General features: G+C 38.6%; 4 protein-coding genes across 7 annotated transcripts in view; 3 read left to right on the top strand and 1 right to left on the bottom strand.

Moving 5' to 3' along the window:
* Window positions 1–15,433: 15,433 nt before the first annotated feature.
* Window positions 15,434–21,434, top strand: LOC122289221. The gene is made up of 3 exons (XM_043096199.1): window positions 15,434–18,821; window positions 19,223–19,398; window positions 20,892–21,434. Exons 1-3 carry the CDS (start codon window positions 15,434–15,436, stop codon window positions 21,432–21,434), a joined length of 4,107 nt encoding a protein of 1,368 aa, XP_042952133.1.
* A 3,557-nt stretch (window positions 21,435–24,991) lies between these two features.
* On the top strand, window positions 24,992–29,141 carry LOC122289943 (probable UDP-arabinopyranose mutase 2). Its single transcript, XM_043097385.1, has 4 exons — window positions 24,992–25,360; window positions 27,944–28,194; window positions 28,272–28,440; window positions 28,554–29,141. The coding sequence occupies exons 1-4, from the start codon at window positions 25,037–25,039 to the stop codon at window positions 28,884–28,886; spliced, it is 1,077 nt and encodes a 358-aa protein (XP_042953319.1). The 5' UTR covers window positions 24,992–25,036; the 3' UTR covers window positions 28,887–29,141.
* A 26,965-nt stretch (window positions 29,142–56,106) lies between these two features.
* Window positions 56,107–66,642, bottom strand: LOC122290524. Of its 4 annotated transcripts, none has more exons than XM_043098287.1 (4): window positions 66,455–66,642; window positions 65,217–66,172; window positions 64,785–64,921; window positions 56,107–57,233 (listed from the first exon to the last, which is right to left on the bottom strand). In XM_043098287.1, the coding sequence occupies exons 2-4, from the start codon at window positions 65,888–65,890 to the stop codon at window positions 56,362–56,364; spliced, it is 1,683 nt and encodes a 560-aa protein (XP_042954221.1). In that variant the 5' UTR covers window positions 65,891–66,172; window positions 66,455–66,642; the 3' UTR covers window positions 56,107–56,361. The 4 variants fall into 4 exon arrangements, with proteins under 4 accessions (XP_042954221.1, XP_042954223.1, XP_042954222.1 ...); XM_043098289.1 differs by lacking the exon at window positions 66,455–66,642 and adding an exon at window positions 66,279–66,428; XM_043098288.1 differs by lacking the exon at window positions 66,455–66,642 and adding an exon at window positions 66,264–66,427.
* A 5,014-nt stretch (window positions 66,643–71,656) lies between these two features.
* The window catches only part of LOC122289220, a 10,167-nt gene continuing 9,734 nt past the window's right edge, over window positions 71,657–72,089 (top strand). Inside the window, exon 1 of the mRNA XM_043096198.1 lies at window positions 71,657–71,899. Coding sequence (XP_042952132.1) covers window positions 71,657–71,899 — 243 coding nt within the window. The remainder of the gene's footprint in view (window positions 71,900–72,089) is intronic.

Below are 72,089 nucleotides of genomic sequence, written 5' to 3'. Positions count from 1 at the left end.
AATTGCAAATACGTTTTTGTGCATATGTGAATGGGTATGTTTAACCGTTTGCTAAGCGTGTGCAGAAATTTTTCAACATGTTCAAGAATATGGATCTAATTGGGTGTGCTAGGATTAGGTCATATGTATAGGTTAGAGGTTTTGTCACAGAAATGCCAAAGGGGGAGATTGTTGAGGGAAAAATGAGCGTGTTGGCATATTCTTGTGAAAACCTGTGTAAAATAGTGTTGTAACAAGTGTTGTTGCGGAAGGATTGAAGTGGGCTTGAAGTGTGCTCATTATTGGTCAGAAGAAGCGACTTCGCTCGACCCTCGCTCGACAGAGCGCTCGAGCGAACTCAGGCAGATTCAACCGCTAGACCATCGCTCGACATACGGCTCGAGCGAACTCAGGCAGATTCAACCGCTCGACCATCGCTCGACATACAGCTCGAGCGAACTCAGGCAGATTCAAACGCTCGACCCTCGCTCGACACTGAGCTCAAGCGAACCCAGGCAGAGTGTGTCGCTCGACCCGCGCTCGACACTGAGCTCGAGCGAACTCAGGCAGAGTCGACCGCTCGATACTCGCTCGACATGGCGCTCGAGCGAACTCAGGCAGATTTCGGCGCTCGACCTTCGCTCGACACTTCGCTCGAGCCAATGTTCCAGATCACTTACAATGTAGGGTTTTGAACGCCTCATTTGATGGGAACTATAAATAGAACATGTTAGCTTCTGTTCTATGGGTGGAGAATCAGAGCAAAAACCCTAAGGGCCTCCAAGAACTTCTTAGAGCAACCTCTCCCCCATTTGGTTGATTCTCTCTTGGAAAAATATTACTCCATCATAACACATTCAAAATCAACTCTTATTTGAGTCCATTGAAGTGGACATTGCTGTTGGCCGGAAGAGTCCGGAGCTGCCGTTGATGCAGAGATCGAGAGGTTCTCGTGGGAAGCTATAGGAAGGTCGGAGTTCCGACACTACATGCATGTAGAGATCGAGTGGGTCACTCGTGGTGTTGCAAGCCAAGTTTAGCTACTACAAAGGTTTTGTGAGTGTTCTAAATTGGTTGTAACAAACTAAAGTTTCTATAGTGGATTTGAGGTGGTGTCTTACACCCGGAGTGGTTTTAGATTTTGAAGAGGTTCTTCAAATGAGTTTCCACTCCGTGAACAAAATCATGTGTTGATTATTTGTGTTATTTGTTTCATTTATTATCTGCTTGTTTGATTAATTTTCAAAAGGCCATAAAAATTAGATTACACCTATTCACCCCCCCTCTAGGTGTAGTGTTGTGTAGAACCACTGCTTTTTCAAGTTGTTTTCTTTATCATGACTCCAAGTGTTAGGATGAGGAATTTATCTAGTGGAACTCTCTTATCCACACTGGAGTGTTTAAATCAGATGTGAAATCCTCTGGTTAACAACGTACAATTGATAGGCTTTGAATGGGACCTAAGTAACTGGTTATTGGAGCGAAGTCAGGCACCCAACGCTAGTGGTGGTGCCAATTACACGTTTAACAGTTTTATCAGTTCAATTATCATGACATACTCACGGCTAGTGCAAATGCATGTGATATGATGTGGTACCAACAAGAGTACACAGCCATTAGGGAGTCATGGAGCATCTGCAATTCATGTTAATAAAATATGTATATATAACAAGGTCATGTTTGTGACCCTTCCCAATTTCCACTTGGGATCAGATGAACATTTGAAGTGTTGAAACATGCAACACAAGGTCACTTGCGCCCCTGTTCATGACATGTAAGATGTAATGTTCCTAAAATGCATATATCATTATGCAATATTCGCAGCGGATAATTTTTTTTGTTTTAGCAATACTATGCACTAAACTAAAAATATCTCAAATACTTCAAACATAATGACATACTAAACAATTGAGATCACAACACTAGCCCAAAATGGGTGTGATCAAAAGAGTACAGGAGATCCAATTCCGTAAGTACAAGTAGTAAACTAAGTTACCTAATATACTATTATCGACGTTACACCATCGCTTATTCGACAGTTTTCAGTTGGTCGATTCCTAGTTCTTTTGTAGATCATGTAACAAAATCTATCATTCAATGGGGAAGGTAGTTGGGACTACCACAGTGAGATTTGATTATAAATTTCAGCAAATTAACAAAAAACTCAACATAGGTTAATGATGCATGCATGGCAATGAAAGCATAAATGCATAATCAAAGTCATAAATAATCATAGCATAACTTGACATATAACATAGCATAATTGATCAAACTAACTAAAACGTGAACTGAACTTGACTTGCTTAAACTGAACTGAACTTAAACTAAGACCTGACTTGACATGAACTTGATTTAAGATTTGACTTAACATAAACTTGATTTGAGACTTGACTTAACATGAACTTGAACATAACATGAACGTGAATTTGAAGATAACATATTGATTATAGAACGACAGATTATACTCCTTCACCGTAGTACCTAGTACAGCATAAGCCTTAACCGCAATATCAGGAAACTCATATCATCCTTGACTATAATATAAATTAATTGATATATCCTTTTTTTTAGTACACATATTATACTCCTTCACCATAGTACTCGGCAATACATAAGCCTTGACCGCAATTCCTTGTAGCGTGTATCATCCTTGACCGTTGTACAACTTAACTAATAATATGAACTTGGAATCTTGTTCCTTAACTGATTAAACTTAACTTTATGGGTGCTACATGGGTCCCTTAGAGCCATATGCCTTTGCCAATTACTGCATCACAACACAGGTATCTGCATTAGCAGTGAGTGCGTTATATGTGCTATACTCACTATGGATCCCATACTTCATGTGCCACATTGCCTAGTGCGCTCTAGTGACCAGCTTGTTAGGCCCTGCTAGCTAATCGTTGATAGTATTTCATCAAGTCAGGAAATTTCACACCTATTTAGATACTCCAATGTGAACAAAATATTTTCACTAGGATATTACCCTATCCTAGCACTTAGGGTCCTGATTGACATGAATAAAGATTGTTCTCAAAATATACAAACTGTACTCGAGATAAAACGTGACTGGAATATGAAAGAACAAAAGTCCTGATGTAACATAACATAACTTGAACGTTACTAGAAAGACGTGACTTACTTGTGACATAATATGTAACATAAAATATTTCATAACATGTAATAGATAACATACATAACATGACATACTTACAACAATGAATATTACGTGACATACTTGCAATGTATACCAATACATGAAAAAATATCTTGCATAACAAATGAATAATTAGTGACAAAATAAATTCTGTGTAACAGAAGAATATGTAATGACTGGACATGGCACATATGATAACATATATATATAAATTGTAGTTCCTTTACTCATCACACATATACATTAAACTGATAGTAAGTTAAAACCTAACTTACCTTGATCTTTGTGTTTCTATGCAAAACTCAAGCGCGATCACGAGGAACTATAAGTATGATTCTAAAGGTAAGAACTTAATCACTAACAATTAGTAACATGGAAAAATACTAACCGGAATAAAATTATCATTTGACCCTCTACGTGTTGGAAATGACCTCATGTAAATTTTGTCCTAAACTCAAATATCAATTCAGAAAAATTTAAAACTAAACACAACCATGATAACCTCATTGGGTCGAAACTTACATAGGCTATTATTCCTCTTGATTTTTGTTGCAATTCTTCCAATTTCAAAACTCAAGATCAATCCCAAATTTTTGCATCAAAGATCTTCATATCCGAAGTTTAAAACATCCTTAAAACATCCAATAAAAATATGATACTCATCAATACCAAACTTTTTTAGTAAAAAGACCCAAACGTATTAACTAAAAATGCAAACCCTTGAATCACAAGGTTTGATCTATTTCAAAGCATATCAAAGAACTTCAAAAAATATAAATCTTAATTCTAACATATTCAAAACATATTCTTAAAAACAACCATGCTTTGAATCATCAAGCAAAACTCATCAAAATCACCAAAACAACAATTGGAGTTTTCGGATTCATCCTAAGTCCAAGAACATATTTTTGTTTCTCAACTAGTTTTGTTTAACCTTTTGATCCATGACTTAAAAGATGTGATCTTCAAACCAAAACATCACATAGTTTAAAAAGGTGTCCTAAAACAGATCTAAGCTTCAAACTCAAGATCACATACTTAAAAATCAGCCAAAATATGAATTTAGCCAAGAACATCAATACTTTTGCCTAACCAAAAATCCTCTTGCATAAAATTTCATATGTTTGAAACTAACATCAAATACCTTAAAAATAGCATCCTAACATGTCTATAAAAGGCTTAGAATCCTCAAATAAAAATATCAAAGCCCAATGGAATAAGTTTAAATCACAAAAGATCCAAACTTTCTTAAAACAAAAACTGTTATTCCTCTTCCAGTTTCTAAGTTTCTAGATCTAAGAAAATATTTCATCAAAACCTTTAATCGTGCAACAAATACTCAACCAATAATCATATACACATGTTAAAAATACTCCATAAAAATTTCAGACCAAAATCTATCTATTAGCTTGGTCAAAAATTTCAAAATATGACTCTCTAGTTTATTGTCCAAAATGACCTTTTTGGGGTTTAAACAACATTTGGCCGATCAAAAGATCTTCAAATGAAACAAATAAGGAATCCATGCATGTTATAATCAAAAGGTAACAACTTTTATGAGAGAAAACACTTACAAAAGCTTCGAATCAAGCGTACAAGAGTATCTTTTGTGTTCTTTCAAAGGAAAGTGTAAATGAGAAATGATTTGCATAGAAAGTTGGCTGGAGGGCTTCTTGCACAAGTTATGGAAGGTGATAAGGTTGAAATGAAGCTTGATTATTGATCTTTCTTACCCAATACAATATACAAAAAGCAACCAAGATATTTGCTCTAGGTGGAGTGTAGAATTGAAAGAGTGAGGTGGCTCTTTAGCTTTTTATTTCAAGTACCCTCTAGGTCCTCTTGAACAAATATAATCAGCCATGTGGGGGGTGAAATTTCTTAGTAGATAAGCAATGCTAAAGTGACCAATTTCGTGGCCTTAATGGGCCTAAACCGAATGGGCCTAAATTTGGTGTTTTAAGAGGGTTTAGGTTGCTATTAAGCTCAAATCCAATTTCTCTTGATCCAATCAATTATCCAAGGTTAACAAGGTTGAATAATGATATTCTAACATAAATTTGAATGACTAATAGCATGTGGAAGTAATTTAATCAAGTGATTAAATACAATGCTAGAAAACCAATTCAATTAAGTTTTGGAGGTCAAATTTATGGTTTGGATAAGACCATTTACGATTTCGATTTTAACCATGCTTTCAGTTTCTCAGTTGGATTCCAACCATAAATGGTTTTACTAGGGTGTAAATCATCTTTGGTTTGGCACAATTTGATTTATCGGATGGAATATGATTTTTGCTAGGGTGGCATGATCTCATATTTTAATTCCTTCAAATCCATCGAATGTTCCTCATGGTGCCAAGTGTCTAATACTATTCACTATGTGTTGCTAATATCTTGCCAAGTGTCTAAATAAAACTTTTCTAACCTAATTTAGACATTCCACATAGTGATTTTGAAAACTCTACAATTGATGCGCTTATCAAGGTTTCTATTCACTCATAAAAAGTGCATAATAAATTTAGTATTAAAAAATCCTAAATATTCATATGAACCTATAGTGAAATTCGTTTACCGAAATTCAATCCCAAAGTACGAGGAAAAATAATTTCATAGTTTCAAATAAGCGTTTCATCCGAAAATATGAAAATGAGTTATTGCGTCATAAAATCTTAAATAATCAAATGAGTCTAATGGCATTGACCATAATGCATCCTGACACTTCTAACTACCTCAAATAATTAAAAGTGCATTTCTAGCACCATAGTGAGTGATAACACTGATTATGTTGACAGACTAAAACTTATGTGATTGGTTGATTAGTGAAAACTTATGGGGTTTTCACGAGATTTCTAAAGCCTATAGAAATTCCACCATTGAATTTCTAGCGGGATGTTACAATGTTCATGTCAAGTCAATTCATGTTCATGCCAAGTCATGCCACAAGTCAAGTCATGTTATTTACAAGTCACGACATTCATGTTCTAGTCTATGTCGTGATGCATACATGTCATTTACTGGCATGCATGACTATATATACTGTTAATAGTTTCGTAGCTTACTTGCTGAGATTTGTAAAAATCTCAATTGGCAGTCCTAACTACTTGTGACACCCCCAAATCCCGCTTGGGATTGGATGGAGACTAAAGCGTCGGGACATTCAACTCAAGGTTACACACCCCTCATTCATAATAGTTAACATGCAATGCACCTAACATGTTTATAACAATATCCAATAATCGCAACGGAAAAAGTTCACTTCTAAGAGAATATATGAGCAATTATATGTGGTACCAAACAAGGTTTCTATTAATCCCAAAATATTTGTTCGAAGACTACCAAAATACATACGAGGGTTTAAAACCACAACCCTTGTATCAAAAGAATTTCGTCAAATATTGTTCCATTTCTAATTGTAGGTCATTCAAACATCCAAGTACAAGGCTCCTTTCGATTCAAAATTTCCTGAGCTTCCTTGATACACCCAATTAGTATTGCTAAATCAATTATGACTTCCTCGAGACTCTTTTCTCCTACGTGCTAAGAGCTAGAGGCTGCATTGCTCTTACCCTCTCTAGTGCCTCCCTAGTCAGATTTATCCTTCGTCCTTGGGGGATCTGTACTTTTCCATTTTCCCATTGCTTTCGCCTAGACATGTCACAACTTCTACAATTCTAGCAGAATGATAGTGAAAACTACCACAGTGAAATTACAAGAAATCTCAGCAAGTTAAACCAATAATATACAAGAATATAATATAAGCATGTATAGGCAAACCATGAGCATGAATGCAAGGACATGAAAGTTTCATGCAAATTTTTGTAAAAAAGTAGATTGCAATTTGAAAAGGTATAAAAAATTATTTTTTTATTAGTGGGACTCACTTTTTTACAAAAAAAAATTTATACAAAAATCATCCATTTGAGACTTGTAACTAGTATTACTTTAAAATAATATAATATACTGACCATGAAATAAAATACCAAGTAAGGCCTTATGCAATTATGGGCAAAATCATAACCAACACTAGCAAATTTAGAGACTTAGTGTCATATTTATTATTATTAATTTTTTTTTAAAGGAGACTTGGTGCTATATTTTGTGCTGAAGTCAAATAGTCATAAATTTTAATCCAACGTATTACATCATTAACTTTAGTAGTTCCTATTAAAAATCAAGTTTAATGAAGTTGTAAATATTGTAGTATATAGAAATAATTATACAACAAATAGCCGTCATGACTTGCAATGGTAATTAGTTTTAGATAGTGCTACTATGCCTTACAGGTTTAACCGGTGTGCCCCTAGTGCAAATTGTACTTCTGTTTCTTTTAAAATAATAACATCAATATACTAATAGTCACTTCCTTAATTATTAAGTAAAAAATTAAAAAATAAATAAAATTAAGCGGTCAAATTGAGGGAACAAACTCAAACAACATAGTATCATTTTCTATTAGCTTTACATTAATACTATGAAACTTATTTGATGTATTTTGAGGCAGAAAGATTTTCTAAATGTAAATGTACATGTGTATGCATTTTTTGTCATAAAACCATAAGAGTCGTTTTAATGGTAAATGTTCTTAGAAGGTTTTCAAAATCCAAAATACATGTAGAAGGGATCTTTAGTACCTATGGGCCCAATATGCCTATAAGCCCATTATACCCATAAGTCCAGTAGCTAACGGTGGGTCCTGTGAAGTCTAGCCTATGCGAAAGGTGTTAACCAGATAACGCCGCCGCTATATAAGGAAGAGATCACTCCAATTAACAAAGAAAACCGTTGAAGATATCTATGGAGAATGGTTCTCTTTTCCTTCGTATGCCTCTATAAATAGCCTAGAGGAGGTAAAAAATACTTCACTTAATTTACTTCATCTTCTACACACACTTACCCTCATATTATTCTAACTTTAGTATCAGAGTGTCCATAGGGCAACTAGCGCAGCCCCTTTGTTCATTGCAGGTTATTTGCGTGGTTGGTAGTGTGAAATACGTCCTTAACAGTGGCGCCGTCTATGGGATCTATACAGACTTCAACATGATTTTCACGTGCCAACTACCACGCGATCATAGGCAAACAAAGACCCGGAGACGAGCACAACAGAGATGGAAGCAAGGTTGGCGAACATAGAGGACAAACTAAGGAAGGCAACAACTCTGGTAGAACGACTGCAAAAGGAAAATGAAGAATTAAAGTGGCAACACGCTAGCACGCCACCGGTTAACAATGAACAAACAGAGAGCTAGAGAGATGCCCACAGTATGGGAGGGGCTAATGTTGAGGACCTAGAAAAGAAGAAGTTGCATGATGAACTTAGAAGTCTCATTGACAAGTATGAAGAAATGGCGAAGAAGTTAGGAGGCTCCTCATCTGTGGAGCAATTGCTAAACCAGACGGATCTTCCTTATAGTGATGAGGTGATGGCGGTACCTCTCTCGCCTATATTCAAGGTCCCTTATATTGACATGTATGATGGATCTAGGGGTCCCATGAACCATCAATAGCTTTGAGGAGTTAGCCAAGCAGTTTTTAACTTAATTTATGGCAAGCAGGTGCCGCCACTACCCAGCAGCCTATCTTCTGACCATTAAACAAAAAGAAGGTGAGAGCTTGAAAGTGTATCTATCCAAATTTAACAAAGAGAGGTTGACCATTGACGACCAGGATGAGAAGATCACACTCACCGCCTTGTTAGGGGGCATATGGCCCAGAAGCCCATTCATGACCAAGCTAGCTAGAAAGACTCCCTTTACCCTAAGGGAGTTCAAAGATAAAGCTGACGACTATGTCAATGCAGAAGACACATTACAGGCACTGTTGGAACCAAGGAAGCAAGAAATAAAGCATGACTCCAAAAGTTCAAACAAGGATAGGAAGACAAGTTCAAACCACAGTGGCGGGGGGTGTGAGAGACACTCAGCCCAATGGGAACGGGGCCCTCGCCTAGTCCATAATAACCTAAATGTACAAGAGAAACTAATAACTGAAAGGAAATATATGCATTCAACCTCTAGAGGTCAATGCTATTGCAAATACCATCAGTCCGATACACATTGGATGGAAGAATGTTAAACAATGAAGAAAAGAGTGGCTGAATTGGCAGGAAGTAGGGAGCTTGAACGGATGTTGGCAGAGTGTGTAAAAACAAGAAGAGATGAAGGGCGTGGGCGTGCGCCCAGAAGGAGCATGAGCTTAGAAAGAAAATGCCAAGATAGAGAATGAAGGCAGGATACAAACAAGCTCCTTTGGGGGAGATACAAACCATTGCAGGGGGATTTGCTGGCGGAAACACAACAACATCAAGTAGGAAGGCTCATGCTCGTCAGCCAAGTATCATGAAGTCTAGTCAGCAAACAGATCTTCCAAGTATCCCAAACTTGGAACCCCTTTTGTTATTTCCTTTGGAGATGAAGACTACGAATGCGTATTGTACCCCCACGACGACACCTTGGTAGTGACATTGTTGTTCGCCAATTACACAACCAGGCAAATATTAGTCAACAATAGGAGCTCTGCTGACATTTGTTTTGGGAGGCCTTCACCAAGATGGGTATTAGCCCAAATAGGCTACGACCATCGCCCACCCATTTGAAGGGATTCTCAGGCGAGGTCATCCAACCAGTGGGCGTCATTACACTACTAGTCACATTGGGTCAATAAGACAACATGGCCACAACAATGACAGACTTCCTAGTCGTGAAAGCCCACTCATCATACAATGCCATTCTTGGATGTCCAACCTTGAATAATCTAAAGGTTGTGACCTCCACTTACCACCTAAAGATAAAATTCCTAATAGAAACGGGCGTTGGAGAAGTAAGGGGGGAGTAGATCCTGGCAAGAAAATGTTATGTACAAGAGCTCAATGTGTCGGCGCCATTAGTCCTAATTTTCAAAAAACCAAGTATTAAACCACCACCACCTGCCCCGGTCCTCGACTGTAAGGATATCAAAGCAAGAGATGAAACTAATTTGATGCAAGTGGAGGCAAATAAACCTTTGGAGCTAGTGATGCTCCACTCAGTCCATCCAAATACCACAACCAATGTGGAAACAAGACTCACACCTGAATACCGAGAGGTGTTGAAGCAGTTGTTAATCAAGCATAGGGATGTGTTCGCTTGGAGCCACGAGGAAATGCCAAGCATTGATAATAAAGTGGCAGAGCACAGGTTGTATGCTGACCCAATAGTAAAGAAGATACGATAAAAGAGAAGGACCTTTAGCATAGAGAAGTGGGTAGCTAAAGAAATTAACCGCCTCTTAACAATAGGGTTCATCAGGGAAACCTATTACCTTGAATGGCTGTCTAATGTCGTGATGGTGAAAAAAGTAAATGGCAAATGGAGAATGTGCGTCAACTTCACAGATTTGAACAAAACTTGTCCAAAGGACAATTTCCCACTACCAAGAATAGACAGTATTGTAGATGCCACAGCAGGGCACCGAGTGCTGAGTTTCATGAATGCCTATTTGAGCTATAATCAGATCTCTATGAACAAGTATGATGAAGAGAAGACAACCTTCGTTACCGATAAAGACCTCTATTATTATCGTGTAATGTCGTTTGGTTTGAAGAACGTGGGAGCTACTTACCAAAGACTAGTCAATCAGATGTTTAAGCAACATATTGGGAAAACAATGGAGGTATACATCGATGATCTACTGGTGAAAAGTAAGAAGCCTTCTTAGCACCTAGCTGACTTATGAGAATCCTTCGGAGTTCTTCGAGAGTATAAAATGAAACTAAATCTATCAAACTGTGCCTTTGGAGTGGACTTGGGAAAGTTCTTAGGCTTCATAGTCTCAGAAAGGGGGATTGAGGCAAATTCAGAGAAGATTGAAGCCATATTAAACATGAAGCCACCATAGAACATCAACGACGCCCAACGATTGGCAGGAAGTATAGCAACCCTAAATAAATTAGTATCAAGGTCCACACACAAATGCCTCACTTTCTTCAAAGTCTTGAGAAAGGTCCATGCGTGGAACGAAGAGTGCAATGAGGCTTTCTAGGAATTAAAACAATACCTTTCTAGCCCACTGTTATTAAAATAGCCCAGCTTTGGAGAAGTCCTATATGGGTACCTAGCAGTATCCCCACACGCCGTCTCAGCGACCCTAGTAAAGGACAAAGGCTCCACCCAAGCACTAATATTCTATGCAAGTTGTGCACTCAGAGGCGCTGAAGTTAGGTATCCAAAATTGGAGATGTTGGCATGCACTTTAGTAATAACCACAAGAAGGTTACGCCCATACTTTCAAGCTCACCTTGTTAAGGTAATGACCAAGCACTTGGGAGAATGCTGCAAAAGCCAGACTCTACAGGCAGAATGGTCGCATGGTCTATAGAGTTTAGTGAGTATGACATCTAGTACTTACCAAGGAATGCAGTCAAGGGACAAGTCTTGGCTGATTTTGTGGCTGAATTCATAGGATTCCCAGAAGAAGTTCAAGCTACGCCCCATCTATGACCATGGCAAGTTATCATTGATGGGTCAGCTTGTCAAGTAGGAGAAGGGATAGGAGTTTATATTATTGAAGAGGACGGCAAGGAAAACTATTATATGGCAACACTCATATTCAAAACCACCAATAATGAGGTGGAATATGAAGCCTTAATTGCAATTTCTGTAGCTAAGACACTGGGCACGGAGGAAGTCGAGGCAAAAGTAGATTCTCAAATAGTGGTAAATCAAGTCAGCGGAGCCTACACCATGAAGGGGGAAAATTGAAACTTTACCTAAATAGAGTATGGGAGATCTGTAACCAATTCGTTTATTTCAGCCTAAAGCAAATACCTAGAGAGAGTAACATCGTGGCAAATAGATTGGCGAAAGCCGACTCATCAAAAGAAGAAGTTAGCCTCCCTTGAGAGGTGTATAGAAGAGTGATAGATATTCTAGCGGTTGGGAATCCTGTTTTTCTCCTAGGATCGAATACACTAGAATGGGCAAAGGAAGTCTCCAACTATCTGGACTCAAGCAAGCTCCCCGACGGAAAGGAGGCTGTAAGGAAGGTCAAACGGAATGTGGCGCAGTTTGTTAAGGAAGTCTCCAACTACCCTCATATTATTCTGACTTTGGCATTAGAGTGTCCCCAAGGCAACCAGTGCTGCCATTTTATTTGTTGCAAGTCATCCGTGTGGTTGGTGGTGTGAAACACGTCCTTAACAACATGTTTTATGTTAGAATTTTAATTTCATAAGTAACGATTCACAATGTCCTAATACAGCTCAATGGTACAAAATATCTCTAGGATTTTCCTTAATGGTTGGAAAAACTATTTAGGTAACGAAAGGGTAAAATATAATTAACGCCTCTAGCTATCAAGAGGTACTTCGAGGCGAAGTTGAAAGGAGAATCAGTATCTTACAGTCAACTTAGTTCTCTATCAAATCTACCATGGACCTACATTTTGTCTTCGTATATTATTTATGAGTAATGTTATATATAAGTCTAGTATATAATACACCACTTGTTTTGAGATTTATTACATAGAAAAAAAAATCAAAATAATATTTATTAGTTGAGGTGGCAAGTCTTAGCCTCTATTTGTATGTTTAAGTTGAGTTGAGATAAGTTGAGTTCTTTATGAATAGTAGTGAGTTGAGATGGTGGAGTGAGTTTTGTGGGATCTACTTAAGATGAGTTTATATGTGTTTACATGTTAAAATAAGTTTAGATGTGTTGATAAGAAATTGAAAAAAGTTGTGGATCCTGTGTTTAAAGATATGTTGTTTTGAAAAAGGTCGAGGTTCTACGTATAAAGAGGTTTTGAGTTGAAATGAATTTAATGATTTGAGAGTTAGATGTTTTGATATTAGACTCAGTTTAAAATTAAGATTAAACTGAATTGATAGTTTAGTTTAAATTTCAAGCGCGGCCTTAGCATCCTCCACATCATATATGTGCTTTGCATCTCTTGGTGTGTCAAAATGTAAGTTTGTAAATAGCTCTTTTATTATTTTATTAAATTTAATATAAAGGAACTGGGAAAAAAAATCCTTGTGAAATTATAGTTTTATATTAAGATATTTAAGAATATATTATTATAAATTGCTTTGGGTCCTCCTCGGTCGAGTGGGGTTCTCTGCTTTGTCGCTTGACAAAGCTCTAGTCTCTTGGACTTCAGTCCTGAGAGGTTTCAACATGGAAGAAGAGCTTGCACTAAGGTGGAGCTCACTAAAACTCACAGATGCAGAACAGCAGGAGCTTTTCCTTCCAGAGGAAGAAGCCTTGTCTTCCAAATTGAGAGGTCACTTGTGCCTCCTTGCTTCAATACTCAACGACAGAACAGCTAACCGAGAGGCATTCAAAAGTACAATGGCAAAAGTGTGGAATACATCTGGCTGGATAACCTTCAAAGAATTTGGCCCCAACAAATTCTTACTTGAGTTCCAACTTCTGTCTGATAAGCAGAAAGTCCTGCAGGGTAGGCCATGGTCTTTTGACCGCCACCTTATATGCCTCAAGGATTTCGAGAGTGATTTGTCTCCTAACGAAGTGCAATTCATCACAGAGTCGTTTTGGGTGCAAGCACATAATCTCCCTTTCGCAGGAATGAATAGACAACTGGGGGAAAAGATAGGGGAAGCTATTGGTAAGGTACATACGGTGGAAGTAGATGAACAGGGACACGGTTGGGGGAGCTACCTCAGACTCAAAGTAGACGTGGATGTCACCAAGCCACTGGTTCGAGGTAGGATGGTTAACTCAGGAGGTAAACAACTCTGGTCTCATTTCAAATATGAACGTCTGCCCAATTTCTGTTTTAAATGTGGCCTGTTCAAACATGCCAATGGCAAATGCCCCAACTTTGGTCTAAACAACCAACCCCAAGACCAATATGGTCAATGGATGAGAGCTCCCAACTCATTCCCACCTCAAGTTTCAGTGAAGAAGTATGGCGGTTCACCGGAGAACCAACCTCAGGGAACACACCCTTGGAAACAGGCGGAGAGAGAAAGTGCAGAAGGAGATGGCCATGGAATATCAGTGTCAGATGGAGTTGTTGGGGAGGCATGGCATGACATCCCTGCCAGTGCCTACGGCTCAGAAAGTACACGGATTACCCTTAGTCAAACTAGCCAGGCCAGGGACACGCCAGCTGAACAACTTACAAACAACACAAGTAGGCATGCAGACCCCTTAAAACCTGGAAATTATGCAGAAACAATCATGGAGCAACTAAAGGCCCCAGAGGATACGTTCCAGGTTCGCCCCTCTCAACAGCCTTTCCTTTTTAATGCTTTGGATAATTGCCAGCCCACTGCAGAAAATAAGGGGGGTAAAGTTTTTTCCTCTTCGAGCCCAAAACTTACCCTTTTTAGTAACCCTTCTAACAAGGTTGGACCAAAGCCAACTCCCATTTCTAAAAAAAGCAGTACCTGGAAGAGGCAGGCCAGAAAACAAAGCCCAACCCTATTAGATATCACCAACACCCAATTGTCCATTCCCTCTCCTATCAAAGCAAAAAGACCAGCATCTCTAATCGAGACAAGGTCCCACACCCATGTATCCAAAAGACTCAAGGCAAAGCTCATCCCTGACAAGAGCCTAAACCAGGGACTTGAGGTGGAGGCTGCTCAGCAGCCCCACCAAGTCTAATGAACTGCATGAGTTGGAATTGCCGGGGGCTTGGGAACCCCCGGACAATTCATGAGCTTCACCTGTTGGTGAAGGCTAAGTCCCCAGTTTTGGTCTTTCTCATTGAGATCAAATGCAGTAGAGATAGAATGGAGTCCATCCGATATAAGTTGGGTTTTGACAACTGCTTCACAGTGAGTAGTAGAGGCAGAAGTGGTGGTTTGGCTTTCCTCTGGAGCTCTAACATTGAGCTCAATATCTCAACATACACCAGTTGGCACATATCAGCAACCATCAAGTTACCTAGTGACAAAGCTCCCTGGTTGGTAACAGGTTTCTATGGTCACCCCAACACAGCCAAGAGAAGTGAAACTTGGCTCCTGCTCAGGGAGCTAGTCCCCACAACAAATCTCCCTTGGCTGTGTTTTGGCGACTTCAATGAGATAACCAGCATTGATGAAAAACATGGGGCAGCACATAGGCCTTACAGGCAAATCAGAGACTTTAGATCAACTCTAGCCCAGTGTGACTTATTTGACTTGGGGTTCGAAGGGGACAAGTATACCTGGGCTAATAACAGGAGTGGAGAGCAGTTCACAAAAGAAAGATTAGATAGGGCCTTTGGGAACACAGCATGGTTAGGCCAGTTTGAGTACCATTAAGTTCTTCATTTGACAGCAGCCTCCTCAGATCACAGTCCCATCATGGTTCAGCTTAAGGTCAACCAGGGAACTCCCAAACGTGTGAGACCTTTCAGGTATGAAGCATCATGGAGTAAAAAAGAGGGGTGTGAGGCCCTAATCCAACAACACTGGGGTTTGACAACTGGCCATTTAGACCCCCTAACAGGATCCATCACTGGTTTAAAGTATTGTCAAGAGGGTCTGAAGAATTGGAGTATGGAAATGAGAAGAAATCAAGGGGCACTTATTAAGGAAAAACTGTCAATTCTCAGCTCCCTCAAAGAAACTAATGAGGGACACCTTTACACAGAAATAAGTGTACTTCAGAAGGAAGTGGACTCGCTTTTAGAGGCAGAAAACTCCAAGTGGCAACAAAGGGCCAAGCAAAACTGGTTGAGAGGTGGGGATAGAAACACTTCATTCTTCCATAAGTGTGCCAGCCAAAGGAGAAAACAGAACCTCATCTGTAACATAAGGGATAATGAAGGAAATGAGACCACTAGTCAGAAGGAGATTAGCCAAATTTTTCAGAGCTTCTTTCAAGAGCTTTTTACCTCATCAAGCCCAAAAGGCATTGCTGAGTGCACAAGAGCTATGCCTAGAAAACTCAACACAGAGATGAGTGCTACCCTTGCAAGACCCTTCACTGCAGCTGAAGTCAAGGATGCCTTGTTCAGCATGAATCCCCTAGGCTCACCTGGACCAGATGGCTTTCCTGCATGCTTCTACCAAGATCATTGGCATACCATAGGACCTCGAGTCACCTCTGCTGTCCTAGAAGTTCTAAACAAAGGTCAGTGGTCAAATGGCCTTAGTGACACTCTCATTGCTTTGATCCCTAAGAAACCATCCCCTTCCCTAGTGGCAGACTTCAGGCCCATCAGCCTCTGCAATGTCCTATACAAGATTATAACAAAGACTGTGGCCAACAGGTTGAAACTAGTGTTGCCAGCAATAATTTCTCCAACTCAGACAGCTTTTGTCCCAGGCAGGCTGATAACAGACAACATAATAGTGGCTTTTGAGTCACTACATACAATGAAAGCTAGATTAAAGGGCAGGGATGGTTTTATGGCACTCAAGCTCGACATGAGCAAAGCCTATGACAGAATTGAGTGGCCCTTCCTTAAGTCAGTATTGCATCAGGTTGGCCTAGACCAGAAGTGGGTAAATCTAATCATGAGGTGTGTAGAATCAGTGTCTTACTCTCTCATTCTCAATGGCACTCCTCAAGACAAATTCTACCCAACAAGAGGGCTGAGGCAAGGGGATCCCCTATCCCCTTACCTCTTCATCCTATGCTCAGAAGTGCTGAGTTGCATGCTCAACAAGGCTGAGAGTTCGGGCCTTATCACTGGACTACCAATTAGAAGGAAATCTCTTTCAATTAACCACTTGTTTTTTGCAGATGACAGCCTCTTGTTTTGCAAAGCTAACCCTGTAGAATGGAGCAGGCTCCACAACTTACTGGCAGTCTATGAACTTGCCTCTGGTCAGAGGCTCAACAAGGACAAAACCTCTATTTATTTTAGCAAAAACACCAGGGAGGAAGCTAAGGCATTCATTACCAGCATAGCAGGGATAAGGGGCACATCCTCATATGAAAAGTACCTGGGCCTACCTGCCCTCACAGGCAGGTCCCGAGCTCAATCCTTCAAGGGAATCCTGGACAGGGTGCAAGACAGAATTTCCAACTGGAAGAACAAGTTCCTTTCCCAAGCAGGGAAAGAAGTCCTCATCAAATCCATCATCCAGGCCATCCCTACGTACAGCATGGGGATCTTCAAGCTTCCAAGACTTCTGTTACAGGAGCTTAACAAAATGGTGAGAAGTTTCTGGTGGAATCACAAACCACAGGAACACAAGGTACACTGGATCCATTGGAACCAGCTGAGGAAAGCAAAGAGTCAAGGTGGCCTGGGCCTTAGGGACTTCTCTAATTTTAATCTAGCCCTCCTCGCCAAACAAGGCTGGAGGGTTGTAAACAACCCAGACTCCCTTGCTGCAAGGGTTCTTAAGGAAAAGTACTTCAGTAACAGTTCCTTCCTATCCACAAAGTTAGGACAAAACTCTTCATACCTCTGGCAGAGTTTCCTAGCAGCGAGGTCATTACTTAAAGAGGGAGTGGTGTGGAGAATAGGAGATGGGGCCTCAACTGAAATTTGGAATGACAGGTGGCTGTTAAGACAGTCGACCTACAGAACTCCCATTTCAGTCAGGTTCCTGCAGGCTGATACCAAGGTTTCTAATCTCATTAGTAGCTCTACAAATCAGTGGAAGAGAGACCTTGTTTATGCCATGTTCTCAAGGGAGGAAGCCGAATGCATAGTAGCCATACCACTCAGCCCTTACCCCAAGCCAGATAGAAGAGTGTGGAGGTGCACCACCTCGGGTGAATTCAGTGTCAAGAGTGCTTACCATCTCCTTACTGAGAAGGATGAGCAACTGAATGGTCAATCTTCAGCCCCAAGCCCTTCTAAGCCCCCTTGGACCAAAGTCTGGAACCTAAATGTCCCCAATGCCACCAAAACCTTCCTCTGGAGGGCTTGCCTCAATGGACTCCCTACTCGAGACAATCTGATGAAGAGGAGAGCAGTGGAAGACCCTGCCTGCCCAGTCTGCGGTCTGCAACCAGAAACAGTGGAGCACATCCTATGGAGCTGCCCTTCAGCCAGGGACGTGTGGTCACTGAGCTCAAGGAAGCTGCAGAAAGCTGGCCCCCTTTTCCACCACTTCAGAGAGCTAGTGGAAGTCTTCATGGAGGCCTTGGACATAGAGGACCTGAAAGTCTTTGCTGTCACCTCGTGGCTGATATGGAAAAGCAGGAATGAACTGGTGTTTAAACACACTCTACAACACCCTAGGAAGGTGTCCCAGCAATCCACCTATCTATTAGAAGAGCTACAGCAGGTTTCTCAGCAGGGTAAGCCTCAGTTAACCTCCAGACAGTGTGGTCCTAGCTGGGAAGCTCCTCCTCCAGGCAAAGTGAAGTTAAACTGGGATGCCTCTATCTCTAAAGGTACCTGCACAGTGGGAGTGGGAGCTGTCATAAGGGATTGGGAAGGCAGAGTATTGGCCACCCTCAGAATGAAGCACAATCTGTTCCCTGATCCATTTATGGCAGAAGCCTTTGCAGCATTTCAAGCCTCCCTATTTTGTAAGGCCACCGGACACAGAGACATTATTATGGAAGGGGACTCACTGCAAGTCGTGTCAGGCCTCAACTCGTCAACAGAAACCCATACATATGCAGGCCAACTCGTTTCAGACACAAAAATAACCATGAACTCCTTTTCATCTTGGTTAGCAAGGCACACTGTGAGAGCAAACAATTCTGTTGCTCATGCCTTAAGCAGGGATGCGTTATGCATTAGTGGTTATACCACATCTTTTGATCTAATCCTGCACTGTATTAAGGACTTGATTTAAGAATATTAATACAGTCTTTGCTTCAAAAAAAAAAGTGAAGCAATGTAACATATAATTTTAAGATCAGTAAATTTAGTACGTTCATTTTAAAATAAAAATTAGAAAAAAAATGATATTTACTATTAAAAAATTAATATTAGATTTGTTTATATTTTAAAAAAAAAAAAAGTTAACGAAATTTTATCGACTTTTAAAACTGTAAATATGATCGATCGCGCGATGGAGTCCAAGCCACCTAGTCAAAACACGCCCCAGCATTTGCGGAGTCTAAAATTAAACGGCCCAGAATTCAAACCAAGCTGTCTGTTGACCACGTGAAAGGCCAGCAATCCGTGGGACCCATCAAGAATCAGGAAGTAAATCATTAATGGGTATGTTCAGGTCCCACAGATGCGAGCCAGAAGCGCCAGCCACTTGGAAATTTCAAATTCGAAAAACCCCAACCCCACCAGCCCACGACCTCGAGAACGTCCCAACAAGGCACGTCATTCTCGGGCTCAGCCACCCTGTTTCACGCGCAAATCCTATTGCTTTCTCACCATGCTCCAGCTCTTCTGGTGATTGCCTCTCCCCAATTCACTTTCCTTTCTATTTTGGAATATCTTTAGAAAATTCAACCCCAACAAAACTATGAGTTTTATTATATATAACCATAGTCGCATACTAATTTATATATTAATATTAATTTATTTGTATTTAAAATTTAAATTAACACTATTTTCAATAAAATCTACTTTTTAACCAATCGAATCATATTAGTACACAAATTAGTGCATAATTATGCTTGCAACTATATTTTTTTTAAAACTATTATTCAGCAGACTCTTTTTACTATACAGGCTGGAACTACGATTTTTTTTGGCAGCTAGATTTTTAGAAGAAGTGTAAGTAAGTGCCGTTTAATTATAAAGTTGATAAGAGATAAAATGATATATTTTAAATAATAATAAAATTTTTAAATTAAAATGAGATGTAATAATTTATAAAAGTAATATGTGTTTAGATAGTGAGATGAGATGAAATAATTTTTAAAATTTAACAAAATGATAGGTCTCACTTGTTATTGAAAATTATTTTTAATTATTGAATAATAGTTATAATATATTAAAATGTAAATAATATCTATTATTAATTTAAATACTCATAAACATATTTAAATCCCAAAATTTATTTTGTCTACTTTGCCGAAATTAATATTATTCATTATTCTAAACAATATCAATTTTTTGTTAAAATATATTATTATAATTATTAATTATATATTATTCTATACATTAAAAATTTGAATTATTTTTACTTGAAGTATATATTAGAATAAAATTTAACTAAGAAACATATAAAATTTTATATTCGAAAATTCTCGACTTTAAGAAACATTCATATATCACACTCTCCTGTCCAGGTTTTGAATCCAAAAGCTCGAGTTGCTGAATTGATCAATGTGGAGACTAAACAATGGAATTGAGACTTGGTATTATCTGTTCTTGGAGTTGAGGTAGCTGAAATTGTCTATAAAATTCCTATGAGTATTATTGGGGCCAGAGACAGACTTATATGGTTAGAAACAAAGGATAGTCAATTTACATTGAAGAGTGCTTATCATAAGCAGAATGAGCTGTTGGAATTGCATAAGGGTTAGTCATCTCGTCAAGCACAATGGCTTAAGGATTGGACCTACTGTTGGAAGCTTCAGATTCCAAATGCTACTAAAGTCTTCATGTGGAGAGCTTGCCTTGGGTCACTCCCTACTAGATTGAATCTGTATAAGAAGAAAATTGTTGATTCCCCATTGTGTGCTATACGCTACAGGGAATAAGAGATAACCACTCATGCTTTATGGAGTTGTTCATCAATTATGGATGTTTGGAGCCTAGGGCCTAAAGTCCTTCAAAAAAGCTCTAACATTTCAGGTTGTTTTAAAGACCTGGTGGAATAGATTAATGCTACTACTAATCAGAATTTATTGGAATTATTCTCCATTACAGCTAGAGGCATCTAGCTGAGAATGAACAAATTGCTTTTTGAGGATTCTTTTATGCATCCCATGCAGGTTGCAAGACAGGCAGCCACTTCCTTGGAAAACTTTAAAGCTGCACAACCCAGCTCTAAGAAAATGATACAGCAGGTTCATGACCAACTATTTGAATGGGTTCCTCCTCCAGTGGACTCTATCAAAATTAATTGGGATGCAGGTGTTACTAATAACTTAACTGGGTTCGGTTTGGTGGCTCGAAATCATGAAGGCTCTATTTTGGCCACTAAAAAGCTGTCAACAGTTGGTGTCTTGGATCCCCTGCTAGCTGAAGTTCTCGGTGGCCTTCATGCAGTTGGCATGGCAAAGGAGATGGGGTTGCAATCTATTATTTTGGAAGGTGATTCCCAGGTTGTAGTTCAAGGCCTTCAGAAGCATATTGATCGATGGGATAGAATGGGCATGGTCTTACATGACATTAGAGTTATGTTGTCTGGTTTTAATAAATGGATGGTAGTTTTTATAAGAAGAAGTGGCAACTATGTTGCTCACTATCTAGCTAAGGAGTCCCTTGTGCTAGTTGAGGATGTGATTGAATTGGGCGATTGCCTAATTTTGTAATCTATTTTCCTCCTTTGTTCTTTGTTATCAATAAAGTTTTGATATTCCTCTAAAATATATATATATATATATATATCACACTCTCTTGACGACTCTCTCCCACTTCAATATCCCTATCCCTATCAAAAACTTCCCCAAACTCCAGAGGCGTGCGACAGGGGGTGGGAGTTTTGGCTCCCCCCCTCTTCCCTTCTTTTATGTACATTTTATGTTTTTATTTGTTTTGGGTTTTCAGGCCAATAAGGGAGGAACGCCGATCGTGTCTTCCTAGCTGCCGATAGTCAACACATGCCCCTCCAGGTTATTGGTCAGCTACTGATCTTCAAGACCATCGAATGTGGCGTCAAATGGAATAGAGCATAGCCTGCACGTGTGAGATGAAGACTCGGACTTTTTCGCCATGTGGCTGTCAAATGCCACCGATGAGCCATCTGCCGACACTTAGCTTGGTTTTATGGGACCTCAGACTCCGGGACTTCAGTTTTCGACCGTCTATTTTCCTCCTAGTGTAGTATGTGTTTTGCACGCACCACCATCGTTGTTGATGTGTTCTGTCCCTCGGTTTCAGAGCTTTTTTTTGTTTTTTTCCCTTTTCGTTTCATGTTTTGGCCTGAGTGGGGTGATGAGGTGCTAGATCAATTGCAATCTGGGGCAAGAGTTGGTTGAGAGTGACGGACGATGTTATGGCTGGTGGTCATACGGCTCACCTTCATAGTGGAGCTCTATGGTCCGTATGCGTGTTTGGTGCTCGTGCTATCTGGGCTTGTGATGCCGATGCCTGTGGTGGGTGTGCCGTCAAGGCTCATGCCAGTGCTCGGGGTTCAGTTGTTTTGTTGTTTATTTTGTATTGTAGTTTTTGCTATTTAATTACTAATTGTGTTGAAATAGGTTACTGGACTTAGTATCCATAGTAGCAGTACCTTGTACTCTGCCTCCCTAGAGGATGGAGGGGGCCATTTTGCTCTGTTTATACAGAGCGCTCTCTCTCTCTCTCTCTCTCTCTCTCTCTCTCTCTCTCTCTCTCTATTCGGAGAGATTTAGAAATTAAGACAATATCCACTACTATGTGTGTGGATATGCTTTAGAGCAGATGCGTTAGTTGGCTTATAGTTTGGTTTTTTTGTATTGATAAGTCACAGTAATAATTCCAGTTTGTTGAATAAATTCAATCAATGTCTGTTTCTATTAAAAAAAAAATTATAGACGTTATATTTTTCCCAATTTATTAGTTTTAAAAAATCTAATAAAATTTGTGCTTGTTGAAAACCATTTGGTCCTATAAAATTTACATTGTTCAATTTATTTAATAAACTAAATCTATACTGGGGGGGTTTAGTTTTTGGACAAATTTCACTGTATAGTGAAGATACAGTAAGTAAATAGTATTGAGATGAAGTTAAAGGGAGGTGGAGTGAGATAAAATACAAAGAAGTGTGCATTTGGATTGCCAAGATGGTTTCACCGAATAGATGATTTCATCTCATCTATAATTTATTTGTATAATCAAATCGGGCCAAAGTCTTGTGATGATTAAAGTACATAAATTATATTTTATATTCTTCATTATAGTATGATAAATCATATAAAACTATATCATTTTATAAATTTCTAAGATTTCTATGCAAAACAAACTATTTTTGTAGAAATCCAGGAGAGGCTTACATAATATATAAATTCACAATATTTATTACCGGAGTCAAATATTGAAATAGTTCTTGTGGTTTGGCAGATTAGTCCACATGTTTTAATTTTGAACTTTTTATCAAATTAATCATTCCAACACTATTCCATCAGTCAATTGTTAAAAGTGCTATGTTAAAATAATAAAAAATTAAAAAAACCACAGAAATAATTTAAAAAAAATTCATTTAACATTACAAACGACTTTTAAAAAATATTTTCAATTTAAAAACACATGAATAACATTAAAAATAATTCATTTAAGAATTTTCAAAAATGAATAACCATGTTTTGTATGAGTTTTATTTTTGTTTACAGAAAGTCGACATTGAAAGTTTTTTTTTAACATTTTTATAATTTTTAAATTCAAATAAAATCTTAATATGTTTAAAATTTAAACTTAATATAATATTATTTTTAAATCGAAACTTTTTTTTGAAAAAAAAACTTGAATGATTTTTTTTTATTTTTTTATTTTTTATATCATTGTGGTATTTATTTTAAGATTTAAAATGTTATTTATGTGTGCCAAATGTTATGAATAATGCTAAGCCCACCGTTGGTAGCTTCCGCTTGGAGTTACTGTTGAGAATTTGTTTTATTATGTAATTAAGAAAGTATTTTTTTATGATGTTATGTATTTTTTCAAAAAATATTTAAAAATATTAAAAAAATAGATATAAAAAAATAAAAAATACATACAAAAATAACTAGCGAGAACTCTTAGCCTACTAGTGGTGGCAGTAGTGCCACCCAAATATTATATAAGTGTTGCCATGTCACTTCTAACAGGTAACTAATAAAATAGTGATAGAAAGATTAATTTTGATCAAATAAAGTATAAGAGTAGAAAACTCATAATCAAAACTTATGTACTAAAATGTGTAGAAGGAAATAGTAATCTTTTAACATGAGTAATGTTATTTATATATTTAAAATAGATAAATTCTTTGTAAGGTTTTTTTTTGTTTTTAAAACAATTAGATCTTATTATAGAAAATGATTTTTTTTACAATTTTTAAGATGACATTTACTTTTTTATAAAAATAATTTCAAAACTTTTATTTTATTAAGAAAAATGCTATATCTATGAGAGTTGGATCTCGACATGAGTTCCGACTTTATTTTTTTACTTAATGATTAAGAAAATATTTTTTAATAATATTATGATTTTTTAATTTTTTTTAAAATATTTATGATGATTAAAAAATACATGAAAGACAAGAAAAAATTAATAAAAAATAAAATATACTTGTCGGAACATTTTCTCAACGCATTCTTTCGGTGGAGGCTGTACTCTGTAGTGCCGCTCTTGTACAAATTATTATTATTTTAATATTTAATTTCGTTATTATCCTGTACAATGTAGCTTAATATTAAATATACACAATAATATGGCATCTTTCGTTAGGGTAAGTAATTAGAGTTTTGTTACATACAAACACAGTCGCGTACTAATTTACATATCAATATTAATTCTTTCATACTTGAAATTTAAATTAATACTATTTTTAATAAAATTTACTTTTTGATTAATTACATTAAATTAATATACAGATTAATACATAATTATACTTATAACTAGATTTTTCCAAAATATTATATGCCATCAATGCCACAAAAATACTCAACTTTTGCCTGGCCTTTCTAAAGAGTTTTGCTATATACAAACACAGTCGCGTACTAATCTGTATATCAATATTGATTTATTCATACTTAAAATTTAAATTAACACTATTTTCAATAAAATTTACATTTTAACCAATCACATCATATTAATATACAGATTAATACACAATTATACTTACAACTATATTTTTCCCTTTTCCAAAACCTACTACATAGACTACCGCTTCCCAAGTTCCTTATAAATACAAACCTGTCTCCGCTGCTTTTGCAATCTCTCTATTATCGCTCTGACCATGGCTGGAATCACAGTCTCTCCGACGCCTCTGCTAAAGGATGAGCTGGACATCGTGATCCCTACTATTCGGAACCTTGACTTCCTCGAGATGTGGAGGCCATTCTTCCAGCCCTACCACTTGATCATAGTCCAGGATGGGGACCCGTCGAAGGTTATCAAAGTCCCCGAAGGCTTCGACTACGAGCTCCACAACCGCAACGATATCAACAGGATTCTGGGTCCCAAAGCTTCCTGCATTTCGTTCAAGGACTCCGCCTGCCGCTGCTTCGGTTACATGGTCTCCAAGAAGAAGTACATCTATACAATCGACGATGATTGCTTTGTAAGTGTTTATCTCGAAATATTTAGATCTGTTCTTATAGTTGTAGGCTTTTGTGCTTTTTTATGTTTACGAGAGGTTTTGGATGAGGGTTTATGATATTAGGGAGAGGGAGTTTGGATCTTGTTGTGAATTTATTGGTTGAATTTTGGGTCCTGTTCTGAATAGTTCTATTCTGATTTGACTGGCTTATGGTCGGTTTTGATAATTTGGGTTTTTGACGGGTTTGAGTCTTTTGGGTTTGGTGCTTCTGTCGCTTTAGTTATGTGAGGTAGTTGGATATAAAGATAAATTAGATAAATTGAAATGAAGTCATTGTTTAATAAGATTAATTCTGGTGAGGGTGCACGTATCTGTTAGGGGGTCTTAGCAATAAACTGAATCTGCAAGAGTTGGAGATGGGATTTTTGTTGTTGTTTTTTGATGACATCTATATAATGAAATAATTTGGAATAGTATCAAAATGACATTTGTTTTTTCGTTACTTTATGATGATGTCTTTCACAATAGGATCTCTTTTCTTGTTTTCCTATTTTCTGATAGCGATCTTGACAGGTCATGCATGGGTGTGGCTGGATCTGTTTGTTTCAAGGAGTTTTAGAATGTTAATGGCGTTCTGCCAGTTATGTTTCCTGCAAACACATTCTTAGATCTTCAGTTCCATGCTATCTATTAGATTTACTTTGAAAATTATTATCTAGCTTGTTTTATTTAAGTTATGCAGTGAATGAGATGTAGCAGAGATGTCTTTGTTCTTTTGTGTTCTAACTGAATCAAGATTTAATGTAATACTGATTCATTTTCTGCAAGTATTAACTTTCTCGTGCTCCTTAGGGCACAGATGTCAACATTTTTCAGTAGGCACACTTCCTATTGACATCGGGTAAATCGGAGCTGGTCCCGGTGGGAGATGTGCATAATATTAACAGTTTGGCTGAATTATTGGGGTGTAGAGTTGCTTATTTGCCCATGAAATATTTGGGTCTCCCGCTGGGGGCATCGTTCAAAGCAAAGTATATTTGGGATGCGGTGGTTGAGAAGATTGAGAAGAGGTTGGCGGCGTGGAAAAGATTGTATTTATTGAAAGGGGGTTAGACTCTCTCTTATAAAGAGTACTGTTTCTAATATCCCAACTTACTTCCTTTCATTATTTCATTTACCAGTTGGAGTGGCTAATCGTATTGAAAAGTTGTACAGAGCATTTTTGTGGGGTGGTTTGGGAGAGGAGAATAAGATTCTTTTAGTAAGCTAGAAAAAGTTTGCTGTCCGATTGTTGATGGAGGATTGGGGGTTCGTAATTTGTGTAGTTTTAATAAGGCGTTGTTGGGGAAGTGATTGTGCAGATATCATAGGGAAGTGGAAGCATTATGAAGGGGGGTGATCGATTGGTAGTATGGGAGTGATTGGGGGGATGGTGCACTAAGGAGAATAGGGGGTCTTATGGTGTGAGTTTATGGAAGTTTATTAGGGAAGGATGGGATTATTTTGTGATACAAAGTCAAATTTGTGGTAAGTGATGGTTCAAGAGTTTGATTCGGGTTTGATGTTTGGTGTAGTGAGAATGCACTGTTTAGAGCTTTTCTGGCAGTTTTCAGATTGGCTGTTAATCAACAGGCATCAATTTCAGAGTTGATGAGATACTCTAATGGAGAGGTGCATTGGGATGTTAGATTTTTCAGACTGTCCAGGATTGGGAAATTGAGGAGGTTACTGATTTTTTTAGATTGTTGTATTCAGTGGATATTAGAAGACATGTCAGGGATCAAATGTTATGGAGACGTACTGCATCTAAAAAGTTTTCTGTTAGATCATATTATAAGATGTTGTCTGATCAGCATTACATTTCTCTTCCTTGGAAGAGTATTTGGAAGGCTCATGTTCCATCAAAGGTTGCCTTTTTTGTATGGACTGCAGCTATTGGGAATATTCAGACTATTGACAACCTAAGAAAGCGTGGAATGATTGTTATGGAGTGATGTTTCATGTGCAAGAAAGCTGCGGAATCGGTGAATCATTTATTTATACATTGTGATGTGGTTAAGTGTTATGGGATGGTGTGTTTAGAAGATCCAGACTGACCTGGGTTATGCCAAAATCAGTAGTAGATTTACTTGCATGCTGGACTAGACTTCATACTCTTTCTCAAGTGGCAGCGGCATGGAAGATGACCCCTTTGTGCATCATGTGGTGCATATGGTTGGAAGGAAATGAGAGATGTTTTAATAGTAGGGAATGCAATGTAGAAGAACTTTGGAAATTTTTTACGTGTTCCTTGTTTAGTTGGTTTTCAGCTATTGTTCTTAATGGAGAGATGTTCATGAGTGTTTGTCCTCCTTTTTCTAGTATTCGAATGTATAGGTGTTTCTTTTGTATCCATCCTGTGTACATGGGCTTCACCTATTGCATTTGATGAATAAAACTTTTACTTATCAAAAAAAAAAAAAAAAACAAAGATTTGAATCACACATTTTTTTGCTTTGTTTGATCTTATTTTTTTGTTTTTTATTGTTAGGATTCGATCTTTGTCCAGTTTGAGTTCAAGGTCACTCAGTTGGATCACAAGTGTCACTTCTGTATGATTTGCAGGTTGCTAAAAATCCATCTGGGAAGGACATTAATGCACTTGAGCAGCACATAAAGAACCTTCTGACTCCATCAACTCCATTTTTCTTCAACACCCTGTATGACCCATACCGAGAAGGTGCAGATTTTGTCCGTGGGTATCCATTCAGTCTACGTGAAGGTGCCCCAACAGCTGTTTCTCATGGTCTCTGGCTCAATATCCCAGATTATGATGCTCCCACCCAGCTTGTCAAGCCACTTGAGAGAAACACAAGGTATGAAAGATCCTTTGCATACAAGAATCTCTGTTTCCTGTTTACAGCACTCTTTATCCACCTCCTTTGTTTGTTAGATATGTGGATGCAGTTCTGACAATACCTAAGGGAACTCTATTCCCCATGTGTGGCATGAACCTGGCATTCAACCGTGAATTGATTGGCCCTGCAATGTACTTTGGACTCATGGGTGATGGCCAGCCAATTGGACGCTATGATGATATGTGGGCTGGCTGGTGCATGAAGGTATCTACTTTAATAGTCTTTGTTTTCCATGATTCTATTGTTCTTTTCGTTTCTATGGTTTGCCTTCATGCCTTCTTGTTAAGCTGTGCTCAAGACAAGTTGACGATATGCAGGTGATATGTGATCATTTGGGATTTGGAGTCAAGACTGGTCTGCCATATATCTGGCACAGCAAAGCCAGTAACCCTTTTGTGAACCTGAAGAAAGAATACAAGGGAATCTACTGGCAAGAAGAGCTGATTCCGTTCTTCCAATCTGTTACCCTTCCAAAGGATTGCACCACTGTGCAGAAATGCTATGTTGAAATCTCCAAGCAAGTCAAGGCTAAACTTGGTAAGGTGGATGAATACTTTAACAAGCTGGCTGATGCCATGGTCACATGGATTGAAGCTTGGGATGAGCAGAACCCTTCCGAAGGAGTTGTACCAAATGTTACTGCAAAATAGATTTTTGGCTGTCATTGCTATCACTTTTGACAGCCCTAGGTTTCTACCTTTATCCAAGCATTTGCATTGAAGATAGTTGAGTTTTTTAATTTAGCTTGGAGAGGGATTCTTCTATTCAGCATGGTACTATATGACGTTAGAACAATAAAAGATAATGGATTTTGTATGTCTATAGATTTTGCCTTGGCTATTTTATCTGAGAATGATTGAGATTATGGCCTTTCATGAATGTTAATGGTATATGTGGTTGGTTTATTCGTTTGCTTTTGGTTCCTGATTGAGTATTGAGCATTGGCATTGGCTTCATTAAAAGACTAGCTAAATGTAAAATTTGATGAATTTACTCAAAATACATTCGCATTGGATTAGTTAAACACATTTATGACAAGTTTTGAGCTACAGTAAATATTAGTCTTCCTTCTAATTTGAAGAACTACTGGACATTCATCAATCATATATTTTATTCTAATTTAACTAAACGGCTTTTATTTTCCATTTCCCTCTCTCCTTTTCTTTTCCGCGTTGATTTTGGATTCTCCTTTTACTTGACTTTGGATTTACCTGATCTATTTAACCAATTACAGAAGGCTTGACTTGTATCAACATAGAACACAACAATTACATATTATTGTGTTAACAAAAATCTATTGTTAGTTTTATTATATATTACATCTTTGTGGGCATCAAGATGCCTCTGAAAGTTCTATGAATTGGATTCTTAGTAGCATTTCTCTTATTTTCTCTGCTTTTCATAGTTTTATTATATATATGGACTGAAGTGCTTATCAATATTAAAAAATTAAAAATATTATTATTAAAAAAATAATATTATATTATTATTTTGATGAATTCAATAGCTAATCCAACGTGGGATTATGGATAGGAATGCTTTAGATTTATAGAAAACTTGTACGTTTTATCAAATTGTTAAGATAATTTTGATGAAGTCAATATATCCATTAAATTTTAACTGCGGAGCTGAAAGACCTACCAACTGATTAGAGTATTGCGGGATAGTTTCCAAGGAATTCTTTTTGTTTTTGGGGGCCCATCGAATGAACCAATGATGAATATAATCTGACAAAATTTGCCGGTGTTATTCGTCATGCGTTGTTGATAATCTCTAGTTGTGTCTTGTATTTTGAAATGCATGTTCCATATGCTTCCCGACTACCGAGTACTGAAACAGAAACTACCTCAATATGATCCACATGCTAGGCTGTGGCTGCCCCAGAAACTTGTCCCCTGAGAACTGTTAGATTTCGGTATTTGTTTTTTCATTCAACGTGGTGTAGTAGCTGTCAAGACAAACTATTTGCGAGCCCTACTGCAGATACAGTTGGATGTCAGATTTCTTTTGTATTTCTTATTGTGTTATTAACAACTTTCAGAAAACTTTGAGCAATCATGTTCATGGAAAAAGGGATAAGAAGATTCCTATATTACTATGGATGGACAACAAGCATATTAGCACATTTGCAGCGTGTGATTTGTATGTTTGTGACAGGAAAGGCAATGAACACATGCATAGAAAGGCCAAGAGTGCCTAAAGTACGCAGTGAAGACATTTTTTTTTTTTTTTTTTTGAGTAAACATTTTTTATTTTGTTGGTTTGCCTGCATCTCTATCATTGTGACATCATTGTCATCTGCAAAATGGAAATTGCTTGAGCCACGGGAAAGTTGCAGTACGGGGGATTAACAGTGTTTATAAATTACCCTTGGTGCAACTTCGTCGCTGGCTACTGTGAAATTATACGAAATCGCCGCTCTCGACAAAGTAAAAAAATACAACGAATGAAAATGACATCAATCAATCAATCAAAAACTAAACTATCGCTCATTTGTTTTATTTTTTCCTCAAAATCACAAGGGGAAGAAAAAAACCCTGGACAAGCTACTTTCCTCGTATAAATATGCTAGTTTTCACCTTGTCGTACCAGCAAAGCAATCTAAACAATGGAAGGTCTTAACTGAGCCTCTCATAGGGCATCTGGCAAATGTTTGCTCCATCTGTCACTGTAGTCAAGAAAACATCTCTTGGACTCGCAAGTGCATTCATTTTGGAGTAAGTCTACGCTTAAGCCCCAATCTTCCGCCCACACCACACACCAGCTGAGTTGGCTTTTTATAATTATTATTTTTATCAAAACGAGTCGTTTAGAAGGAAGAAGAAACCCCACGTTGTGCACAATTTCAATTTTCTCCGAATCCTCCATTCGAATTCTCCTCCCACGTTCTTCTCCCTCCACGCTTTGGATTTCTTTCCTTCGTCGTGTTACAGTACGTGTGCCTCTGATCAGCCAAAGAACACCAAATTCAGTAGGTTGTCGTGCTGCTCTGCTCTAAAGGGGCTCTCTTTCCACTCCTCTCTCTATGGAAATCTCTCTCTCTCTCTCTAAAAAGTAAAACACAGAACACCCACATTTGTCTGCATAGCTGCGTACAACGTTTGGAATTCTTATTCTTTTGGTGCCTTTTTTCTCCTTTGTGCATTTTATTTTTTTTGGTTCAAGCTGTAATGTTGATTTGATGCTGAACATGAGTGTCGTAGGCAATAAACACATATCAAGCAGTTTCAGGTTGATGAATTCTATCAAACAACTGCTGACCATCCATTTTCTTGTGGCTTTCCAACATTTGTTTACTTTCTTCTTTACCATTTTACATCACTAGGGAAGGTTTCTAACATAAAGGCATAGTTTGATGAATAAATTACTCCTTTAAAAAGGGAAAAAAAACCTACGTACCATCTTGAGAGGGAAAGTGATGAAAGGTAAATGGATATAGCAAAGAACAGATGTAAAAAATTAAGAAAAAGTAATGTAAGTGATCTTTCAACCATACCAAATGTGTCAAAATATTCTAGTTTCAGTAAGAACATCTCGTCCAAAAAATCTGCGAAGGACTTTTGGACTCAAAATGATATTTCAATAGTAATGGATCCAACCACCCATAAGCGCAATCGCTTTGATCTTGAGCTGGTCTCCAGTCACTTTTCCCCTTTGTTCTGAGTTCAACGGGTTGAAATCAGAGAACAGAAGTTGGAGAATAGGGACTGTGAGATTCTTTCCCAGAATCGTAATTGGAAACCCCTACAACATCGATATCTTGTCGTTGAGTAGAGCTTACCGAAGCAGTGCTACTTGTTGAGTGACTCTCAGTATCAGCCTCTGGTTGTGATGGTGGGCCAAAAGACATGGAGGTGATGAAAAGCAAAGGCTTTACAAAATTGATGAGAGCGTCGGGGCCCCTAAGGCAAATAGCCTCCCTGTTGTAAACCATAGCTGCCTCTTTGGCGGTGTTGTACGTCTCCAGCCAGACCCTCGTTCGAGGGAGATTTCTTAGATCTAGGGCTTTTCTTGAGGGGTGTCGACGAGAGAGAGAGAGAGAGAGAGAGAGAGAGAGAGAGAGAGAGAGAGAGAGAGAGAGAGAGAGAGAGAGAGAGAGAGAGAGAGAGAGAGAGAGAGAGAGAGAGAGAGAGAGATATGGCAAAGGGAGGGGGAGCACAGAGGGAACACGGGGGAGGAAATTCTTCGGCAGAGGGAGGGAGTGCAGAGGAAACACGAAAACGATTCCGCAGATGGAGGGGAGGGGAAGCATAGGGAACACGGCAAAGGATTCTCATAGATTAGACCGTTTTGAAATAAACCGGGTTTGCCACATCATTAGTGTGTGGTGTATGATCTCAAACCGGCCTATGAGTAGAATTACTCTTCATTTTGTGGCCTTCAAATGCATTTTCCTTGCAATTTAGGTATTTATGTCCAAGTAATGCTACATATAGTCGTGAAGTGTGTAAACACAACATAATTGCTTTGAAAAATAGTGGGGTCCACGATTAAAAAGTTAATTTTTTTTTCATGTGGATCTCATATTAATTCACTTTTTTAAATAGATTGCGTGACGCTTACACAACCACGACTGCAAATATCATTTCTCTTTATATCCAATCCATTTTTGGCTTTGCAATTACATGAGCTCTAACAGTACCACATACTAGTCAAAGCAATAATGTCAAGTATTACCCCCTTCGTAACATACCATAACTAGGGGCCCCTGCCACAGCATATCTACTAGTTGCACATGTTGGTGTGTATGACGCCCCCAAATTCCGTTTGAGATCGGACGGACATCCGAAGCGTTGGGACATGCAACACAAGGTTACCTGCCTTCGTTCATGACATATAAGATGTAATGTTTCTAACATGCATCTAGCATTATGCAATATTCACAGCGGATATATATTTTTTTTTATCAATATTATGCACCAAACATATAATATCCCAAATAGTTAAATCATAATCCAAGTATACTTAACAAAATAAACATCCACGATTTTAGTACGAGCCTTAGAAGATTGTAATCTAAAAATCACGAGAGACCAGACTCCATATTTACATTACCAAAATACACTATTGAGAAAGTTTGTCAAGTAACTCGTGTAACTCGACTAACGAGGCTAGAATACTATCCAAAAACTAACTATGGAAGCTGTAAGCTCCGTGTCGTGTCTGTGGCGTCTAGTCAACCTCCTTCAGTCTACCAATGTGCTCCCTACTCTGATCGTGACACATCGCCTACCATTCGGGGGGAATGGTAGTTGGGACTACCACGGTGAGATTTGATTACAAATTTCAGTAAGTTAACAGGAAACTCCCACACAGGTTAATGATGCATGCATGACAGTAAAAACATAAACGCATAATTAAAGTCGTAAGTAAGCATAACATAACTTGACATATAGCATGACATAACTGACATAACTTGAATTGAAACTTGAACTGAATTTGATTTGACATGACATGAACTTAAACTTAGAATATAACATAGGCTAGCAACATAACATGAACGTGAACTTGAAACATAACATGGACTTGAATCATAGTATGAACGTGAACATACATAACATAAACATATACTTGAATTTAACATAAACCTGAGCATAATATAACATAAACGTGCATTTGAAACATAATTTAAACATGAACATAACATAACATGACCGTGAACTCTAACATAACATGTATATGAATATAACATGTCATAAACGTGAACTTGAAACATAACGTGAACATGAACATAACATAACATGAATGTGAGATTGAGCATAACATAAACGTGACCATAACATGATATGAATATGAACTTGAAACTTAACGTGAACATAAACATAATATGTACGTGAACATAACATAACATAACATGAACTTGATCTGAAACTTATTCTTATCTCATGGGGTCTCCATGATTACTTATTCTTATCTCATGGGGTTATCATAATTGCTTATTCTTAACTTCTTGACATGAACTTGGAATCTTGTTCAATAGACTTAATTAATAACGTGACCATATAGGTGCTACAAGGGTCCCCTTGAGCCGTGTGTCCCTACCAATTACCGCATCACAACACAGGTATCTACACCAGCTGTGAGTGCGTTAATACGTACTTCACAGTTGTTGTGGCCCCACGTATTTTACGTGTCATAATTGCTGTGTCTCATATAGTGTATGCTCCACAGTTGTTGTGGCCCCATACTTCATGCTCCACAGCTGTTGTGGGCCTATGAATTATTTGTGCCACACTTGCTATGAACACACATAAAATAAAATATGGCACCATCGGCTTTAGTGCCTGGCGCGCTCTGGTGACCAGCTAATTAGGCCCCATTCGCAACTTGTTGACTGTACTTCGTCAACCTAAGAAATTTCACACCTATTTAGACACTCTAGCATGAACAAAGGAGTTCCACTAGGATATTACCCCATCCTAACACTTAGGGTCGTGATTGACATGAATAACTTAACATAAACGTGATCTGAAAGTTAACTTAACATAAATTTGATTTGACTTCTTTACTTAACACGACATACTTGCAATGGTAAATATTACATGATATGGCATATATGTAACATGTGGCATACTTAACATGGCATACTTATAACATATAGCAATATGTGACATAATAGATTGTGTAACAGATAAATATTCATGACAGAATAAATCATGCATAACAGATAAACATGTAATGACGTGGCATGGCATGGCATAGATGATAACATACATACACAGTAAAATGATAGTAAGTTAGAAGCTAACTTACCTTGTTTGTCGCATTCTATGAAAATAAAGTGTGAAATACGAAGAATTGTAAGAAAATATTCTAAAAGTTAGAAATTTAATTACTAACAATTAGAAATGTGTAAAAGAGACAAGTTAGAGTAAAATTACCATTTTACCCTCTATATGTGGAAAAATGATCATTTTACCCATAACTTAAGAATTTCACATCCTAACTCCAAAAATTTTCCCACATGTAGAGGGTAAAATGGTAATTTTACTCTAACTTGTCTCTTTTACACATTTCTAATTGTTAGTAATTAAATTTCTAACTTTTAGAATATTTTCTTACAGTTTCTCGTATTTCACGCTTTATTTTCATAGAATGCGACAAACGAGGTAAGTTAGCTTCTAACTTACTATCAGTTTACTGTGTATGTATGTTATCATATATGCCATGCCATGCCACGTCATTACATGTTTATCTGTTAGGCATGATTTATTCTGTCATGAATATTTATCTGTTACACAATCTATTCGGTCACATATTGTTATATGTTATAAGTATGCCATGTTAAGTATGCCATATGTTACATGTATGTCATATCATGTAATATCCATCATTGCAAGTATATCATGCTAAGTAAAGAAGTCAGATCAAGTTTATGTTAAGTCAAGTTTCAGATCACATCACGTTCATGTTAAATTATTCATGTCAATCACGACCCTAAGTGCTAGGATGAGGTAATATCTTAGTAGAATTCCTTTGTTCATGCTGGAATGTCTAAATAGGTGTGAAATTTCCTGTGTTAAAGAAGTACAGTCAACAGGTTGTGAATGAGGCCTAACTAGTTGGTCACCGGAGTGCGCTAGGCACTAACGTCGATGGAGCCATATTTTATTTTATATGTATTCACAGCAAGTGTGGCACAAACAATTCATGGGGCCACAACAACTGTGGAGCATACACTATGTGAGATATAGCAATTGTGACACGTAGAATATGTGGGGCCACAACAACTATGGAGTACATACTAACATACTCACAGGTGGTGTAGATACCTGTGTTGTGATGCGGTAATCGGCAGGGACACACTGCTCAAGGGGACCCATGTAGCACCCATATGGTCACGTTATTAATTAAGTCTATTGAACAAGATTCCAAGTTTATGTCAAGAAGTTAAGAATAACCAATTATGGTAACCCCATGAGATAAGAATAAGTTTCAGATCAAGTTCATGTTATGTTATGTTCACATACATGCTATGTTCATGTTCACGTTAACTTTCAATTTCATGTTCATGTCATGTTATGTTCACGTTTATGTTGTGTTCAAGTTCACATTCATGTCATGTTATATTCACATACATGTTATGTTCAAGTTCACGTTCATGTTTACATTATATCCCAAGTTCACTTTTATGTCATGTTATGTTTAGGTTTATGTTAACTTCAAGTTCATGTTTATGTTATGTGTGTTCATGTTCATGCTATGTTTCAAGTTCACGTTCATGTTATGTTGCTAGCCCATGTTATATTTTAAGTTCAACTTTATGTCATGTCAAGTCAAGTTCAGTTCACGTTTCAGTTCAGGTTATGTCAGTTATGCCATGCTATATGTCAAGTTATGTTATGCTTACTTACGACTTTAATTATGCATTCTTGTTTTTACTGCCATACATGCATCATTAACCTGTGTGGGAGTTTCCTGTTAACTTACTGAGATTTATAATTAAATCTCATTGTGGTAGTCCCAACTACCATTCCCCTCAAATGGTAGGCGATGTGTCAGGATCAGAGTAGGGAGCAGACGTTAGTAGACTGAAAGAGGATGACTAGATGCTGCAGACACGACGTAGAGCTTACAGCTTCCATATTTAGTTTTTGGATAGTATTATGGCCTCGTTAGTTAAGTTACATGAGTTACTCGACGAACTTTTTCAATAGTATATTTTGGTAGTGTAAATATGGAGTCTGGCCTCCCATGTTTTTGAGATTGTAGTCTTCTAAGACTCGTACTGAAATCGTGGATGTTTATTTTGTTAAGTATGTTTGGATTACGATTTAACTATTTGGCATATTATACATTTAGTGTATAGTATTGCTAAAAAAAAAATTATTATCCGTTGCGAATATTGCATAATGCTATATACATGTTAGGAACATTGCATCCTATATATGTCATGAACGAGGGCAGGTAACCTTGTGTTGCATGTCCCAACGCTTCAGATGTCTGTCCGATCCCAAACGAAAATCTGGGTGCGTCACAATAGTTGCTGCACAGGTTTGGGGTGTCGATTCCGTATGGAGACATATTAAAAAAATAACAAAAGGAACAAAGAAACTAAAGAAAAATATTAAATAATTAATGGAGAACAAATATTAATTTTAAATACAAATTAAAGTGAAGCAAAGTAACTAACAGAAAAAGTACTCAAATTAGATGAATAGTAAGGTGTCGAGAATCCTTTGCACAAATCCGATATTTTAATTACTCTTAATTCATTTAATAACTCAATTGGGAACTTAATTCCTAAAATTTCCAATCGGAAGATATAGAATTATAAATCAAAATCATATCAAATGTAACCCTTTGAAAAATCTTTATTATCACTATTGAGAAAATTCAACGACGATAATATACTCAGGGAGCGATATTACAGCAAAGAACTAAATCAAAATAGATAAATAATTGATCCAAACATAATCAAAGAACTAATCCATTCCATAGAAAAAGCATGATTGAGTCCGTAAACGAAATAAATTTTATGATTATTCGGAGAATAAAACATCAACAATCAATTGAGAATGATAAAAAAAAAGAGTTTTAATAATTGAAAATCAAATACATAAATTAAAAGTACCATTTAATGTGCAAGTTCATCCTTAGGCTCACCAAAGAATTAGCTCCCCATTTGAAAGATAAATTTCTCCAAACCCTAGCATCGTCTCTCCCAAAACCTAGAAGAGCCTTTTCTTTTTTATCTCTTATGCCTCTCCTCCCCTTCAATTTCATGCTAACAATATACTTATATAGGGTAGGAAAGAAACCCTAATGTTTTCATAATTTCTGCATAAAAAACTCGCCTAAATTTTAGGACTAATCTTGGCAGCCACATACATGCTTCAAGAGTTCGAATTTGAAAATTCTTATTAGGGACAAATTTATATCCCTTTAAGTTAGCTTTCGAACTCATCAATAATCTCATCAATCTGATATTTGAGTGGAAAGTTATGATTAAAATACTAAAATATGTCCAGCCTGTCTCCTAACGAATTTCAGATTAGGACTTCTTGCAGTTTCCTTTTGTGATTTTTTTTCTTGATCCAAATTTCTCTCAAACCCCATGAAAGTTCTTCTTTGAATTTAACTGGGCTTTGACTTACTCTTTTATAAACTCTGAAATTAAACATAAAAATCTACTTAGGAATATCCAAAAATAAATATAAACTTAATTCAAGAATACACATTAATTTAAATTATTTCTATTCATATTTTATCATTTTAATCCAATAATAAGTTATTTAGAGTGCACTTTCACGCACTCATTAATAGTCGTTCTGGGTTCTCCACGAGATTCGCATCAGATTTGATGAGGCTTTGGGATACGCATGCTTTCTAGAATCTCGAGGAACGAACCGTCATCTCTCGTCTATAAATAGCCCCCCCTCTACCTTCGTCATTTGCCATCAACTCTCCCCTCTTACTTCTTAGGCACTCCCAAACTTTCTTTTACCTCACACTGAGCCATTGTTTTGCAATTCCTAGCCCCAATGGGTTTTTTTTGGCCTTAGGCCAACCTCTTAGTACTGTATCCTATGGTGGGCTTTTGTGGAGGCAACCCCATGGTGGTCTTTTGAGGCTTTCAGAGGATGCCTTTCTGAAAACTGTGTCACTCTTTGTCATTATGAAGCACTTTGTGAGGACGATGTGCATCCAGCCTTGTGGTGTGTCGTTTGATGGATTTCCCTACCTCAAAAATCCTTGCATAGTTCATGTTCCATCATTACATCTCGAGTTCCCATGCTCAAGAAGGAGATGAGCTACTCCCTTAAGCCTGGTGAGTGAAGGGGATTTATGACGTCCTGAACTTGCTAGGCTTCAGGCACTTCCTCGCTAGCTAGGGAGAGAAAGAGGAGCTACTTATCCCACTAGGGAGGGGTCTCCTTCAACCTGTGCTCTTTGCTACCCACAATCTTTGATTTGGGTGGTGACCACGGGGGTGCAGCTTCTATGTGCGTCTTCCATATGGGCCCCAGGCCTGTGTGGAGGTGGTTTTGACTAAGGCTGGTTTTCCCCTTCAGTTGCCTTTTGGTGGTTACGTGGTTCGGGGGCTCGAGTTGGCTGAGCTTGTTTCTCTTCCTTTTGCTTAATAAGCTCATCTTCTAGGTGATTCCTGTTCTCCAGCTCCCCCATAGTTCTGGGGTGGTGCCCTTCTGGCAACCCTACTGGTACCATCTTTTTCTATTGATGGTACCGTAGGGTACCCTGCCGAGTATGACTCTACTTGTGGCTCGTTTTGGCTTATTTCTCTTTGCATGGTTTCTCTATGGATATGTTGTAACTTTCCCCTTGTACAAATTTCAGTAGTTGATGAGTAAAATGTTCATTTATGGCTTCAATCTTTGTTGCTTCTCCCTAGTAGGGGTGAGTATCGGCCGGTCCAGACCGGCAAAACCGACCGGACCGGCACTGTTTGGACCGAACCGAACCGGACCGAATTGGGACCGGTCCGGTCCAGTCCAATTTTTAAGGGACCGAGAGGATTCGGTTCGGTCCCGGTCCGGGAGCTTTTCACCCCAGACCGGACCGAACCGGACCGAATAGAAATTAAAAAAAAAATATTTATATATATTATTTATATAATAGTTGTATATAATTAATTATATAATTATATATGGTATAAAAAAATATTAATAGTCTAATATAGACTATAGTTATAATATGTATTAAATCACTATAACTACATAGAGTATTAGTAATAAGAGTATTACTATTATTTAATATAGTATTACATATAGTATTACTATCATTACATATAGTTATTAGTTATAGTATTAGTACTAGTATAGCTATTAATACTAGTATAGTTATTAGTACTAATAGACTAATAGTATTAGTTATTAGTATTACATATAGTTACATATATAGTTATCACTATAACTATTATTACATATAGTTATTAGTTATAGTATAGTTATTATTACATATAGTTATTAGTTATAGTATTATTACTAATAGACTAATAGTATTAGCATATTACTAATATATATATATAATAGTATACTATATATATATTAAATATATTACAATATAATTACATAAGTATTAAAAAAAATGTCATTAGATTAAAAAAAAAAAAAAAAAAAAGTCAACCTTGGATCCGGTCCTGAGGGAGTTCGGTCCGGTCCAGGGTGAGAAAACCCTGGACCGAATAGGTTCGGTCCGGTCCACAAAACCTCCCCGGACCGAACCTCCCCGGACTGAACTCCCCCCTACTCCCTACTTTGTTTGTCTATACTCTGAGCATACCCATTGCGGATGGTAACCTGTTAGTGGGTTGTTGAGGCTTGGCATTTTCTTTTAACCCATCAAACAAATAACCGCTCGTGTCACGAGAGCAATCCCTCTCATTGGACAGTTCTTGCAGAGTATGACTATTTCTTCACCTGCTTATTGCTTGTTTATGTTTGGTTTGAAACCCCTTACAAACTTAAGCTGGGCTTGCTCACATCCTTTCGGGGTGCAACATGTGTCACCAAGTTCATTTGTAACTTCTGATAGAAGTCATGCAACGTGCATGTAAACCTGAATTTGCTCGAACGCTTCACGTAAACCCTTCACAGAGGCTATCCAGTATGTTGGACCAAGCCTCCCTTGGAATCTTTTGTGGAGGTCGAGAGCATCTTGGTGGCCTTCGCACTCGCTGAGAAGGGTCGAGTCGGCAAGTAAGCCTGAGCTTTCCCAAACACTTCGGTGGAGGTTGCATGGTATGTAAGACTAGGTGTGCCTTGTTGACCCTCACACCTGGTGAGAGGGGTCAGGTCCACATGTAATCTTGAGCTTGCCCAAACACTTTGGTGGAGGTCACATGGTATGTAAGACCAGGTGCGCCTCGTTGACCCTCGTGCTTGGCAAGAGTGGTCAAGTGGTACGTAAGCTTGAACTCGCTCAAATACTTTAGTGGAGGTTGTGCGGTATGTCCGACCAAGGATGCCTCACTCACCCTCGCACTCGGCGAGAGGGGCTGAGTGGCACATAAGCCTTAACTTGCCCAAATACTTTGTGGAGGTTGTGCAATATGTAAGACCAGGCACGCCTCGTTGACCCTCACGCAGTGAGAGGGGTCAAGCAGCAAGCATGTAAGCCTGAACTTGCCCAAGTTCTTTTTACATATGTTGCAAAATTAGAGCCTAGATAGATACTTTATTTGACAATGACCAACATGTCTTGTTGATTGGATGTGGTGAGATTCGGACTCTTCGCTAGCTTGGGGAATGTGGTTTCTTCTGAGGTTGTATCAAGTAGTCTTAGGACTATCCCGCACTCCACCGAGGGAGGGGTAGGGGCACCCAAGCCACACCCTCCCTTTTAGACCCCCGGTGAGATAGTAGTCCATTTGCCATGACAGGATGGGGTAGTATTCGAGCAGCCTCTGGGCTAGTCCCACTCTCCTCCGTAGGGAAGGTCGATCTAACTAGAGGTTAGCTCCGCCTATTGGCCCTTATGTGGAGGTAGTCTATTCGGACAATATGTCTGACTAAACCCGCTCCCATCTATTGATGTCCCAATAAATGGGAGTGAAGGCCAGGCTAGTGCTGTGCTCAGTCTTTGTCATGATGGAATGAAGTAATGTTCGGGTAACCTTAGGGCTAGACCCGCTCTCCCCTGCGGGAGGGTTGAGATGGCCTATGACTAATCTTGCCCTTTAGTGCCCCAAGGGGAGGTAATCTATTCGGATAGTATGTTTGACTGGACCTGGTCCTATTTTTGGTTGATGCCCATGAAGAAGGTACGATGTGTTGGGCTATTAAGGAGAGACCCACACTCTATCGAGGGAGGGGTAGAGGCACCTCAAATCACTCTCTCCCTATTCATTCCATCAAGGGGGTAATTAGTTGATAGCCTAGGGTCTGGGTTACTCTTTACCACGGTGGGATAGGGTAATGCTTGGGGCAGCCTTAGGGCTGGTCCCGCTTTTCTCTGCAGGGGAGGTCGGGCTATCTCGGGTTAGTCTCGCCTGTTGGCCCTTACATGAAGGTAGACTATTCGAGCAATGTGTCTGACTGAACTCACTCCCATCTATGGATGCCGCAAGGAAGGTATGTGAGGGTCAGGCTGGTGCTGTGCTCACTCTCCGTCATTGTAGAATGGGATAATGTGCGAGCAACTTCAAGACTGGAACCATTCTCCCCCGCGGGAGGGTCGAGGACTTGAGATGGCCTCTAGCTCATCTCACCCTTTGGTGCCCTAAGGGGTGGTAATCTGTTCATGCAGTATGTCTGACTGGACCCACTCCGCTTTTTGGTCGATGCTCATGAGGAATGTATCGTGTGTCGGGCTATTTTGAGGACAAGCCTGCACTTTGCTACAAGAGGGGTAGAGCAGCCTTCGATATTACACTTATCTCTTTGTTACCCCATAGGGAGTTAATCAGTCGATGAAGATCTGGAGTTTAGATGAACTAATTGCAACTAGAGACTTGTTTCACTGAATCCCCAAAAAGGACTAGCGCTTTTCATTGAGTTCATACAAAAGGGAATCAAATTTACAAAATTAAAGGAAGACTGGAGCTGCCTTTTTCCTTTTCTTTCTTATGCGTCCCTCTTCCTCCCTCAGCTAGGACAACTCACGTCATGACAAGAGCTTGTCGCAGATTTATAAGAGGTGCATACCTGCGTTGGGCATTGTTCCTCCCACCATTGGCTTTAGCTCCTGCACATAACAATCTTGTGTCGAGGCATGTTCTCCTGGGATCTCACCCACCCCTTGGGTAGTTGGGAGCTTTACCTTTAGATGGTAGGTAGAGGTGATTGTCTTCAGTTTGTTAAGTGTTGGGAGACCAATGATGGCGTTATAAGAGAAGAAAGCTCTTACTATTAAGAAGTCTACCATGACCGAGGCGGTGCAAGGAGGGTTGCCTACCAAGACAGATAAGGTGATCATTCCCCCTGGTTGGACTGTTTCCCTTAAGAAGCCTTTGAGGGGCATTGGGGTTGGGTGGAACTGGGCTACATCTATTCCCAAGAGGAAGAATGCTTCCCAAAACAAGATATTCACTGAGCTGCTGTTGTCAATGAGGATTCTTCTGGTGGTGAAGTTAGTGATCTGCATGGTGACCACTAATGCATCGTCATGCAGATAAAAGACTTCCTCCTCATCGACTTCTCCAAAGGAGATTATGGGAGTGGGTTCACCCCTACTGTACTTAATGAGGGGGGGGGGGGGGGTAGGAGGCTGAGTAGACTTCCAGATATTGAGCTTCTCTCGTGTGGGCTTTCCTTCCAGACGAAGTTGCTCCTCCACTGAAAAAACCTCCTGCGATGGTGCGGATTTCTCCCACAGGGGGTGCCTCTTACCGTGGTTGTTGTGGAGGGACATGGGGTGGCTCCCGTTCGGCTTCCCTCCTTCTCAGGCTCTCTAACCTCTTCCACTAATATACTCTACCGGGACTCCTCTCCTGAGAATGTCCCCTCCACGGCTATTCCACTTGTCTTGATGGAGGGTATCGGGGTGGTGCTAGGTCCCCCCAGTATGAACAGCACTACTCGGTGCTGTGGGTGGTCGATTGATGGTAAGTGCAGTAATGACGTTCCTCCAAGGTTTGTCATTTATACTCCTTTGTGATGGTGCCAATGTGGTGCAGTCCTCGTAGTAGGCTTTTCTTTCCTCACCTCCTGTTGCTTCTGCTTAGCCTTCTCCTAAGTGTGTCCTTTGGTCTAGGCTCTTCCCTTCTTGTCTGCTCAATCTAGCTCTTGTTGCTTGGGTTCAACCAAGGCATGGAGGTTATCCTCAACATTTATGAAGTTGTTGGCTTGATCCATGAACTCTCAGAGAGTCGCATGAGTCCTTTTAGCCAATTCTGCCATGAACGTGGATCGGGGCCAAATTCTCTCGAGGAGTGTCGCCAGGGTGATCTTTTCTTCATGGTCTTATGTGGTCATTTGCTCCTTACTAAATCTGGCTAGGTAGGTTTTCAGGTTCTCATCCTCCCTTTGCTTGACGGTGAGGAGGAAGGCGACAGAGCGTCTTCTTCTCTTGCTGGCCATGGGTAAGGAATAAGCAGGCTATTAATCGAAATTTCCAATAGAGCCAGGTGCTACGGAGCCAAACCATGTCCTCACTGGTCCCCTTAAAGTCAGTGGGAAGGCTCTGCAAGCCACCTCTCCAAGAAATCCATGCAACATCATGTGAACCTTGAAGGTTTCGGAATGCTCAACTGGGTCCCAAGTCTCGTCATACGCCTCCATGGGTGGAACTCGGAAAGTTGGTGGTAACAGAACCACCACTACTTTTGCACTATAGGGCAAACCTGTACCGATGAGTAGTTGGTCTACTGTAGATGAGCTCCCCATCTTTCTCATCCTTTCCTCATACTTTCCCTTGAGGTTGCACAACTCGTCTTGCATGTGCTTCCTTTCCTCTTGGTCATTGTCACCTTCCTCTTCCCTCCAAGACTCCTGGTGCTCACTAGCACTTGGATCTCCTTGGTGTGTTGATTCTTGAAGATTTTCCTCGAGGGCCTAGTTCTCTTCGCAAAGAACATACATCTCGTTAGTGAGCTTTTCAATGAGCTGTTCCATGGCTATCAACCTCATTTCCATGTTGACTGAGGTTTTTTCTTCCTAGTCCCATACCAACTGAGAATGAGTCCTCGCAGACATATGAAGGACATGTTTTCTTTTATAATTCTTTTGGTCCCACAAATGGTGCCAACTGTTAATGATGTGTTTCATATGCCTATGAGCCAGGCTCTTAGCAGTCCAGGTCTTTTGTTTCTAGGGCCTACAACAATGAAGAAGGAATAGGGAGAGGTGGCCCTGGGGTGGCTCAGGTAACCTTCGATGCCTAAGTTAGTAACAACTCACTAAGTAGTGGGGAAGTAAGAAGATAGTGAGTGCCAGTGTTTGAGCACCATTTTTGGATTTTGGAGGTTAAATGTTGCTTGCCGATCACATTGAATTTTGACAACGATGCTCCTCCCCCTTTTGTTTAGTTTTCAGTGAGATTTTCCACTTGAAGGTCTTCCCCTTCTCAGGTTGGGGGAAGGGCAATTTTTGCACTTCTAAGTCTCGGGGTATATTTCCCTTCTCCGCGAGTGCTCGGGGGGCCAACTTCCTCTCTCCTACCTTGGCGCGCTCTATCCTCAATAGGCACAGGACCTTCGCGCGTTACACCGTATGTTCTTCCGGTGGCTCCCTCTATAGTTGAAGGTTTCCCCATGCTTTCTCTCAGGGGTTGGCATTTCGCATCCTTATTCTCCCACGTTTCCCGGGGTCATTCTTCTCGAGTGCCCCGTGGCCGAGATGGGCTATTTGAAGTGGCCATTGATGGGCGTCGAGTGTCCGAGCCTCTAATGGTGGGTGTTTCGGGTGTCCCCATTTAGGTTAGTCTTTTGGTTCGGGTTCTTTTGTCCTTGCATGCCTTATTACCTCCTTTACAGTCTCACCGAATGTTTTCTTGATAAGCTGCTGACCATCTGTCGGCCCGGCCTTGGATGATTGAATGAGGCTGGGGCCCAGGGATCCTAGGTCCAGCGAAGAGAAGTCACACCCAGGGTTTGACAGCAAGTAATCCCTCAGCGCCTCCCTACCCGAGAAGAAGCCATGGTGCCACGCCTCATCTTGGACTTGCCACACTTGTGACAGTTCATCTCATAGTTGCCAGAAAGTGGACCTTAGCTCCTCCCAATCATCCCTTATGGCCTTAAGGGATTTCCATCTCTTCGTGAGGCTCTCGCAAGCATGGAGGAACTTTTCCTCAGCAAACCGATGAGAGGACACTGTGGAATTGTGCCTTATGCTAAGTGAGGCATGCGCGGTTTGGAGCCTCTCGAGCTCCTGCGATAGCCGATCCAACATCTCCTGGAGAGTCTCCCACAAATCCGACTCTCACCCCAGATCATGGTAACACAAGGTGACCTTATCCTGCAACCTCTGCAAATTGGATTCCACAAGGCACAGGCATTCACACAAGTCAGCAAGAGAGCCCTTTAGCTTAAATAGGGGTGGATCTGATTCTTGGTGCGTTCTCGGCAGCGTCGGTGGTGCCGACGGACTGGTGAGATTTCAGGGTCTTTCCTCATTTTTAGGGAATGTGACATCTTGTATGGTTGAGACGGGTAGTCTTGGGACTATCCTGCACTCCACCGAGGGAGAGGTAAAGGTGCCTCCCCTTTTAGCCCCTCAGGGAGGTCTTCATCCCTTTGCCCCAACTAGATGGGGTAAATTTTCCAGGCTGGTCCCGCTCTCTGCCACAACAAAGGGCCTGCTAACCCTTACGTGGAGGTAGTATGTTCGAGCAGTTTGTGACTGTACGCACTCACATCCATTGATGCTGCAGGAAAATGGAGTGAGGGCCAGGTTGGCGCTGCACCCACTCTTCGCCGTGGTGGGACAAGGTATGTTCAGGCAACCTCAAGGCTGGACCCGCTCTCCCCTATAGGAGGGTTGAGATGGCCTCTGGCTCATCCCGCCCTTTGGTACCCCGAGGGGAGGTTGTCTGTTTGGGCAGTCCCTGACTGGACCCACTCTCATCGGTCGACATCCACAATGAAGGTAATGTGTGTCGACTGCTGAGGATTGACCTCCTCTCCACCGCGGTAGGGATTAAGTAGCCCTTTGGCAATACACCATCATTTTCGTGCCCTAGGGAGAGGTAATAATCAGAGGGCCACGGTGCCTCCCACTCTTCACCGCGATGGGGACAGGGTAAAATTCGAGCTGTCTCTGGGTTGGACCCACTCTCCCCCGTGGGGGAGGTTGGGATAGCCCGGGGCTATTCCCACCTGCTGACCCACACATGGAGGTATTCTGTTCGGGTAGTTTGTGACTATTCCCACTCCCACCCTTTGACATCTTACGGAAGGTAAGTGAGGATAGGGTTGGTGCTGCATCCACTCTTCGTCGTGTCGGAACAGGGTATATTCAAGCAACCTCAAGGCTGGACCCACTCTCCCTTGCAGGAGGTTCAAGATGGCCTCTAGCTTATCCCAACAATTGGTATCCTAAAGGGAGGTCGTCTATTCGGGCGGTCCCTGACTAGACCCACTCCCACTGGTCGACGCCCATGACGAAGGTAAGTCGGTATACTACTAGGACTACCTTGCATCTCTCCACGGGAGGGATAAAGTAGCCCTTTGGTATTACACTCCTCCCTTTGGTACCCCCGTAAGGGGGTTAGTCATGGATGGGCCGAGGGGCTGTCTACTTCTTCGTTGCAATGGGGACTGGGTCATGTTCGAGTAGCCTCAAGGCTAGACCCGCTCTCCTCAGTGGGGGAGGTTAGGATAGCCTGGGGCCATTCCCACCTACTGATCCACACGTGGAGGTAATTTATTTGGACAGTTTGTTCCACCCATTGATATCGTAGGAAGAGTAAGCTATGCAGGAACAGGAATCTAGTTCTTGAATGTGCCACTCCTTGAAACGGTCACGTTTTTCTCATTAATTGTAATTATGCACACAACCACGGGGTTGATAACAACAACAATAATAATAAAAAAACGTGTATCATTGGGCCTTTATTGATAGAACATTCGCAGGTGTTCGGTGTTCCACAAATGTTGTAGTTTGTTCTCGTGAGAGCTCTGCAACCAATAACTCCTCGGAAGGTTGCTGGTGACTACCACGTAGGGGCCTTCCCACTATGGCCCAACCTTGCCCTCACCCCTTGTTTGTGATGATATGCACCCCACTCCCCCTCCAGCCTGGCAACAAGTGCCATCAACAAAAACTTGCTAGGGCTTCACAGGTGGTGCATATTCTTCTGCTAGCGAAGCCGGTGAATTTTGTGACAAAATCAACCAAGATCGGTCCTTTTAGGAAGGTGTGTGGGGTGTACTTGATGTCGAAATTACTTAGTTCGACGGCCTAGTTAGAGAGGCAAACTAAGGCATCCGGGCATTGCAAGGCCTTTCTTAGAGGGGCTTCTATGATGACCCTGATTGGGTGCACCTGGAAGTACGGTCGGAGTTTGCGGGTGGTTATTATTAGTGTGAAAGCGAGCTGCTCAATGCAGGGGTACCTGAATTTCGCCCCCCCTATACGCTTGGCTAACATAGTAGACATGTTTTTGGATTCCATCATCGTCTCGCATCAAGGTTGAAGAAACTGCCTACGGGGAAACAAATAGATACATGATTAGCGTTTCTCCACATCGGGGTTGCTTGAGCAATGGAGGATTGGTCAAATATTGCTTAAGCGACGCAAATATGGTGTCACACTCTTCATTCCAGTCTTGAGCCTTCCGCGACACTCTTAAGAAAGGCAAACACTTGTTTGTTGACTATGACACGAACCTAATAAATTTTCCTGAATCCAGCCAAATGCGCATTTGGCTGGATTCAGTTTCATTTTGTACCATCTCAAGACTACGAAGGCTTCTTGGAGGTCACTCAAGTGTTGCACCAAGTCCTTGCTCTTGACTAGCAAATCGTCCACATATACCTCCATATTCCTCCCGATTTGGGCTTTGAACATTCGATTGACCAGTCATTCAGTGGTAGGTGGCCCTCATGTCTTCAGACCAAACAGCATGGCGGAATAACAATACAGTCCTCGATCGATGATGAATGACGTCTTCTCCTCGTCACTGAGATTCATACGAATAATTGTACACCAAGTAGGCATCCATAAAGCTTAGCATGTGATGGCCAGTCGTTGAATCCACGATGAGGTCGATACGGGGGAGCGGGAAGTTTTCCTTGGGGCATACTTTGTTTAGATCCGTGAAGTCCTTGCACATTCTCCACTTGCCATTGAGCTTTTTCACCACTACCACGTTGGACAACCACTTCAGGTAACGTGCTTCTCGTATGAACTGTTCGCGTGAAAACATCTGCAAGTGCACAGAATCGTAACAAGTAGTAAAGTGTTTTAAAGAAAACTGATGTCGAACCTATAGAGATTAATTTTTGTTATTGAGTACTCAAATTTAATAGATTAATTACTATATGAAAAACCGAAAAAAAAATGGAAAGATTCTACTATCTAAATTAAATTGAAATACTTGACAAAAAAATAAATTTAAGACTAAAATAGCATAAAATCTAAGATTTTAAACGTGGTAAGAATAGACCTAGAGCGTTTGATTTCACCTAGCAAATCCCACACAATTTATTCTCCTTCGTTATAAAATTTCAAATGTTCCGAGTTGATGATAGAAATCCCTTAATTATTCAATATCTTCTCTCAAAATATATTAAAAATATCTCTAACTAATAGCTCATCATATCTCTATGTGAATTTAACTAATTAGAGACTCATTAATTTTTTTGGATTTTTCTTGAAAATCACACTAATCGTGGTAAAGTATTTCTACTTTCACTCAACTAATGGTGCTTAATCCTAGAGTTTTAATAACAAATTACCTCTCCGTGTCATTGCAATTCAATAGATCAAACAATAATTGGCTAGAAAATTGAAAATAAGAACAAGGAATAAACACTCAAACATAGAAATATTGAAAATAAAACAACTTGGAATATAAATTGTGTTCAAAGCTAGACTACATCAAAGCCCTAGAAAAATAAAATTAGTTCATGAAAATCTAAAATTAACCATGTTCTTATCGGAATACATCAAAAGAAAATTAAAAGAGGAGAATAAAACTCTTTTGCTCGAAATAGGTTGATGAAGCATTCTAGATTGTTGAAGATCTCTCTTCACTGAGACTTGGCAGCCGGCTTCATTCTCCTATTTTTCTTTTTAAATTTGTCTCCCCTAATTCTTTTCTCCAGTGAAGCAAAACTACCTCATTTTCGTGCCAATAATATGCTTATCTATGGTAAAAAAGAAACCCTAACGTTTCCTAATTTTCCTTAACAAATTGCCTGACTTTTTGAACTATTTTGGCATCCGTGTATGGACTTTAGAAGTTTGAATTTTGAAATCATTATTAGATACAAAGTAGTAGTGCTTTATGATAGCTTTCCAGACCATCAATAATTAAATCAATCGGATATGTGAGTAGGAAGTTACAGTCAAAATACTAAAGTATGTCCAAGCTATCTCCTAGCACATTTCGAATTTGAATTTTTTGTGGATTCCTTCTGTGATTTCTTTTTTTCTTTCTTCCTTTTTTTTTAATTTTTTTTTCTGAAATTTTTTTCTTTTTAAAACCCTTCTTCCATATCTTCAGGCCATCCAATTCATTCAAAATTTATTCTCTTTTCAAATTTTAAAACAAAAGATATTCCCCATATATGCTGCTGAAAATTCAGAATTCTTAGCTTCCCAACTTCTAGCTAGATTTAGAGCATCATAATGACATATTTTTGTCATCTAAACCCTTCATGAATGTTTTAGATATAGTTCTCTAATTTCCCACACACCTAAAATTGCTTTATTCTGACTTCTAAAACTCCAGATACAGGTTAAAAAAACCAAAACAGGGTCTGGGCTGCAATAAACTTCCGTTAGATTCTAGTTTCTCAGTTTCTACTAAATTTTGAACTTCAAAAACGGTAAAACTAGGTTTGAGCTCTTCATAAAAGTTTTAAGTAAACGTCTTAGATTCAAACAAGCCAAACAAAACCTGAAATCGAGGTATGTAGCTCTAGTTAGAATCTAAAAACCAAACAGTATTCTGGTTTGACTAGACCAGACCAACTAGGATTTGCTCTCTAAGCCTAGCCTGATTTCTGCCTCTTCACATCATCCAAATTCTAATCTAATTCAATAATTAAACACTTACAAAATATCAAGAATTAAATAAATATAAAAGACACCTAAAGTTCTAAATAAACGAGTTAAGAAACATACAAAACACTCTGAATCAAAACAATTAGGACTAATAAAATGTGTGAAATAAATTTTCACATCATGAATCCTGCCCTAAGCAAGCTATCAACTTCTGCTACGATGGGAGTATTTTTCTCTGCTCTGAAGTTTCTATGCTTCTATCGTACCTCCTTGGCTCTGGGATCTACACTTAAGTGATGCTGCATGATAGCTAGATCTATCCCTGGCATATCCTCGTGACTCAATGCAAAGATGTCTTGGTGCTGTATAAGTAGTTGTTGTAGTGCTTATCTCATGTCGGTGGTCATTTCGATGCCAATCCTAGCAGTTGCTTCCATTTTGTTATGTTATAGCAGGATCAGTTCCAAAGGCTTGTTCACCTCCGCCTTCCTCAATGTATATTCATCTCTCGTTTCGCTTTCTGTAGGGATGCATTCTAGAACCGGTGGGGGATCTAGAAGCGCCTCCCTTCCCGGCGGCTCAACTCAAACTCCCCCTTAAGAGTTCTCCGGTGGGTCACCCATTTCGCACTGCATTGTTGCCTGTGTCCTTTCATGTTGTCTCTCTTACGTGGTGGTCCCCTTGGCATTTACTAGCTTCAGTGTTCTACTCGTCCTCCAAGCATTTTGAGGATGGGCTCTCGCGAGCATATGAAGGACATGTTTGAGTTTTTAGTTTTTCAAATCTCACAAATGGCGCCAATTGTTAACGACGTATTTCATACGCCTGTGGGCCAGGTCCTCGACGGCTTGGGTCTTCAAACTGTTCCTACACAAAGTGAAACACTCTAGGGTCTGGTGACTGGGGGGGTGGCCGGATGGAGCCTTTGATGCTTTAAGTTTGCTAGAGATTTTAGAGGGAAGAAGATTTTTTATGGAGTCTAGTGAGTTCCAACCTGCGGCCTAGGGCTTGGAAGGCCACTTTTATACTTGCGCTTGGGGTCAACGACTTTTGCCCTATGACTTATTAGGCTTGGAAGATGCCCCTTGACAGAGTTCATTTAATGTGGCGTGGCTCCTTGGCACGGACAATTAACCTAGCATGGCCACTATAGTGGGGGATGCCTAGTCGTAGAGTCCCCATCAAGTTGGCATGTTCTGTGCCCCATATTTGGGACAGGGGATGTCCGATGTCCTTCAAATGTTGGTCGACCCAACCCGTCAGCCCGGCCCATGCTATACTGGATCGAGGACTCCTTGGGTGGGCCGATAAGGGGTCAAACGAGCTTCGGCCTATTCCCAGACAGTGTCGCCATGAATTGGGCTAGGCTTGTACTTTTGGGAAAAATCCCCCCAACACACTGGTTCCCCGAACAATTTAAAAAATGACTTCATTGGGGATCGAGGTGTTACATGTTTGACTTATTGGGGATCGGGGTGTTAAATGTTTGTTGTTTGTTTACTTATTGAGATTTCTCAAAATCTCACCATGATAGTTTCCACTTCCATTCCCATCCAGAATGGTAGAAGTTGTTACAGTACAATAGACTTATATATGAGGAAGCACAAGAGGCTAGCACTCTTGATTGTCAAGGAGGCCCTGAAGAGCCTTGATCGCTCAGTGGAGCCATCCTTAGTGGATAGGTTGGAAGCCGCTGATCAATTCATAACTGATGTGCTACAACTCTTTCGGTATTTGAGGAAGATAATCAACAAGGACAAGGCGAAGTAGAGAAGGCATTGTAGGATTTTGAAATGGATTCTAAAATTTGTAGTTAAAAAATGGTATTGTTTTGAGTTATTACCCTTTGGACCTTCTTGTATTTTTGGGAATCTCAAACAATGAAATTGTTTTGGGATATTTAGTTTTATGGCACCATGATATTTTGAAAAATTGCTCTCATTCTTACTTAGATTTACATGAAATTTCGTTGCGATTTATTGCATACTATTAGAATTACAAGAAGTACATTGTATCTTAACTGTCATGAACAATAGATATGTAGTCTTGGGTTGCATGTCCTGATACTTCAACCACCACCAAATCCCAAGTGGGGGCTGGGGGCATCACACGATTGGTGTTTTTTCTTGGCATTGACATGCCTTTTCACTTCATAACATGAGCTGCAATTTATTTACTATTCTAGAGTTGTGGAAGATTGATCCAAATCAAATGCAAAAAGAAGAAAATTCACAAAAAAATAATGAAGAAAAGAACTAGAAGAAAACAACATGCATGGTGTTTGAGGATGATCAAAGTTACTATTTCATGGCATGACCAAGGGTTTTGGAAATTTGAACTTGGGCTCATGATGGAGGTTGGTCATGGTTGAAAAATAAATCCTATAAGCGTGTAGGAGGTTTGTAAAATAAAGAAAGGATAAACCTTATAACCGGTCGGGCTGCTCTTCCCATTATAACAGCCCTCCAATTATGACCTGCCACGTGTCTATTTCAATTTATAACATATGCACCTGTCTACACCAAAGCATTCCCTATCTATGTAATTTCAGAACTTCCCTCATATAGCTCCAAACTCCTCTCGCTCAACATCCGAATTTTATCTTCGTTTGCACACACCGACCACCTGAGAACACCGGTCACCTGAGAAGTCGCGGGTCACGTCCTCTCTCCATCGAAGTTGTTTACCTTCTCCGATGCGGGTCACGTCCTCCTCTCCATCGAAGCTGTTCATCTTCTCCGGCGCAGGTCTCCTCCTCTCCATCGAAGCGGGTCATGTTCTCCAGCTAATTTCTTGTGATCTTCCTCTTCCTGGTCAGTCCGAAATCCTCTCCCTCAAATTTTTACCATTTGCTTGATGATGATAAAGTTTTGCAATTTTCACCGAATTGAATATCGAATCTTCACATCCGGGTATTTATTTCTTTGTACAATTTGATTGATTGGGGAGTGTTGCATTATTTTCTTTGTACAATCTGTTGTGTTTGCTTGTAAAGAGGAAGGCTAGTGAGAGCAATAATTTCTGGAATGAATGTGGCAATTTTAGGCACACGAGTTGTTTGATGAAAGGCTCAGTAGAGATATTTATCATTTGTAAATATGTAGCAATGTTGTGATAATCACTTGCAATACTAGTTTTGCTTGAAATTTCACCCTTTGTCGTGTAAAAGTGCATTACTAGTTCACTTGAACATGTGCTTTTAAATTATGTTGGAGCCCATGAATTGAAATTGGCCATAATGTCCATTACTATAAATTTGTCCAGTTTGATCATAGCTCAGGTCCCCCATTTCTTTATTTTTTCTTTTTCTTTTTTTTTTTTTTCTTTTTTTTTTCTTTTTTTGTTTTGTAACAATGGCTTCTAGTCCCCACTGCATACCCTCCAAGCGATTAATTAAAAAGACTAGTACTTGAAAATGTTTAAGTTGTAGAATCTCCAACAAGATTAAGCGACCAAACATGTTTAATAATTAGATTTATTGATTTTTTTTCTTGGCAAAGTTTGAAACGATGTTGAAAGTGAAATATGGTCAATTGTCATGACATCTTTAATGGTTCATGTAAGCATGCTGCAACTAAATAATATCTGAAACCACCAGAAATAGAGCTTACAGAAGTTGGTAATTCTCCATGATGACCATTTTAAAAAATCTATCCAGTTCGGTCCGAATGGGCTCTGATAAAAAAAACCATTTGCTAGATGGTGGTATGTCCTATCTATGAAGTGATGAGAATCCTAGGCATATTCTCCAAGTGGTGCACTCTTACTGGGCATAAAACTTTTATTGAGCTAGACCTTAATGTGGGCCTTGACATGAGCCTTCCCTTGGGCCTCATGTTCAGTTTTTGTTGGGCCTTTCCTTAGACCCCACTAGCTTACTAAGTTGGACTGGCTTCACATTGGGCCTTGTTTTAAACCTTTCTTTGACCCTTTTTTCTTATCAAGCTTGGACCTTCATTTTAACCAACTTTTGAGCCTTCTTCAAATCCATCAAATTTACATGGCTTGCTATGAACCAATTAGCAAGCCCATTAAGGTGACAAATCTTCTTCATTCTACTTGTCATCCTATTATTGGCCTCTTGGCAACCTATTTTTACAAAAAATTTCATTGCTCTAGGAATCTTAACTAAAGCAAGGGTGGAAGTTATTTTTTCAAATTATGATCCAAAAGCTCACTTTTCTTTAACGATTGTAACTTCCACTAAGCCAAAGTTATGGGTTATTATTGTCAAATTCTCAATATTTGACAATGTTACCGTGTAAACATGAACGGGGTATTACAGATTAGGGCTCAAAAGGGATTGGCCACTGCAATTGAATTTTTCTTTTTAATATAACACATGGGTCTCTACGTAACTGTACCACCTAAGGTGGTAACTATGAGCAGTAAGAATTGGGGGGCCGAGTAGCAGTACATGAATGAAAAACCTATCTTCTTATATGTTTATAGTATGGGTAGTTCTTACTGAATATCTAATTTGCTTTTGTTTTAAAGCATGACTATACTAGATAATGATTAATGTGAGGATGAAGTTGCTGGATAGGACTAGGCTCATGAAGACGAGACAAAGGCCTAGAGGATATTAATTTTTACTGAAATTTCTTTATTCATGGTTTTTTCTACCAAGTTGTTTTATATATGGCACAAGACCTGTATGTTAAAATTTCATTCAATTTTTTTTTTTTTTTGAAGTAAAACCTGTATGTTAAACCTCTTTCAATTTTAATAAAGCATCTTGTATTTATGTAATGAAATCTTTTACACTTGGTGCTCAAGTAAGAATAAATTTTGAAGTTAGTTTTTCAGTCCCCTAGATTTTTTAAATTAATATCAATTTTAGCCTTGGGGGACGGGCTGTGTATCATCGGTTGTGTCAAATGAACAAATGGATATATGGAATGAATAACTCGAGAAAAAATAAAACCAAAATTATGACATGCGCTTTTTATAACCACCCTATCAGCACCATGATATAGTTTAACGACTACAGTCTGGAAGAGATACATATACTATGGAGTATGACATGTACTTGTTCCTTCCTATATACGTGGTTGAATGCCGTGGGAGGTAGCAGGATGTTTGGCACAGGCCCCAATCCCATTCGTCCTTCTCTAATCCAAATGCGATTATAGATTTCAGTTCTCCGAGTAGAATGGATGGTAGAGTCATCACCTTGTGCCATCATAATTCATTCGATCTCTAATCATTATTCATCGTTTTGATAACTCTCAAGTTTATCACAATTAGGTTAAACTGCAGTGCTGCAAAAACTTCAATCAGATCATAGGCCGGCGGGGAAAATCAGTAAGATCATGATATAGAGTACTTTAACGTGATCGGCTCAGAAAATCACTTTCCATCCAAACAACAGGTACATAAGTTTGAGCGTAAACAGAAAAACGCATGCATATATTAATTTTCTTTTCCTTTTGTTTTCAAGGAAACTCTAAAGTTGCCATATATGTCATCTAGAAGCACAGCAAATTGATTTCCAAGGAATGCATATATGATTCATAGACCTTAATAAATTGCCTTTCCGAGCATTAATTCAAGAGATCCAGAGGCAGGACGAGTCATTTTCCCGCTTCACCTGCATGGATTGCCTCTGATGCTCCACTCGCTCAAGCTGTGATGACAGTTGAAGCAAGTCAGGCCCATTTTGATCACGGGATTGGCGATCATTGGAATTCCATATATCGAACTCTTGGAAAATCCCATCAAAGTTGACTGCATCACCAGTATCCGATATCAGTATGGGACCCGAGTGATGATGATCATTCTCTTCTGCAGAATTCTTTTCTGATAAAGGGAGTTTATTTGAAACTCCACCAGACGAATGCTGTGATCTTATTCCTATCAACTTCTCGGTTAATCGATCCATGCCATAATGGGGATGGTTACTCGGCATGATCAGTGGATGAACCATGGGAATTCCAGCTGGCCGCTGGCTTGAAGAATTCTGTGATTGAGATGACAGAAGAGAGAGAGCACAACCGGAGGGATCTGGTACTCTCGATAATCCTTCAACAGTTGTTGCTGCATCAAAAACATTGTATTCTTCACTTCCTAACGAGGTGTTGTGGAAAAAAGAATGTGAACTGGGAGTTGGGCCTCCTCCTATATCATGTATATACCGATCCGTATTTTCCATGAAAAAGTTCCCAGTTGCTGTCCGAGTTCCATTGTCATGAAAAGGGTGGAAGTACTGTTTTTCAATATCTTGAGGGAAGAGGGAGTTGGAATGGGGATGGCCATTAGTAACAGGAAAGGTTGACAGATGCCTATAGTCAGTCCCATCTTCAACTTTGACATGCCTGCCCCATTCACTGGTCTCATATGTCTCAGGATGCAAGAGGCCACTAGGGAGAATCTCTTGGCAAATAAAAGATGTAGTTCCCACCTGATATCCTTGATCACTCCCTACCAGGCCAGTCAGATCAACATAGTTAGAGAAACACAATAAATATGACTTTGAGAACACGCAAAAGAGGACAACAGTCAAATTACAGTAGGAAACAAGAAATTCTTTGTAAAACTCGTATGAAAAAGAGGCGTGTACTCGAGTCCTTATAAACGACAAAATCACTGGCATGGTGACATACAATATTGTTAAATTCGACCTTTCCAGACGCATTAATGAAAACTAAAAAGTAGGTATTACTTTTTTCAGAAAAGATATAAACTTTTCGCAGGCAGATCAGGTCAGATATCTGGAAAGGTTTGATTCTGCATGCGAAACAGAACGAGACGAGGTGGGTCAGGTGGAAGCCGGCTGAGGCCGGGTAGAAACCAGGTCAAAATTGGAGTAGGCCAACAGTCCGCCAGCGGGTGGGAAGCATGGATGGCCAGTGATGCGTAGAAGTACACACTTGGCAGTAGAGTGTCAGTGATTAATTCGTGTGGAGGACATCCAAATTTTAAAGCGCATATGTACATGGGGCGCAGCAGCGAGATTTCGATTGAGGTGCATTGCATGTGGCGCATCATTGATTGAGGTGCCTAGGTAAGGCTCATGAGACAGACAGCGGCAAAATACATGCATAAGAAGATACATAAGAAGGAGAATGGCAGATGTGGTGGGTGCAGATCCCAAAGCTCATCCGATGGACAACCACTTTCCCTATTTAACTTTAAGCTGCTAATGAGAACGTGTAACGTGTAGGAGGCTGATTGGAAAGCAGTTTCATGTGTGGTGAAGAGATAGATTGAGAGCCGTGTATGCAGTGTCAACTGTGAACCAAGTGGATAAAGAAATAAAAGATGTTTTTCTATAACTAGCTCCCTAATGGCCATGTGTATGAGACAAACGAACTTCACATCTCCAAAGAACCAGTAGAAGCAAACAACCTCAAATACCGTAATAAAAAATAATAATAAACAATTAGTGATGTTTGACATGTGGAAAAATGATTAATTACTCTATAAATTAAATAGAAAGTGGAGGGAGGTCTCGTTTCGATTGCATAATTAACTTTCTTTCCAAATAATTATTTATTATTAACAAAAACAATAAAATGCCCTATTTTGATTAATGAATTTTCTTTTTTCTTTATTAGAAAGAATTAATTCCTCCACAAAGAAAAGTCGATTACATAAGCCAGATGCCACTGTTTCTATGGCTTCCAAACCTCTTTCAACCAGATTCCAACTCCTTTTGGCTGGTCGCGGACATGTTTCTGGCTTTTAAAGAAGCTTTTCAGATATTTAGGCTCTAATGTAGTTGAAATGGTAAGTTTGATATATCATTTGTTTTTATGAAAGAAACTCATGAGATCATGGATACACGACATGTATTAGCTATACCCAGTTAAATTCCAGCCCCGTGTAGCATCCACATCATATAGATAACGTAAATCATTGGCTTTTCACCAATAGTACACGGTTTCTAAAAATTGTTTACACTCAAAGTTTGAATTATAGACCTAGAAGGAGGATACTCTCAAGGTCAAGATCTTTACCATTTAAGCTAACCCCTAAGAAAAAAATTATCATTAATGTAAGTGAATAAGGCAGTGAGATCAGATTTGGAGGCACTACAAACACAACAAGCGTTGTAGAAACCAAATCTGATAACACTAAGGAGATACTTAGAGAATGAGATGAGATAAAAATTTTATAAATATAAGATGATTTGAAAAATTGAATAAAAAATATTATAAAGTTGAATTTTTGTTTTTCTAAATTTGAAAAAATTGTAATAATTTGTTTGAAAAAGTTGTAATGATTAGTTTGAAAGTATATATATTTGAATGATATTTGAGAAGGAAATGAGATGAAATAAGATAAGATATAAATTGTTTCCAAACATCCCAAGTATACGATCTTAGCAGTACTTGTTTTTTTATGAATATATTTTCCCCTAAATTATTCCCAAGTTATTATTTTTTCCCACCCATCAAACAGATGTTTTCTACCTTTTTTTGAATTTGCTCAAGGATTTATTCAAACACACAACGCTATATATGTGTGAGCCGGCCTCCGTTCCCACTAGTTGTCCGGAATCATCTGTATCTGTTATACCAAAGGCCAATAGCCCGCACACACCCCTTCGTACACTCGCTCAACTTTCTACACCGAATGCTTCTCTCGCACACGAAGCACAACACTCTTATCTCCAACAGACATATGGGGCTCCTCTTCTCAAGCAATGAGTACACTAGACTCCAGAATGTAAAGTACCTAACAATGAGAATTAAATTTGATCTCCTCATTTCCTCCATGGAACCAAGTCATCGTACCTCAACATCCCTCAATATTCATCCTATGAACACTACATTCTATGTTGTTTTAATAGATACTTTCTTTCTAAATTCCACATGAAAGATTTAGAGCCCTTGAATTTCTTTTTAGGCATTGAAGTTATTACTTTTTCAAGTGGACTATTTTTATCTATGCACAAGTATGTTTGTGATTCTCTATCCAAGGCATCTATGACAGATTATAATTATGTGGGCACACCCCGTTCCCAGAAGCTCAAGCTCCACAATGCTAATGACTCTCTAGTAGATACAATCTATTACCACAGTGCCTGAGGATATCTCACAAGCATTGACCAAACTCGATCTCAAGCATGTTATGCATAACTAGCTCGGTCTTTCTCATCTTTTTCAAGTTGTCCAACGCATTGTTTGCTATATTCAGGGTACATTAAACAATGGGATGAGATTTATCATTCAATTGGCGCTCAATCTAAACGGGTTTGCTGTTGCTAATTGTTTTGGTTGTCTCCACACACTGCGCTCTACCTATGGCTACTTCATTTTTGTATAAGCAAGTAATTTCCAAAGAAACAAGCTATTATGTCTCAATTCAATGCTGAAGTTGAATATCCAGTTATGGCCCTGCACCTTTAAACTCACTTTAGTCACCAACTTACTTCAGAATATTGGTCACTCAATCTATCTAGCCCTGATATTATTCTGCAACAACATTAGTGTTCGCATGACCTGTTTTACATTAGTACCCTAGATGGCGGAAGCCACAAGTGCTCCCACAAGCTGGGTTTGGGCCATAGCTTAGCCCTTGTCCCACTAGGGAATTCAATGAATCCTTAGGCGACTAGTACTAATTGTCTTAAGTGAATTCATACTCGGATTTGAAACTAAGACCTAGTACATGCCAAACCACTTGGGTTACTATTGTGACCCCACCCTTGGCAATGATAAGTGCCTACTCAATTTGTGCAATTATATTCTTTCTTTTGCTTCAATTTGGGTCTAAATTCAATGTAGGGTGTCAGAATCCAACTTGCAAACCCAAACAGGAATAACACCTTTGACTTTAAGGCCCCATTTGAATATTTGAACATCTCAGTATATCTGTAAATAGTAATGAAAGAGTTTGAGTAAAGATATTTTATTGAGTTTTAAAAAATGAGAGGGAAAAAATTGAATAAAAATTGTTTGAATATGACTTTTTAATATAATTTTTATTTTGAAATTTAATAAAGTTTTATTATTTTTTATGTTTTATTTGAGAGTTTGAAAAAAAAAATGTAATGATTAGATAATAATTAGATGAAAAAATTAAATATTTAAAATTGAAAATATTTTATGTTTAAGTGATATTTGTGAATGAAATATCTGAGAACACTTACAACCCCTATTCGATAAAATCTCTCTCTCTCTCTCTCTCTCTCTCTTTAAGTTTTCAACCTATACAAGGATAGCATAAAATGCTATAGGCTTACATGATGTGACTATCTCTTTTAAATGTGATCATCTAATCATCTAGTTCCAATAGGGAACTTGAGTGAGTTTTTATCATAACCGTCCACGTGATCAATAAGAAAAAGGCACCCATGGTGGGCACCCCTTGCTATTCATATGCCTGATAAGACAGTTTTGCTCGACATATCTATTTGTGAATTATGGTTGGGCATTTAAGCCCAGTCGTGGGTTACAAAAAGGAGGAGCTATTATACAGCCCCTCTCCCCTTAGTGAAAAATATGGCTTGTAACCCAAAAAGTGTAAATCTCTCTTTTACAAATTCTCTCTAGTCCCAGCAATTAGGTTGTGGAATATGTAGGTTTTGCTCTAGTCTTACCACATAGCACATTCTACCATCGATACAAGAGATTTCGGATGAACAATAATGACGACGGAGAATCCGTGGAACAACCACACTAGATCCAAGATATTTCTGACTAGATAATATTGCTTCCGCAATATATTTTGATCTAGTACCTCTGACATAATCCAATTTCACCTAACACCTAATAGAAGATTTGGCATCTCCTTTAGAAGAACTTTCATTATCCAAGTTAGGGGGAATTTTTGTTAGGGGCCTAAAGCCCATGCGAATAGCCCCAAACCCATCACCTTTCTTGGGCCCCATGAGTCAGGCAATCATCGATCCAGGCTCACGAGGGACTCCCCCCCCCCCCCCCCCCCCAAAAAAAAAAAGCAGCTCGAAGCAGGCCCCTGACCTATACGGGTCGGAGGCAACCGTCCACATTGAGATGGGACGTTGCAGTAACAGCGCAGGAAATCTTAGTCGAAGGAAATGGAGAGAAACACGCCAAGAAAAAGGAACGGAACTAAGCAATAACACCAGAAGACCACGACGCATTAAATGACTGACATCAGGAGACCACGCTACATTAAAGACAGCATGGCGGTGGATTCTCCAGGGAGGCCTCCCTCTTCCCCAGAATGCAGGGTATGGCCTCCTAACTTGAGGAGCCGAGTATAAAGAAACACCCAGAATTACGAGATAGGAGGTCCGATCCTTAATAGCAAATTGTTACTAGATTTCTACATTTTCCTTTGGAGCATTTTCTTGGAGAAAAAAACTGACTTAGGCATCGGAAGCTTCCCGGGCTACCGAGAGCCACCCATTTCCCTATTGCAGGACACTGATCGAGCAAAGGTCCGGACCATTGAGTAGCCTGGCCCAAAGGTGTAGAAACATGACGTTAACAATCCACATAATCTAAGGTGTCACAAGATTTAGTTGCACTCAAATAGAGTATCAAGTACCTTTCTTTATGCATAAATAGGGCCGTACACAAGATTCTACAAAAAACTAACGAACCCCACTCAACCAAATTAGAATCCGGCTTGGTTTGTATGGTAAATGAATCATTTATGAATATAAAAAGTTAAGAATTTTTTTTTTTATAAATCAAAATTATGATAAATTATTAAATGATATAATTGTTACAAAACTCTAATTGACTCATATAAGTTTGTATAAACACGCCTAAGTTTTTATAGTTTTATTTTTAACTTTATAATAAGAATATCTTAAGTATTTAAAACAGTAAAAAAAAATCATGTTCGTAATACGATAAAGTTTAAATCTGAGTATAATCATACACACACATACACATATATATATACATTTTATATAAAGATTTTTACAAAAGCTAAACATCGGTTTGGCAAAATTCATAGATTAAGCAATATGATATAGTACTAATATTATGTTTTTTATTTTTCAAAATTAAGTAGCTCAAAATAAGCCAAGAGCATATGGCTCAGATGGCATGAGACCCAGCCTCCATAAGAGAGGTCATGGGTTCGATCCCCCTCCCCAAATAGGGAGAAAAAAAAAAAAGTAGCTCAAAATAAACTTGAACCCATTGAAAAACAAATTAACCATTAATGAATATAAATATAAATTGGTGATAAACTCAAATTTGATTGTGAAATCATTATTTGTTCCAAAAGTTTAAACTGACAGGAAGAGGTAAATTTAATTATTTCTATTATATTCTTAGCACTACCCCCTCTCAATAAGTGAGTCCAATAAGTGGAATATTTAATTAAATTGTGTAAAATGTAAAGTCAAACTCAAAACATACAATGTGAAATCTTCACTTGTCTCGAAAGCTTAAAGAGGTAAATCTAAATATTTGTATTTTACTCTTAACAAAATCGTATTCTTCGATTCGACTAATAATCAAATGAACTAAGCTTGACCCAACCCATTACTTTCGAGTTGAGTCCACTAATTTGTCACATTCAATATGTATTGGCTCAGTTGGTCGAAGTATTTTCTCCTTCCGCTTCAATTTGGGTCAAAAGTCAAGTTAGGTTGTGAGGATTTGCGAATTGAGACTCTTCCGATCACCACCATACTTGTTGATTGTGGTGCGACCAGACACATGATGAGGGAATCGAAGGGCAATAGAGCCAACAATTTGAAGCGTGACAGATATATGAGGGAGCAATTCCCTGATCTCAAGCCAGATTGGAAGTTAAATTTTGAAGCTGCTACTGATTTTTGGAAGGTGGAAGGTTGCCTTCCAAAGTCTACTACTTTGAACTTTGTAAGGGTTTGGTAGAAGTAGAAGAAAACTTTTAGGTTTTGTTTTCCATCAAGTCAAGAGTTGGAACGTGTGTATTCCAAACCCAATCGTGGCAAAATACACCCCTAAGTGAATAAAAAACCTTGCATTTTATCATTCCTTAGTACTTCACATTTAGATATCAATGCCCCATTTGAATGTTGAGCTGAGTTGAGTTTTTTATGAATAGTAGTAAGTTGAGATAGTGAAGTGGGTTTTGTGGGGCCCACCTAAGATGAGTTTAAATGTATTTGTATATTAAAGTGAGTTTAGATGTATTTATAAGAAGTTAAAAAAGATTGTGAGTCACACGTATAAGGATGTGTTGAGTTGAAAAAGGTTGTGGATCCCACATGTAAAGAGGTTTTGAGCATAAATGAGTTTAGTAATTTGAGAGTTAGGTGTTTGGATGTTAGACTCAGTTTAAAATTAGACTGGACTGAGTTGATCTCAGTTGAGTCTAAGTTCCTAACGGGGCCCTAGTTTTCCCTTGGAGGATACAACAAACTTCAAAGAAATGATATCAATTATCAACAATATGTTTGTGAACTTATAATTTCATATATATATATATATATTAAAGCAATCAAATGCGGAATAAACATAGATACTTGAGCAATAGTTATCGCATATAAATAAGTAAGTGCAAAATTTAATTGTAAATGAGCAGTAAAAACAATCATAATCACTTAATAAAACCTATGCGCAGAAAAGAAGTCCCTAATTAAAGAAAGAAATCTTATGCAATCAAAACTGAAGCAGACACAACTATTTCTCAACTTTTAAAAAACTCTTTAATAAAATATTACTATTATTTTAAATTTACTTGAAATTTGTTTTACTTCGATAGATTTGATTTTTAAAAAATAATTATATTTTTTTCAAGAGCTGTATAAAAATAATAAAATAATTGTATAGGTAGAATTTACCTTACGAAATTATGCACAAGAGAAGCATGAGTCAAAGCAAAGACCTTTCAGTTAGAAATCACTATTCTCTTTTTTCTTTTCTTTTCGTTTTTCATCCTTTTCATATAAAGGAAATGGAAAGCAAAACAAAATATCCCAGAAGAAAAGTAAAGCATTAATTCAACACAAAAGGAGAGAATTTGAAGGAGGGAGGGAGGGAGGGAAGGAGAGAGAGTTTAAAGATTGAATTGAAGTTAGCTGTGAAATACCATCAAATGACCGAAGCAATCTCCCGGCCCGTCCAGAGTGAATACCCACTTGAGGCTTTCTGCGACGCTCATTATGACCCGCAAGGCGTTTGCGGCAGCTACGCTTACCCTCATCAAATTCAGCCAGCAAATGAAACCTGGATCATATGTATAGCAGCAAAAGAAATTGTTACACTAGAAGAGCCTCCAGTTCATGGCTTACAGAATTAATTTAACTTTTAAAAATGCAGGTTTAACATTGCAACAATCATCTCTAGATCAGTTGGAAAAATGATTGTATTTAAAAAATTCCTGAATCAATGCTCCTTCTTGCTGCCAAAAGGACATGAAAAGGAAAATGAATTCTTGAGGCATGCATTCTTAGATGGATGTCAGCTTTAAAGATGTAAGGTGAAGGCTTTGTATATTGATTATTGGAACAGAAATCATCACCTGCTGCACTGTTGGCAAAACCTCTGTTCAATGCCATTGACGATAACTTTGGCAGTCTTGGAGTGAACCTCACAAACTTTATGCCTCTTGTGGTAGTCTTTAGAGGAGTTGAGATCCTTATGACAACCATAAACTTGGCAGAATGCTGATTGCGAATTCAACCCTGATGTCCGCACTCTCTTTGCAGTTGTAGATGACTCAAACGAAGATAAAATCGGAACTCCTTTTGGGAATTTAGAGTTTTGAGCATCCTTCTGATCAGGAATCCGCCCCAGATTCAAATCAAACAAGGATGAAAACCGACTGTTGGAGTCCACCATAGAAGTTGAGAGCTTCGGACTAGTGTAGTCGTGATGATCTTCTACAGAAAATGCATTTGGAATGGCCATAATTGGATTAACAAATCTTCCACCGCCAAACTGACCGCTCAAAGCTTCACTCATCGAGTTGTCCGCTAACTGTTTACCAACTATCTCTTGAAAACCCAGTTCCCCAAAACCATGATTCTCAACAGCCTGTTGACCTCCAGAGACTAACATGTTGTTGCCAAAACTACATGGGGTTCTCAATTGCCAACCAAACAAGGCATTTTTGTTTGTCGAGAGTGAATTATTTGGCGATATTCTTTCATCGGTTTCAAACTTCCCTTCAGAAACGTAATTCCAAGGCTCCATTTCATGCAACAGTATCACAGTTTCACGAGATCGCAAAAACCCACTATAGTTCAGCACAATAGGAAAAAAAAAAAAAACACTTTTTTATACAGTACTTCTACCCATACACCGAGTTGAATTTTAACCTCAAAATCGACTAATGCGTATAAGCACCAACTACGGTTGACGATTGGATAATCGTAATAAGCACTGCACACGACCCACATAGCCAATCTAAGCACAAAGAGAAAGCCCTCACAAATTCCCCTTCTTGAAGCTTCATATTCATGGGAGGCTCAATTCCTGAAAAACCAAATAGATTGAAAAAAATAAAAATAAAACCCATTAAATATTAAAGACCCAAACCCAGATAACCAAACAGTACAAAAGTTACAGAAATGTCAAAAACCCAAATTAATCCAAGCCGGAGACATAAGAGTTTCCAATGTAAGGACTCAATCAGTGGAAACTAGAGACAAATAGAAGCAAGAACTACTGAATGAGAAAAGTATTCAGTGACTGAAAGAAAGGGAAACTAAAGTTGCCTGAATGATATGAGGGAGAGGAGAGATAGGTTTACTTTACCAATGTACTGTGAAATAGTGGGTTTGCAGTGTGGGGGCTGAGACAGACAACTCAAAGTGAAAGAGATATCAGTGTGTCCCAAACTACATGGATGATGATGCGGTTGCTATTTTTGGAGAGAGAGAGAGAGAGAGAGGGTGATGGAGTGGGAAGGTGAGCTAACATTGAAGAGTTTTTTTAACTGCTTGTTGTTGCCTTGTTTAGTAAGAAACTGCAATTTCAACGCTGACATTTATAGTATACAGTGAGTCTAGGATTATTAAAAAGTTAATTTTGTTAATTCATTTTCTTTCTTAAATAAATGTAAAAACAGTAAAACAGTTGAACTTGATCTTGGCTTCCTTAATTTAAAAATAAAACAAAATGAAAGAAATAGGCCTTAGAAACTGTCAATTTGTATCGGTAGTTGAAATTTCTTATATGTTATATATCCTTTATTACTGCTTTTTTTTTTTTTTAAATGTTAGCACGTATTTCATCATCGCTCTATCCTTTATTACTGTCTAACTGCTCTTAATTTGAGAGTTTAAACGTGATTATTAATATATCACTCATGCGCGCGTCTCAGGAATATTCGGTTGCAACGCGTCCAAAAGAAAATAAGTGAGATTGAGAAAAGGTCAGGCGTTCTTTTTATCATCGAACTCAGTTGAAAGGTCAAAGTTTGGTTCATCAGACTGACAAAGCAACAGCAACACCAACGTCCTTATCGTTATGGAAAATATGCCAACAGAGTTTGTATTCTAATTCACGCATCCATATTGATATATAAAACGTATATCTGATAAAATGACGTAAATTATAAAAAAAAAAAAAAGAATTAATAAGATATGAAATTTTCTTCTTCTTTCATATATTTTTTTTATATTTTTTTAATTAAAAAAAATTATCGATTAACAAATTAGTACACGAACTTTCTTATATCTAGAAAAACTTATATTTTTATAAAGTGATATTACTTTTATATAATATTTATAATAATATCTTTTATTTTAAAATATAATTATACAATATATTGTGAAAAGTATTGTGTGTTTATTATCTTTCATACCTAAAGACACTTATGAGGTAAGTTACTAGGTCTAGTTTGTATATCTAAATTCAAACTATTTCATCTTATTTTATGTAATAATTATAATTTTTACAAATTCTTATAAAAAATATAATAAATAATTTTATTTTTTTATATTTAAAAACAAAACTAATATTAAAAAATTTATATTATAACAATATTTTATTTAATTTTTAATAAAAAAATCTCTTCCCATCTTATCTAAACTGTACAATCAAATGAAACCTCAAGTGAAGTAATTATATTATTTTATTATTATTTTTAAATAATTTATTTTTATTTTTCATTTTTATTATTATTCACAAATGACTATTATTTCAGCTGTACAGATACGTTCTTTCCTTTGATACAAAATGTTGGGAAGATTAGATGTTTGGTTGTGGATTAATCGCTTGAGAATTAAATAATTTATTTTTAAGAAAATGGGACATTTTTTTTTATTCACTTTTTGAGATTTTGGCTTTTGGCAAATTGGTTATAAAAATAATCTTTTATTCATACAAGTCTTTTTTTTTTCTTTTTCTTTTTTTTTTTAAATCCACTTTGGTCACATTTGTTACTCGAAATAGTATTTTTCAATTTTTTAAAAAATATTATCATATTTATTTATCACATAAATTTACATATATGATCAGATATATTTAAAAATATTTACATATCAAACATGATATTTATTAGTCACATTTTTCATGTCTTAAGCCTTACGGAGGAGAAAGTTAAATTCTATACCTATTTTTAGAACCCGTGTTCGTTTTTAAATAACGTTCTAACTATGACCGAAAGTAATGGCTGTATTTTAGAAATTCTCAGATCACGGTTTTATTTATATTTTAATAATTAGAGTAAGAATGAGAAGCGAAAAGAAGGATCTTTCACTGAAAGTTAATAAAAATATGGGGCACGAGGTAGGAAAGTAGCCCATCACTAAGCATAATAGCATGCATAGCACTGCCATCCAAGATGAGTAGTCTTAATAATCGAGTGTCACTGTCAATGAGCGGTTTAAAACGAACTACTATATAAATATAATTAATGTAATTAAGTTTGTGTTGGGATCTAAAAGACAGGCCCCACACTAGAATTGCGAACCATGCACTACCCACATCTTCTTTTCCATCCTAATCAATTGTAGCATGTAATCGTCACCCTTCAGCAAATTAATAATACGAGCTACCCTTTCACATATTTTTTAGTAATGTTACATATAATTATAAAATATATAAATATAGTATAATTATTTTAAAAAATAATAAAATTTATTATTAAAAGATTAATTTATATGAAAAATAATAAAATTTATTATTAAAAAATTAATTTATTTTTATATAAATTACATATTTATTTATTTTTTTAAATAATTACATCACATTTGTTTGTAACTATAATTTCTCTTTTATATCATCCTTATAAATTAATGGTCCCGACTATCTTAAAGATGTTGCTTGAGGCAAAGATTTGAATGGTTAGGAATTAACTGGATTCTCACCCCGGCCGAGGATTAAGGAGTACTGATGGTAGAAAAAAGAAAAGCTCACGAGTTTTCAGCGACTACATTGTCAAAAAGTATACATAGTCTGGAGTTGTTTTCAATGCATCAGGAAAAATTGTGCAAGCTTGTCGTGCGTTGGAATTAGTATTTCCTCCCAGGCAACTTTCCAAATGACAATGTTTTAAGACATTTGTTGTCTCGAGGTTAAAGTCTTTAAAAAAAAAAAAAATGGATTAAGTCTGGTTATAATCTGAATATCCTAATTTTAAATTAAAATTTAAAAAAAAAATGGATGTCCGATTGATTATTTTTCCATATCAAAATCCAGATTAATCCGTGCGGATAACCGCCTAGTTTTTATAATTCGAATCCGGTTACACATTCCTATAATTAGGGATGAAATTTCATTCATACCCATTCACTGTATACTAGAAAAATCATCATCAATTTCCTCTGGGGAGCATGCAGAGATGCAATTCACACCCTCTCTAATACTTGCGAAAAGAAAAGTCACTCAAAATAGGTTATGTTCAATATGTACAAAAGTTTCAGAAACTGTGGGACATGATCTCTGAAATTGCGCACCTTCAAAAGATGTTCAATAGTATCTTCCCAAAAAAATACTATTTCGTCTCAAAACAGTTTTTGAGACAAAAAAAAAAAGTTGCAAATTGGTCCTAATATCATTGTCCCGAAAGTTTTTTTGGGTTAAAATTCGATTTTGAACCTAAAATATATTTTTTATGACGAAATTGGATAAAACAGTTCGATAGCGTTTGAACAAAAATTTTTTTGGGACGATTTTATTTCATCCCAAAAAATCAGTCTTACAATCAAATTTACACATTCAAACGATAATGAAGTTCGACCAGGTTAGATTATTTGTTCGATTGAATAACTTCAGTTCCAACGTCACAATTTAAGTTCAACCTATCAACTACATACGTTCAAACGTCAATATCTTTACTTCAAACATTCAACTATATACATTCTAATATTATATTTGAACTATCAACTACATACGTTCAAACGTCAATATCTTTACTTCAAACATTCAACTATATACATTCTAATATTATATAACATTGGAACTTTAATTTTGATTGTTAGGTGGTTTTTTTCTCAAGGGAACGCAGGCCTAGGCATGAGAGGCCTAAGATAGCCAAACAAACCCCGGCCCATGGAGGGCCTTGAGGCCCTAAGAAAGAGGAACATGGGACATACGGATCCTTGTAGTGTCACTAGACCCTGAAGGGGTAAAATTGGCAAATATCTTGTTTAAGTGGAGGACATATGACATCTCACAATAAGCAAAGAGGGAGGGATGATCCGACATATCACACCTACGCCAGGAAGACGGGATAGAGGCTACGCTGCATTAAATGAGCATGGTTGGAAAAGCTATAGGGGCATGCCACGTCCAACCACAAGGCATGGGCTCTTGATCCTGGAACCCAAGTATAAAATGGTTCCCAGGTAACATGGGCACATGTTAGATTCTTTGAACTCTCCTTACCCTTACTACTCTCCTGTACATTTCCTACAAAAGCATTTTACTGACTTTGGAATTAGAGGCTCTCCTAGCCACCACAACGGCCACCACCCCTTAGTGCTTTCTCTGTGCTTGCAGGCCCAAGATTAAAGATCTGAGCTACTGAGGGTCGTAGCGTATGAAACACGACGTTAACAGTGGTGTTATTTGTGGGATCCTCGAAAAAATTTATATGTCCTTCTTATGCTTGTGAGAACTTGTTGTCAGATAGCTCGGGAATACGACGAAGTAAGGACACAGATAAACGTGGAAGCAGAGATCGCAACCAGGAGGAACAGAGAAGGATACGCATATTAGCGCCACCAATGAGCTGGGAGACATTGCGCAAACGAGGGAGGATATGCAAGCCATCCTCCCGCCTGCACCGGAGTGTGCCCTAACAGAGGACGAGGTACGGGATGAGCACGCTCTCAAGAAGATAGAGCCAAACAAGTCACTGGAATTGTTTCTTTCGGATCCAAACCTCCCAAAAACCACTACCAGGATTGACACTAGGATGATTGTTGAGATAAGGGTCGCTATGCAACAGCTCCTCATGGAACATCGTGACGTCTTCACTAGCCATGAGGACATGCCAGGAATCAACCCAATGATCATGCAACATCATCTGAGCGTTGACCCCAGAGCTAGTGGAGTAAGGTAGACGCGCAAGAGCTTTAGCGCAGAGAAGAGCGCCACCATTGCCATAGAGTTTGCAGAGGTTAATCAGTTACTTGCGGTAGGGTTCATACGAGAAGCACACTACCTGAATGGCTGTCCAACGTGGTTCTTGTAAAGAAACCGAACAACAAGTGGATAATGTGCATGGACTTCACCGATTTGAACAAGGCTTGCCCGAAAGACAGCTTTCCAGTTCCTTGCATCAACCTCATCATAAACTCAATAGTGGGCCACCGCATTATGAGTTTCATAGATGCTTACTCCAAGTACAATCAGATTCGCATGAACCTGAATGACGAGGAGAAGCCATCGTTCATCACAGACCGGGGGCTATATTATTACTCGGCCATGTTGTTTGGCTTGAAGAATGCGAGGGCCACCTACTAGTTGTTAGTCAACTGTATGTTCAAGGACCAAATCGAGAGGAATATGGAGATCTATGCGGACGACCTACTGGTCAAGAGTGGAAATCCCACACAACACCTAGATGATCTTCGAGAGGCCATCGTGGTGTTTCAACAGTACAAGATAAAGTTGAACCCAGCAAAATGCACATTCGGTGTGGGCTCCAGGAAGTTTCTGGGCTTCATGATGTTAGAACGGAGAATCAAGGCCAACCCAGAGAAAGTGGAGGCTATCCTCAATATGCCTCTGTTGAACTCAAGGTTTCAAGTTTCATGTGATTATAAATCTACACATGGATTTTGATGATAACAAATGAATTCAAAGAATAGAGGAGTTTCAAGCTCAAGTTGTTCACACAATGGAATCAAGCACATCAAAGAACCAAGCATAAGCAAGAAGGAAACAAGTTCACATTAAAGTCATAGAGTAATGTTGAAAATTCGAAATTAGGATTAAT

Source organism: Carya illinoinensis, chromosome 12, assembly GCF_018687715.1.
Source record: "Carya illinoinensis cultivar Pawnee chromosome 12, C.illinoinensisPawnee_v1, whole genome shotgun sequence".
Lineage (NCBI taxonomy): Eukaryota > Viridiplantae > Streptophyta > Magnoliopsida > Fagales > Juglandaceae > Carya > Carya illinoinensis.
Note: the sequence above shows the minus strand (reverse complement) of the source record. Positions and strands in the feature narration are given on the sequence as shown.

Bases quoted from the DNA above. Each gene is read 5' to 3' on its own strand.
- LOC122289221 (XM_043096199.1), top strand. From the start codon at position 15,434: ATGGTTCAGCTTAAGGTCAACCAGGGAACTCCCAAACGTGTGAGACCT. The intron at 18,822-19,222 runs GTATTAAGGACT...GGGTATGTTCAG, and splicing joins TTTTGATCTAATCCTGCACT to GTCCCACAGATGCGAGCCAG. The intron at 19,399-20,891 runs GTGATTGCCTCT...CATCCCATGCAG, and splicing joins ACCATGCTCCAGCTCTTCTG to GTTGCAAGACAGGCAGCCAC.
- LOC122289943 (XM_043097385.1), top strand. From the start codon at position 25,037: ATGGCTGGAATCACAGTCTCTCCGACGCCTCTGCTAAAGGATGAGCTG. The intron at 28,195-28,271 runs GTATGAAAGATC...TTTGTTTGTTAG, and splicing joins CCACTTGAGAGAAACACAAG to ATATGTGGATGCAGTTCTGA. The intron at 28,441-28,553 runs GTATCTACTTTA...GACGATATGCAG, and splicing joins GGGCTGGCTGGTGCATGAAG to GTGATATGTGATCATTTGGG.
- LOC122290524 (XM_043098287.1), bottom strand. From the start codon at position 65,890: ATGGAGCCTTGGAATTACGTTTCTGAAGGGAAGTTTGAAACCGATGAA. The intron at 64,922-65,216 runs GTGATGATTTCT...CATATGATCCAG, and splicing joins TTTTGCCAACAGTGCAGCAG to GTTTCATTTGCTGGCTGAAT. The intron at 57,234-64,784 runs GTATTTCACAGC...CTGGCCTGGTAG, and splicing joins ATTGCTTCGGTCATTTGATG to GGAGTGATCAAGGATATCAG.